The 72,089-nt window shown below is 32.4% G+C and overlaps 3 protein-coding genes across 5 annotated transcripts; all 3 read right to left on the bottom strand.

Moving 5' to 3' along the window:
• Positions 1 to 12,890: 12,890 nt before the first annotated feature.
• On the bottom strand, positions 12,891 to 36,066 carry LOC109813737 (pleiotropic drug resistance protein 2). Of its 2 annotated transcripts, XM_020377986.3 has the most exons (20): positions 35,232 to 36,052; positions 35,014 to 35,134; positions 34,027 to 34,115; positions 32,859 to 32,943; positions 27,822 to 28,112; positions 27,625 to 27,715; positions 25,961 to 26,861; positions 25,658 to 25,818; positions 25,442 to 25,545; positions 25,197 to 25,362; positions 24,752 to 24,886; positions 24,457 to 24,602; positions 23,700 to 24,032; positions 22,490 to 22,780; positions 22,079 to 22,162; positions 21,861 to 21,994; positions 21,521 to 21,748; positions 19,899 to 20,070; positions 19,572 to 19,826; positions 12,891 to 13,306 (listed from the first exon to the last, which is right to left on the bottom strand). In XM_020377986.3, the coding sequence occupies exons 1-20, from the start codon at positions 35,579 to 35,581 to the stop codon at positions 13,037 to 13,039; spliced, it is 4,407 nt and encodes a 1,468-aa protein (XP_020233575.2). In that variant the 5' UTR covers positions 35,582 to 36,052; the 3' UTR covers positions 12,891 to 13,036. The 2 variants fall into 2 exon arrangements, with proteins under 2 accessions (XP_020233575.2, XP_082916612.1); XM_083060486.1 differs by lacking the exons at positions 19,572 to 19,826; positions 19,899 to 20,070 and having other exon boundaries at positions 13,089 to 13,306; positions 35,232 to 36,066.
• Positions 36,067 to 59,155: 23,089 nt separating this feature from the next.
• Positions 59,156 to 63,757, bottom strand: LOC109813726 (Enhancer of polycomb-like transcription factor protein). The gene is made up of 4 exons (XM_020377972.3): positions 62,715 to 63,757; positions 60,552 to 61,886; positions 59,915 to 60,029; positions 59,156 to 59,634 (listed from the first exon to the last, which is right to left on the bottom strand). Exons 1-4 carry the CDS (start codon positions 63,219 to 63,221, stop codon positions 59,402 to 59,404), a joined length of 2,190 nt encoding a protein of 729 aa, XP_020233561.1. The 5' UTR covers positions 63,222 to 63,757; the 3' UTR covers positions 59,156 to 59,401.
• A 3,650-nt stretch (positions 63,758 to 67,407) lies between these two features.
• On the bottom strand, positions 67,408 to 70,723 carry LOC109813743 (exocyst complex component SEC15A). Of its 2 annotated transcripts, none has more exons than XM_020377995.3 (2): positions 70,386 to 70,723; positions 67,408 to 69,907 (listed from the first exon to the last, which is right to left on the bottom strand). In XM_020377995.3, the coding sequence occupies exon 2, from the start codon at positions 69,891 to 69,893 to the stop codon at positions 67,524 to 67,526; it is 2,370 nt and encodes a 789-aa protein (XP_020233584.1). In that variant the 5' UTR covers positions 69,894 to 69,907; positions 70,386 to 70,723; the 3' UTR covers positions 67,408 to 67,523. The 2 variants fall into 2 exon arrangements, with proteins under 2 accessions (XP_020233584.1, XP_020233583.1); XM_020377994.3 differs by having other exon boundaries at positions 70,556 to 70,723.
• Between the last annotated feature and the right edge of the window lie 1,366 nt (positions 70,724 to 72,089).

Genomic DNA, 72,089 nt, shown 5'->3' with positions numbered 1-72,089 from the left:
TTCTTTGACTGTTCTTTTCAAGCCGCTACCCAAGTATGTAAGATAATTATGTCTCATGTGGAAAATATGTAATATATAAAGGGACTAATAAATAATTAAATAATTAAAGACTAAATCATAAATGGGTTTAATGGAGCATTTATGAGAATAATTGTTATTTGATGGAAATAACAATCTTTAGGGATTATAAATATCCACTAATGTGAGACAAGATCCACACCCCTGACAGAAAGTATTCTCTCAAACCCTAGCCATCACGAAAGATAGAGAGAGTAGAAAAGAAAAGTCAAAGGGAGTGAAATCTTGGTTATCTTCTCGAAGAAGATCAAAGCACTCTAAGGATCAAAGAAGTTTTCTACTATGGAGAAAGGTACACACTTTCTTATTATTATGTGAGCATCATGAATTTCAAAGATCCTTTAATTTTCTATAAAATAATGATGTACTAGAAAATTTATAAAACTTACATGTGGTATCAGAGCAAGGTTTTGAAATTGAATGATTCTCCGTGAATGATATGTGTTGTAAAATTGTATAATTCTCCATGAATGTTATATATATATATACATATATAACGATTTTGCAATGATCAAGAAGACATTGTCAAATCAAGAAATTTCAAGCAATTTTTTCTCCCGGAAGTGAGATAATTATACAATAATGAAAAGAATATTTTCTCACCAGAAGTGAGATAATTGTACAATAATGAAAAGAATATTTTCTCACCAGAAGTGAGATAATTGTGCAACAATGAAAATAAAAGGATATTTTCTTACCCGAAGTGAGATAATTGTACGACAATGAAAATAAAAGAATATTTTCTTCACCTGAAGTGGGAAAATATTATGAAAAGTGAAAAGGAAAAGGATAGATAAATAAATGAATATTATATAAGTGTTATGTTTGATCCTTTGGTACCACCGGAAGTGGAATAATTCTATCAAGGTCATTGTTGCAATATTATGTTTAATTTTCCGCTGTATGTTGTTTGTTTTGAATCATGAATATAATTCTTAATTTTGAATTATGATCAATATATTAAATCCCACATTATCGAAATCCTAGTGGTAATCGCGCAAGAATTATTTTCTTGAAAGTTTCCTTTTTATGAAATACCTAAATTTGTATATCAAATTGGAAAGAATTGATTTTTTTATAAATCAAATTTTGGAATTAAGTGTACGATGAATTTGTTAGTCACCAAAGTGGCCAAATTTTATATTTATTTAATTCCACATTAATGGAAAGAATTGATTTTTTCTTTTTAGTCAAAATTTGGAATTTGTGACTGCGTATTCTACCTTATGTGTTTCAACGTAAAAAATTAATATTTTTAATTGGAAATAATTGATTTTTCCTTTTAATCAAATTTTGGAATTTGTGACTGCGCATGTTACCTTCATGTATTTCAACGTAGAATTTCAATGTTCTCAATTTCTAAAGTATGAAGTTTTACTTTACTTTCTTTTATGAAATTCATGAATGACTTTAAATTGAGACTAGTAAAGTTTTCATTTACTTGAAATTAATTGTATGATGAATTTGTTAGTCACCAAAGTGGCCAGATTTTATATTTATTTAATTCCAAATTAATGGTGATTTAATTCAGTTACCCATAGAATAATGGATGCTAAATAAAATATTTGTTTGTTTATGGGTATATTGAAATTCATTATTATAAGACATTTATGTATCGCCCAAAGGTTGATTAGTTGTTCTCATAATTAATGAATATAATTGTGTGTGACTTATATGTGCTATTAAATTATTTATATACCCAAAGGTATTAGATAATTTTAATTGGTGCATGTTTAATTGCAAAATAATGATTAAATTTATTAGCATCATTATGTTTGTATGTTGTGTGTTGATGTATCACCCAAAGGAGAGCATCAATATACTATTGATTGATGTTTGTATATATTATATGTAGCATGTACTTTATGTCTCAAAACACTTATGTAAAATTTTACTATAAAATATATGTTCCCAATTCACTGAATTCTCTTGTAGCGTCTGTTCCAATTTTTAATGGGCTTAATTTCTCTGACTGGAATGAGCAAGTCCAATTTCACCTCGGTGTTTTGGATCAAGATCTTGCTATATTGGAAGAGAAGCCTGCTACTATTACTGATTCTAGTAGTAATGAAGAAAAAGCCTATTATAAAGCTTGGGAAAAGTCTAACAAACTCTGCCTTATGTTCATGAGAATGACTGTTGCTGACAGTATTAAGACAGCTCTACCCAAAACTGAAAGTGCTAAAGAATTTATGGGTTTTGTGGGAGAGCGCTCTCAAACAGCTGATAAGTCTCTTGCTGGGACACTAATGAGTACACTGACCACCATGAAGTTTGATGGTTCACGTACTATGCATGAGCATGTCATTGAGATGACAAATATTGCAGCAAGACTTAAGTCCTTGGGAATGGATGTGAATGATAATTTCCTTGTACAATTTATTCTTAACTCATTACCGACTGAGTATGGGCCATTTCAAATGAGCTATAATACCATGAAAGACAAATGGAATGTGCGTGAATTGCATAGTATGTTGGTTCAGGAGGAAACGAGACTTAAGAATCAAGGAAGTCACTCAATTCATTATGTAAGCCACCAAGGGAATCAAGGAGCTGGAAAGAAGTTTGTTAAGAAACATGATAAGGGCAAAAAGCCATTAAAGATTAATGAGGCATCTGTACCAATCCAGAAGAAAGCATCAAAGGGTAATAATTGCCATTTTTGTGGGAAATCTGGACACTTCCAGAAGGATTGCCCAAAACGTAAGGCTTGGTTCGAAAAGAAAGGTAAGTTTAATGCTTATGTATGTTTTGAGTCAAATTTAACTGAAGTTCCCCATAATACATGGTGGATCGATTCTGGATGTACGACTCATGTTTCTAATACGATGTAGGGATTCACTACAATCCAAACCATAAGCCCAAATGAGAAGTTCGTCTTCATGGGGAATAGAGTGAAAGTTCCAGTGGAAGCAGTTGGGACTTATCGTTTAATCCTTAATACTGGACATCATTTAGATTTATTGGAAACTCTTTATGTACCTAATTTATCTAGAAATTTAGTTTCATTATCTAAACTTGATGCTATTGGATACTCTTTTACTTTTGGTAATGGATGTTTCAGTTTATTTAAGCGTAATCATCTCATTGGTACTGGTATTCTTTGTGATGGTTTATATAAATTGAATTTAGATGGTTTGTATGATGAAACCCTCTTGACTCTACATCATAACATTGGTACTAAACGTAGTTTAGTAAATGAATGTTCTGCTTTCTTGTGGCATAGATGTTTAGGTCACATTTCTAGAGAAAGAATGGAAAGATTAATAAAAAATGAAATTCTTCCAAATCTAGATTTTACGGATCTAAATATTTGTGTGGATTGTATTAAAGGAAAACAAACAAAACATACAAAGAAAGGAGCTACAAGAAGCAGTCAGCTTCTTGAAATTGTGCATACCGACATATGTGGTCCTTTTGATGTCAATTCTTTCGGAAAGGAAAAATACTTCATTACCTTTATAGATGACTATTCACGTTATGGTTATGTCTATCTATTGCATGAGAAATCTCAAGCAGTCGATGCCTTAGAAATTTACTTGAATGAAGTAGAAAGGCAATTAGACAAAAAAGTGAAAGTTGTAAGATCTGATAGAGGTGGTGAGTATTATGGAAGATATAATGAAACTGGGCAACACCTAGGTCCATTTGCTAAACTTCTTCAGAAACGTGGCATTTGTGCTCAATATACAATGCTAGGTACACCACAACAAAATGGTGTATCAGAAAGGCGTAATAGAACATTAATGGATATGGTTAGGAGTATGTTAAGTAATTCAACTTTACCCATATATTTGTGGATGTATGCCTTGAAAACTGCCATGTATTTGTTAAACAGGGTTCCTAGTAAGGCAGTTTCAAAGACACCTTTTGAACTGTGGACTGGTAGGACACCTAGTTTAAGACACCTACATGTTTGGGGTTGTCAGGAAGAAATAAGGATTTATAATCCACAAGAAAAGAAATTGGATGCAAGAACAATTAGTGGATATTTCATTGGTTATCCAGAAAAATCAAAAGGGTATATGTTTTATTGTCCTAATCATAATATGAGAATTGTTGAAACTGGAAATGCAAGGTTCATTGAAAATGGTGAAGTTAGTGGGAGTACAATTTCACAGAAAGTGGAAGTCAAAGAAGTTAGAATGCAAGTTCCTTTGACTTATGCCTCTGGCAATAAAGTAAGTGTTCTTCTAACTGTTGAGTCAAACAACAATGAAGAAGAGCAACACAATAATGAACCCATGATTCATAATGAACTTGTTGTAGAACAACCACAAGAAATAGCATTAAGAAGGTCACAAAGAGAAAAAAGACTAGCTATTTCGAATGACTATATGGTATATCTACATGAGTTAGAAAATGACTCAAGTATTAATGAGAATGATCCAGTTTCGTTTTCACAAGCTGTAAGTTGTGATAATTCTGAAAAAGTGGTTAAATGCCATGAAAGAAGAATTAAAATCCATGGAACAAAATGATGTTTGGGACCTTGTAGAATTGCCAGAAGGTTGCAAGAGAGTTGGTTGTAAGTGGGTCTTTAAGACTAAACGTGACTCTGATGGCAACCTTGAAAGGTACAAGGTTAGACTTGTTGCTAAGGGTTTTACTCAAAAAGATGGCATTGATTACAAAGAGACTTTTTCACCCGTCTCACGAAAAGATTCTTTTAGAATTATCATGGAATTAGTAGCCCATTATGACTTGGAGCTACATCAAATGGATGTGAAAACTGCCTTTCTAAATGGAAATTTTGGAGGAGAATGTTTACATGGACCAACCAATGGGGTTCTCGGTTGAAGGAAAGGAACACATGGTGTGCAAATTAAAGAAATCAATATATGGACTTAAGCAAGCTTCCCGCCAATGGTATTTAAAGCTTAATGATACCATTATTTCCTTTGGATTTATAGAAAACATTGTTGATCGATAAATATATTTGAAGGTCAGTGGGAGTAAAGTTATATTTTAATTCTATATGTTGATAACATCTTGCTTGCAACTAATGATCTTGGTCTTCTTCATGAGACTAAGAAGTTTCCCTCTAGTAACTTTGAAATGAAAGATATGGGGAGGCAAGCTATGTGATAGGAATAGAAATATTCCGAGATAGATCGCAAGGACTATTAGGCTTGTCTCAGAAAGCATATATCAATAAAGTACTAGAGAGATTCAGGATGGAAAAGTGCTCAGCATCGCCCGTTCCAATTCAGAAAGGAGACAAGTTTAGTCTCACTCAATGTCCTAAAAATGACTTGGAACGAAAACAAATGGGAGCAATTCCGTATGCATCAGTTGTTGGGAGTATCATGTATGCTCAGATCTGTACTCGACCAGATATAAGTTTTGCAGCTGAAATGTTAGGAAGATACCAAAGTAATTCGGGAATGAAACATTAGAAAGTTGCAAAGAAAGTTTTGATATACTTATAGGGAACAAAGTGTTACATGCTTACATATAGGAGGTCTAATCACCTTAAGGTGATTGGATATTCAAATTTTGATTTTGCTGGATGTGTGGATTCAAAAAAAAAAATCCACTATTGGCTATGTATTTCTTTTAGCTGGAGGAGCAATATCATGGAAAAGTGTAAAACAAACAATTTTTTGCTTCATCGATTATGGAAGCTGAATTTGTAGCATGTTTTGAGGCTACAATTCAGACTAATTGGTTGCAGAACTTTATTTCAGGGCTTGAAATTGTCGACAGTATTGCCAAGCCGCTGAAAATGTAATTTGATAATTCTGCATCAATATTTTTTAAGAATGACAAGTACTCTAAGGGTGCTAAGCATATGAAATTAAAGTACTTTGTCGTGAAGGAAAAATTTCAGAAACAAAGAATGTTAATAGAACATATTAGCACAAACCTTATGATAGTTGACCTTTTAACAAAGGGATTACTGCCCAAAACATTTATTGAGCATGTTAAAAATATGGGCATTATTGTTACTAATGATTATTGAGTATTATGTTTATTTGATATTAAGTGATTGACATTTTGAGCTCATTAATGATATGTTTCTGAGTACCTGTTTTCTATGGTTTTATGCATATTTGTGTTAGAGTAATGTAAATAGGTGTTATCTTGAATAAAGATATAAAGTTGGACCAAGTATGTGCTCCTTATTAATGATCATATTAAGAAGAAGACTTGTTTGTAGTACATGGAAGGGACTATGTCGATTAAACTGATGTACAACCGCCATGACTCAAATTAGTTCATATTTTTAAATATGAAATTATGATGAACCCAATGTATAAAATGATTTAGCCATTTTAATGCGCATTATGTTGATTTAATTATTTATTTATTAGTCCATTGTTAGAAATGTCACATGAGTCAAGTGGGAGAATGTAAGATAATTATGTCTCATGTGGAAAATATGTAATATATAAAGGGACTAATAAATAATTAAATAATTAAAGACTAAATCATAAATGGGTTTAATGGAGCATTTATGAGAATAATTGTTATTTGATGGAAATAACAATCTTTAGGGATTATAAATATCCACTAATGTGAGACAAGGTCCACACCCCTGACAGAAAGTATTCTCTCAAACCCTAGCCATCACGAAAGATAGAGAGAGTAGAAAAGAAAAGTCAAAGGGAGTGAAATCTTGGTTCTTTTCTCGAAGAAGATCAAAGCACTCTAAGGATCAAAGGAATTTTCTACTATGGAGAAAGGTACGCACTTTCTTATTATTATGTGAGCATCATGAATTTCAAAGATCCTTTAATTTTCTATAAAATAATGATGTACTAGAAAATTTATAAAACTTACAAAGTATTCTTTTAACAACAAACCTCTCTAAACTTAATATCTAAGTATTCTTTTACGGACAAGTATCTCCAAGCTCAACAACCAAATATTATTTTACAAACAAGTCTCTCTAGGATCAACCTTATAACATTGGTTATAAAGATTACTCAAATGTTGTGTTCATCTCACTTGGACATTATACAACCAATTATAGAGTAATGAATGTATACAAGAATGAATAGATTTTCAGAAAGTGTTTTTGTACAAATATTTATATATAAATTACAAATAGTGTCTCTTATGTAAAAATATTCCATCTCTCTTTCTTTCTTGAGCTTTTAAATCTTCTTATATAGTAGCCTAGAGAAGATGACTATTGCATCACTTTGAGTATAGTTCATAAGTTTGCTTCGTCTGTCTTAATTGTCTTCCTTGTGGTGACAGGTAACCGTTTGACACATTTAATGTGAATATTAAATATATTCACCAACAGTACCTCTTATTTGATCAAGGAGGCTACTTATCAACTTTTCATACCAAATGGAGCTGGCTGAAGCAATGTCAGCGTAAAACAACTATTGTAGTGATTTTATCTTTTTTTTTTCTTCATGATTTTCAAGATTTGTTTCTAGTGGAAAGCATGGTTCTTCTCTTTAATAGATTTGTCAGTTTCGAGATGGTCTTTTGATTAAATCTGTTAAGGAATGAAATATTCAAAGCGAACTTTGTCATTAGTCTCAATAAATGATAAATATTTAATGTATATGAGACAAACTATATGCTCCATTTGATCAGTAATCATTTTATAGATAATCTATGTCTTACACTTCATCTAATAAACCTTTTAAAGATACGTTTCAAAGAATTTTTCATAGACATTTCTTCTACATAAAAATGCTTTGTTTGTTAGCATTAAAACTCTAATTTTAGGGGATCATCTTTTAACTTAACAATTTCCCCCTTTTTAATGGTGGAAAACATGTTTTTTGTATTTTTGAAATGTTCATTAATTTTTCTTTGTTCTTTGAAAAAAATGTTGCTTTGATAAGATGAAGGGATTTTTGAAATCTTCCCTTTGTTCAGATGATTTGTCATCTTTCAAAGGTATTTCTCTTTAGAAATTTTGTCCTTTTTAACCTTGAAAGAGAGTAAAAAACTTTTTCAATACTTCTTAAAACATTTTTCTCGAAAAGGCGTAGAAGTAATTTGAAAATGTTCTTATCAGATTGATGTGAGGCATATATGAAAGACCTTGAAAGATCATTCAACCAACTTGATTTTTTCGAGTATATTCTCTTAAAAACATATTTTGTCTCGTATTAGACTTAGATCTATTATCATTCAGAAAAGTGTATGAGATAGACCAAGCCATTATATTAGACGAAATAACACATGTATTCTATGAGGTGTAGTCTTCATATTTGACAACTGAATTAAAGCATCCAAATTTTGTGTGAAATGGTCTTCATAGTACAAGGTGAAAACAAAGCATATAAGATAGATATAACAAGATATGCTTGTTTTTATCTCTTTCTTATTAAGCATATCAAAGCATAATATATTTATGTGTGTTAGATAGGCATGGCAATCTAACCCGCCCCCGTGGGTACCCGCCTGAACCCGCCCCGATTTGGATGGGGAAAACCCGTGTTTATCGGGTTCGGGTTTTCCCCGATTGATAAAATCGGGGGCGGGGGCGGGGGCGGGGATGTTAATACCCACCCCGCCCCCGTCCCCATACCCGCCCCCGCCCCCGCCCCGCTTAATAATATAATATAATTAAAAAATTATTTATATATATATAAACCAAAATTATAAATATTTATATGTAAAAATTTATATTATTTTTTTTTATTTTTTTAAATTGTTCATATTTATTTAAAAGAAAAAAAGAAGAAAAAAAAATAAAAGCGGGGGCGGGGGCGGGGCGGGGAAACCTGAACCCCGCCGGGGGTGGGGATTGGGACCTAGATTTTATCCCCGGCGGGTATCGGGGGCGGGGGCGGGGGCAGTTTAAATTTGCGGGGGCGGGGGCGGGGAACGTAAAACCCGCCCCGCCCCGCCCCGTTGCCATGCCTAGTGTTAGAGCATATTAAACTATACAGGTTAGATATGACAAAGCATATGGGATCGTTATAACATAACATGCTTACATCAAAGCAAAGAGAATGTTGAGATGTATTAGAGCATATGTTCTCAATCAGAGCACATATGATCAAATTTATGAGTCTACTCTAGATGCTTTATGCAATGTATAAGGGACACCCCATGAAAACATGATCTGATGAATAAAACTTGCATAATATAGAGAAAATACAAACTATTCAGAGCATAATAGAATCAATCAAAGCAAAAACAACTATTTGAGCTATAGAAAATAAAACTTCATAAAGTAGAGTAACAAGAGCAAAAGTTTAATCATAAATAAAAAACAAAAACTTTAATCATTCTCCCCCTTTTAACACTTGCAAAAATCATTCCAAGGCATCTTCCTCGTCAAAGCTCATATCAATGTTGAGGCAAGATGGTAGCTTGTCAAACTTCCTTTTAGTGTGTGCTTGCCTCTCGAGTGTGTAGTGTAGTGCTCTATAGAGGCTAACCATCACCTTGTCACGATCCTCTTTTATGGCGAGTGGAGGGAGATGTGGAGTGAATGGTGCTGAAGAAACAAATGAAGTAGAGGATCTTGAGGGGCTCGATAACCTAAACATTTTTCTGTACAGAAAGATTATATTCCTATGTAAAAATACATGAAAAGTAACATTATAAGGGAATAATATATGTATATGTGTTGTTTAACAAAAAGTGCATTGAGTGACATAGGCTTGGCCTTGGAAGGGAAATGATAGACAACAAAGCATCAACCTAAGGTTGGAGGTAGGCATTCAAGCTTGTCACCAGCTAAACAAAGGGGATGGGATGTGTGATGACGTGCATAACGATCATGTCGTTTGTCAAGATCACATTGAGGCAACTTCTCCTTGCCTTTGTAGATGGGGTGGAGAGTAGGCCCAAAAACAAAGTCTTGCATGTCGAACTTTGTTGATGACCAAATCATCCATGATTTTTATGGCTCTCCAAGTGTTAAAGGAAGGTTGTGAGAAGTGCCTTTTAAAGTTAATTCAATAGCAACTTTCAAATTTAAAATGTTCTGCATCTCGATTTATTGTTGCTTGGCAATGTGCATGGTTTGACCATCTAACCAAGGAGGGCAATCCAGGTTGATGTCCCTTCTCATAGGTTTTACCTTAGTAGTGGTGCAAATGATGATGCCAGGTTCATTACTAAGACGTTGTCCCTCGTATTCTTGAAAGTTGTTGAAGAAAGAGCGTTGATTGGCGTCATATACAAGTGGTGTCTAATAACAATGTCAAATGTTATCAAATAAAACTAGGTTTTCCCTTAGAAAATTATTTGGAGCATAGGAAACAACCTAGGTCATCTCCTCAAAGGACACAATTCATAGGAACTTGAATTTTATCAAGACTTAAAGATTTTTATCAAACATTTTATATGCAGTAGCTATAAATTGAAATTTAAACTCTACAGAATCACGAATTTGAAAATCTAATCAAATAAAATATCGATTCAAGTTTTGATTATTGCAGTATTAAAAAAATATAATATGAATTCCAACATTTAATATTTAATTCAAATTAAAAATTGAAGAACACAATCATACTTTATGAAAACCCTACGAAGACAAATCTGTTTCGTATTGTCCCAAATCCAAATTGAATCCAATTAAGTGTTCTAAAATTAATTCAAATTAATTATGTTCTTAAATTAATCAAAAAATAAATCCATAATCATAAATTTAATTCAAAAACTTGAATAGATTAGGAAAACTTGGTTGTGCATCTCCATCATTGTCCATGCACAAATTTGTTAGGAGAGAAGATGAAGAGTCTCGACCAAAATAGAGAGGAATTCGTGAGAGAAAAAAATAGAGTTGAGAGAAAATGAGAGAAGTTTCTAGAGCAAGAAATCTAAAATCTAAAAATATGAGGTTCCTCAAAATAAAAATAAAAAAATGAGTTCAATGTAATTACACTTGCAAATAGACGACCAAATGGGCATAAATTTGACTAAACAAGGCCTGATCCACTAATTAAGTCCTAATACACTAATTACAAGTAATTAAGGTTTAAACTACAATCAACAAAATAAAATTGCATTGAGTCGCAACTTTGCCCTGCCCTTACAAACCTCTTCCGATTTGAATTGGCTTTGGACTTCAACATAGAAGTTGTAACACTCTCTTTAAGCTTTCCAATGGTACCAAGAATGTCCCAATCCGAGTTTGAGATATGGTTTGCACAAGATAGAGTGTTTAAGCGGGTAAAAAATAAAAATCCAAAAATTGAGTAAATTTATCACAATCATTAAATAATACCACTATCATAAATCTATAAGTCAAACCATGAATATAAAACACATACAAAAGTCAAAAAGGCCAAATAAATACATAAAAAGTTGCTTTCTAAAACGTATTATCAGTGTCCAATCATCGTCTAATGACTTCTTCTCCATGAATTGCTTTATTTTTCTTGCTTCTTGGGTTTGGTTCCACTATAAAGAAATCAATGCTAAGGGATGCCACACTGAGGATGACCTCAGTGGAAACGTTAACATAAAAAATAGCATGCACAGATTCTACCAAATTTGGGAACTATGGTGCCACAAGGGTGCTAGACGCTTGAAGCAAGGCTAAACTCGGGGCTTCAACTTTCGCTTCATCAGCCTGAGTAAGTCCTTTAGTCTTAAGCTCCCCCTAAGAAATAGTGTGGGGGCTATCTGGGCCTGACCAACATGAATTCTTTGCTAAAAAAAGAGAGACCGACAACTTCCAATTGTTTGGCTTCAAAAGCTGGCAGAGTAGTGTTTGTGAGGGTCTGATGCTTGGCTTCCTCGACAAATTGAAGCTTCTTATGCTTCATAACTTGCTCTTCCTCCACGGTTTGGGTTGATTAAGGGTCACGCATTAGGCATATATTTCATGTTGGTGGAGGCTCTAGGGTGGCTAACTAAGGTGGTTGAGGTTGAGATTTGGATTTTGGTTTAGATGATCCTACATAGGAAGGAGCTGGTGGTTGTGTAGGTGGTGGAGGAGGCTGAGAGATTTCAAGACTAGAAGTAGAATATTCTTTTGATAAGATAATGGATGAGGGACTTATGGTCTTGTTAAAACATTTTTTATTCTTATAAAATTTGAAAATCTTTACCTTATAAAATAAAGGTTAAAATCCTATTTTGGTCTCTTATATTAATTGTTTGTTTCAATTTAGTCTCACTTTTATTTTTTATTTCAATTTGGTCCCAAATTAATTAATTGGTTTCAATTTAGTCCCAAATTAATTAATTGGTTTCAATGTGGGACTTCCGTCCAAATTATTTAAACGGGATTAACTTTTGGCCACGTAGATGCATACGTGGATGCCACGTGGATGACAAAACTAACACACCAAAAGTGCACCAGAACGGCCCGTTCTGGTTTCAGAACGGGCCGTTCTGGTGCACTTTTGACCACGTAGATGCATACGTGGCATCCACGTATGCATCTACGTGGTCAAAAGTTAACTCCGTTTAAATAATTTGGACAGAAGTCCCACATTGAAACCAATTAATTAATTTGGGACTAAATTGAAACCAATTAATTAGTTTGAGACCAAATTGAAACAAAAAATAAAAGTAGGACTAAATTGAAATAAACAATTAATATAAGGGACCAAAATAGGGTTTTAGCCTAAAATAAATAATGTTATGAAAAAAATTTATAATAGAGACTAAAAAAATTTAAAAATTTGTAAATATATAAATTATAATTTTTTTTAATTATAGAGACTTAAAAATATTAAAAAAAATATAAATATAAGAACTTAAAAATATTTATTTAAGTTATAAATACTAAATGGTAAAGTAAAAAATATTTTACCTTTTTTTCTTTGTAAAAAAATTAACAACCTTATTTTAATCACCTATTTTTCACGTATTGGTCACCATCAAAACATCACCAAAAACATAAATTAAACCCTTAACAACGAAACGCCTATAAGTCAAAGGACATTGATAAGTGAGGACAATCAAATTAAAGATTACACAATGATTAATTTATGTTGCTTTGTCCTATAGGTGACTTTACCAATAATATCCTTCTGCTCAACAGTTTTCATGCTTATTCCTGTGTGATCGATTATCTTTTCTGGAAGTTTAGGAACTTGATGCCATATGCAAATACAAGAAGGAAAAGGAGGGCAAAGGCAACATGGACTAATGCAACAACTCCAAGGAAATCATGTTGGAAGCCCAACTGTCTCTCAAGGTAATCTTTCACTGTCATGGGTCTAAACCCAGGAACCTCTATTGGACTATTTTTGTCACCCACTTGGGATGTCACAAGTCCATATATAGTCCAAGCAACTGGGGAACCCCAATAATACCACCTCCACCATATTGGAATTTGCTGCATAATAAATGCAATGTAACTATTAGTTTCACAAAAAAAATGCAATAAATTAATTAATACACTTGGCCTACATGTAAATGATTAACTGAGAATTTGGATATTTTCAAAAGGAGTGATTCTTACCACTAAAGATCGTTTATGAGCCTTGAATCTAATATGTAGTATGTTCCTGTTGGTTGGGTTAGGTCTATACATATTTAATTTGTCATATGAAAGTTACAATGTGTTGCTTTAGTCCTAATGTAGTCCTTGAAACTGTTAACTTGCTAACTAGTGTTAACTTGCTAACTAGTTTATTATACTAATGTTTGTTAGGTTTCATCTTAAAGCCAATTGGTATTAAGTGAAGTTACCTAACAGATAAGCCACACCCCAAGATTTGGGGTAGGAAATGTGAGACTTCCCAACATCCCCCTTCCACTTGGTGTGGCTTATTTATCTGTTGGCCAATTTGACTCAATGCCAATTGGTTTTAAAATGAAATCTAACATGATATCAGAGTCGATAGTCTATTTTGGTAGCATTGCCTTGTTGGGTATTGGGCTCCCTTCCTATGTGGAGAAAAGGTCCAAAACTAAGAAGCCCACTTGATGTCTCACTTAATTAAGTGAAGAGAGGGTCTGAAGCATACGAGTGAGAAAGAAGGAAAGTCAGAAGTCTCTGAGAGCACCAGCACTTTGAGAAGAGAGAGGAAGAGAGAAAGTCATTTTTGTTTTTATACAGAGCTGCGACAGTAAAATCAGTTCTGCAGATTCATTCACCGTTGGATCGGGCTAAAAATTGGATAGAAGGTTCGTGACATCTGGTTCTTCATTCTGACCGGTTGGATCGTTGAAACGAGGTCTGAGTAGGGAGATATTCAGTTCGCACCGTAGCTGTGTATTTGGAGTTTTTCATCTTCTTTGTTCTCTATTTGTAAGCTTTATTGCTTTGTTGTTTGGCTGGGTGTTAGCACTATTTTGTGCAGTAGACTGAAACTATTTTGTACTCTTTGTTGATCATAGTGGAGCTATTTCTTTGATCTGGACGACTTGTGATTTTTACCCTTACTTTGAGGGGTTTTCCACGTTAAAAATCTTGGTGTCTCTGTGTGTGATTTTTGGTGATTTATTATTGTTGTTTATTGGTTGTTGCTCCTCACAGATTCTTTCAAGTTTGGGGAATTTATTTTCGCTGCTATAACTATTGATTTTGCTCTGTATTGTTATTGTGTTGCTATTTCCCCATTAGAGTGGTATCAGAGCTCTTGTTGGCTTTTGTTTGGAGCTATTTGACTTGCTTGAATGATGGAGGCAAATACTAAAATGATTGCTTTGAATGACACTAATTATCACTTATGGAAGGGCAAGATGAAAAACTTGCTATTTGTGAAGAAAATGCATCTTCCTGTCTTTACTACTCAAAAGCCGGATTTTATGTCTGAAGAAGATTGAGACTTTGAACACCAACATGTGTGTGGTTTTATTCGGCAATTTTTAGAAGACAATGTTTATAATCACATTGCAAATGAGACACATGCTAGAACTTTATGGGAGAAGATTGAGTCCTTGTATGCTTCTAAATCAGGAAATAATAAATTGTATTTGTTGAATTGTCTGATGAATTTGAGGTAAGTTCTTCCATTTCAGATCACTTGAATGAATTTCAAGGGCTCCTAGATCAGTTATCTGGAATGAGTATCAAATTTGATGATGAAGTTTTGGGACTATGGCTACTAAATACTTTACCTGAGTCTTGGGAGACATTTCGGGTTTCTGTTACCAACTCGGCCCCTAATGGTGTTGTTTCTTTGCAAGCGGCAAAGAGTGGTGCTCTTAATGAAGAGATGAGAAGGAAGGCACAGGGTTCTTCATCTCAGTCTGAGGTGCTTGTCACTGAAAACAGGGGGAGAAGTCAGATGAAGGAACCGAAGGGTGGTAGAGAAAAGAGCAGGAGTAAGTCCAAATCCAGATACAAGAATGTGGAGTGTCATTATTGTCACAAAACAAGACATATACAGAGGAATTGTTTTCTGTGGAAAAAGGAGAATAAAGGCAAGAAGGGTAAGCAGAAAGAAAAGGATCATGATGATGATGATGATCGTGATACTACTGCTACTTGTGGTGATCTTGTTATTCTTAGTGACCATGGGTCAGTTATTCTTGTATCAGACGAGAGCATGTGGATTGTTGATAGTGGTGCTACACTGCATGTTACATCAAGGAAGGAGTTCTTCACATCTTACACTTCTGGTGATTTTGGAATGTTGAAGATGGGTAATGATGGTGTGTCTAAAGTGATTGGTGTTGGTGATGTTTGCCTGCAAACTAACATGGGAATGCAGTTGTTGCTTAGAGGAGTCAAACATGCTCCTGATGTCCGTTTTAATTTGATCTCTGTGCAGATACTTGATGGTGGTGGTTATGATAACCACTTTGGTTCTGGAAAGTGGAAACTCACCAAAGGTAACTTGGTTGTGGCTAGAGGGGAGAAAAAATTCTAAACTATATTAGACAAAAGCTTTGGTTTCTAAAGACAGTGTGAATGTCATGGATATGGAGGCATCTTTGTGGCACCGAAGGCTTAGTCATATCAGTGAAAAGGGATTGAATTACTTAGCTAAAAAGATGTTCTTCAAGGGTTGAAGAGTGCAGAATTGGAGAAATGTTCTCATTGCATGGCTGGCAAGCAAACCAGAGTATCCTTCAAGAAGCATCCTCCCTCAAGGAAGTCAGAGTTGTTGCAATTGGTACATTCTGATGTTTGTGGTCCATTGAAGGTGAAATCCTTCAGTGGTGCACTTTACTTTGTTACCTTTATTGATGATTGTTCTAGGAAACTATGGGTCTATGCTTTGCAGAGAAAAGATCAGGTGTTGGAGAGGTTCAAACAATTTCATGCCTTGGTTGAAAGACAGTTAGGGAAGAAGCTGAAACGCATTCGTACTGACAATGGCGGTGAGTATTGTGGACCCTTTGATGTTTATTGCAAGCAACATGGTATTGCACATGAGAAGACTCCTCCTAAAACTCCTCAGTTGAATGGTTTAGCGGAGAGGATGAACAAGACATTGCTTGAGAGGGTGAGATGTATGCTCTCAGATGCTAAATTACCCAAGCATTTTTGGGGTGAGGCACTATACATGGCGGTGCATGTTATTAATCTCACTCCTACTGTTATTCTTAACAGTGAGGTGCCAGACAAAATTTGGTTTGGCAAGAATGCAAGCTATGATCATTTGCGTGTCTTTGGTTGCAAGGCATTTGTCCATATTCCAAGGGATGAAAGATCCAAGTTGGATACAAAGACAAGGCAATGCATCTTCATTGGTTATGGTGAGGATGAATTTGGCTACAGGTTTTATGATCCTGTTGAGAAGAAGCTTGTTAGAAGCCTTGATGTACAGTTCATGGAAAACCAAACCATTGAAGACATTGATAAGGTGGAAAAGACTACACCCGAGAAAGATAGGAATCTGACTGATCTTGATCCTATGCAGTTTCCTATTCACAATCTGGATAATGTTGATGGTAGTGTTCAACCTGGTGAACAACATGATGATGTTGACGATCAACAACTTGGAGGTGGATTAGATGTTCCTATTGATGATGACCAGGAGGAGCATGAAATGTCTCATGATGAAAATATTGATGATGCACCTGAACCACATCAAGTTCAAATCAGGAGGTCTAATAGACAGAGACAACCTTCAACAAGGTATTCTTCTAATGAGTATGTGACCTTGACTGATGGTGGAGAACCTGAATGTTTTGAAGAGGCTTTGGAAAGTGAAGAAAAGCAACAGTGGTTGGATGCAATGCAAGATGAGATGAAATCCTTGCATGATAATCACACTTATGACTTGGTGAAATTGCCTAAGGGCAAGACGGCCTTAGAAAACAGGTGGATTTTCAGGGTGAAGCAAGAAAGTAATTCTACATCTCCAAGGTACAAAGCCAGATTAGTGGTGAAAGGCTTCAGACAGAGAAAGGGTGTTGATTTTAATGAGATTTTCTCACCTATGGTGAAGATGTCATCCATTAGAGCAGTTTTGAGTTTGGCAGCTACTCTTAATTTAGAGGTAGAGCAAATGGATGTGAAAATTGCTTTCCTTCATGGTGATTTGGAGGAAGAGATTTATATGAAACAACCTGGTGGCTTTCAGGTTAAAGGCAAGGAAGACTGTGTATGTAGGCTGAGAAAAAGTCTATACGGTCTGAAGCAGGCTCCAAGACAGTGGTATAAGAATTTTGAGTCTTTTATGTGTGAGCAAAGCTACAAGAAGACTACTTCTGATCATTGTGTCTTTGTTAAAAAGTTTTCTGATGATGACTTTATTATCCTATTATTGTATGTTGATGACATGCTTATTGTTAGGAAAGATGTTTCCAGGATTGGCAGGTTAAAGAAGCAATTGGGCAAGTCATTTGCCATGAAAGACATGGGAGCTGCTAAACAGATTCTTGGTATAAGAATCATTCGTAATAGAGAGAAAGGGAAGCTTTGGCTATCACAAGAACAATATATTAAAAGGGTGTTGCAGAGATTCCAGATGGAAAATGCTAAGGTTGTGAGCAATCCTCTTGCTACTCATTTTAAATTGAGTGTTAAACAGAGTCCTTGTAATGAAGCTGAGAAATTAGACATGGAGAGAGTTCCTTATGCATCTGCAGTGGGTAGTTTGATGTATGCAATGGTGTGTACTAGACCAGATATAGCACATGCTGTTGGTACAGTCAGTAGATTTTTGTCAAACCCAGGTAGAGAGCATTGAAATGCTGTGAAATGGATTCTGAGGTATCTTCATGGTACTGTTGATATGAAGCTTTGTTTTGGAGGGGATAAGCCTACTATGGTGGGTTACTCAGACTCAGATATGGTTGGAGATGTTGATTCCAGAAAGTCCACTTCGGGCTATTTGATTAAGTTTGCAGGGGAGCTGTGGCTTGGCAATCAAGGCTGCAAAGGTGTGTAGCATTGTCTACTACAGAGGCGGAGTTCATTGCCATTACTGAAGCATGAAAGGAGTTGTTATGGTTGAAGAAATTCTTGCAGGAGCTTGGTTTTGTGCAAGAAAAATATCTTTTATTTGTTGATAGTCAGAGTGCTATTCATCTTGGCAAGAATCCAACTTTTCATTCTAGGTCCAAACATATTGATGTAAGGTATCATTGGATACGTGATGCTTTGGATGCTAAGCTGTTGGAGTTGACTAAAATTCATACTGATGATAATGGAGCTGATATGATGACTAAAGCATTGCCAAGAGGAAAATTTGAAGTCTATTGTGAGATCTCCGGTTTGGCGGTTATCTCTACATAGTTGTGAGGGGGAGATTTGTTGGGTATTGGGCTCCCTTCCTATGTGGAGAGAAGGTCCAAAACTAAGAAGCCCACTTGATGTCTCACTTAATTAAGTGAAGAGAGGGTTTGAAGCATACGAGTGAGAAAGAAGGAAAGTCAGAAGTCTCTGAGAGCACCAGCACTTTGAGAAGAGAGAGGAAGAGAGAAAATTATTTTCGTTTTTACACAGAGCTGCGACAGTAAAATCAGTTCTGCAGATTCGTTTACCGTTGGATCGGGCTAAAAATTGGACAGCAGGTTCGTGACATCTGGTTCTTCATTATGACCGGTTGGATCGTTGAAACGAGGTCTTAGTAGAGAGATATTCAGTTCGCACTGTAGCTGTGAATTTGGAGTTTTTCATCTTCTTTGTTCTCTATTTGTAAGCTTTATTGCTTTGTTGTTTGGCTAGGTGCTAGCACTATTTTGTGCAGTAGACTGAAACTATTTTGTATTCTTTGTTGATCATAGTGGAGCTATTTTTTTGGTCTGGACGACTCGTGGTTTTTACCCTTACTTTGAGGGGTTTTCCACGTTAAAAATCTTGGTGTCTGTGTGTGATTTTTGGTGATTTATTATTGTTGTTCATTGGTTGTTGCTCCTCACAGATTCTTTCAAGTTTGGGGAATTTATTTCTGCTGCTATAACTATTTGATTTTGCTCTGTATTATTATTGTGTTGAATCATGCCTGGCCTGACAGCCATATGTGTTCGGAAATCCTAAATTGTTGGCATCAATTCTGGCTTGTGACTTATATACTTGTTGGGAAACTTCACTCAATGACAATCGGTTTTAAGATGAAATCTAACAATGTTAACTAGTAAACAAGTTCATTTCTTAAAGGACTAATTTATAATGATAAAATGAAAACTGCACTACTCCTAGGTGTGTGTTTATATATATATATATATATGATAATTCCTGTGGTAAACACACGTACCGTTCTGGGAATAAGAAAACCAGAGAACAGGTTCCAGAAACTGATGAAGAAGGACATAACGATTGCAGCAATTTGATGGTTTGGTGTCAGAGCTACAGCCATCATTCCATACAGTGTGAAGTACATAAAGGACATGAATAGGAAGTAGTAGAACCACAAGAAATTTCCAGCACTTGGTTCGAACCCAATCATCCAGTAGAGGATAATGGTATAGGCTAGACTTTGTATTGCAACATAAATTACTTCAATTGTTACCTGCAACACAGTACTTTTTTAATGAATTGTGCAACCTTTCTCAGTTATTTTGATAGATGTTTTCTTATCTACCTGACCAATTGCGTAAGGCAGTTCTGAATACATGCCAGCAGCTCTTTCACGGTAGAGAACAGTTCTTTCTATTGCAACAACAGGTTGAACACTGTTAGTGTTAGAGGCTCCAAGGAAAAAAACAGATGCATACATGGCCCCGAGGAGATTCAACAGGTCTTGTTCCTTTTGCCTGCAGAAATGATATTTATCAATTTTTTTATCATGGACACATCAGAGTTCTTGTTGATGGTCTGCAGGTACAAAAGAGTATAGAGAATCAGAGATGATTCTTTGTAAAAATAACTTATGCTCAAGGCACTGGTGATTTAAGACAAACGTTTCTGTTCTGCTATTTCTTTTTCTTTTCTTTCTTATATGGATTAGACTTTAGAGAAGTAAAATGGAGATGTCATCCAACATCGAGGAGGATGATTATTGTTCCCAGGTTTTCTAACTAAGGATTTTTGATTGCTTGTTGCTTGTTGATAATTTGCTATATTAGTGAAGGTATGTAGTTTATGTCACTGATCACCATGAGTCTAGTTGCATGAAATTTGTGTAGACTGTATAATGGTAGTAGAGAGCCCCAAACAAGGTCACCAACAGAGAGGGAGTGTGCCTAAAGAATAAAAAAGAAGGATCTTCAACCTTACCACCTTAGGAAATTGCAAGCTTAAGAAGCATAACCTTTATTGGAAGGTTAGAACCATAGAAGGAAACATGAGAACTTGAAAAACAATTTCCACACGTGCTAGAGGAATGCAAATCATTTAGAGAATTGAGCCAGGGGAATCTGTCAAACTCTTTTGTGCAATTTGTGATAGGTTGTGTTTTTGTATTTGTTTGAGGAGATATAATTTTCAAGAGGAGGGTTATATCTTGTATTATTTATTGGGGTATTCAGACAACTCTCCATATTATTCACTTTGGACTTACACTTTCAACAGTAAATATTATGTATTTTTTTGTTTATCAGGGTATTTGCACACACATTCACACAATGGTAAGATATTGTTCACTTTGAGTTTACACTTCCATAGTTTTGTTTTTAGTCATTAGCTAAAAGGCTTTTTACTAATGAAGTATGTGTGTGCTTTATAAACTTTTATTTCTCCTCTTATTCTAATGATATAGAACTTGGTTTGCATCCCAACAATTTTCTAGTAGGGCCCATAATACATCTTCAATTCTTAAGACAAAGACTCTATTCAAGTCCTAGCACACCACATCTTGTGGCTGTTTCCTATTGAAAATAAGGGGAGTGAGATTGATGCTCCCAACAAGATCATGAGCACTGTCCTGCTGGGGTTTTATAAATTGGGCTAGAGTACCCTATGCCTATGTTTATATGCTAAAGCAGCAAGAGGATCCATTGTAAACAAAATTCTCAAGGCAAATGTATCTTGGTGCCAGCCTCACTGGGTGGGAGGAGTATGATGCCACCATTTAGGTTCCCAAACAAGAGTTTCCTTACCTACGCAGGTTTTTCCAGTTTGGTCTTATGTCTAATGGCATCATGGGGCAATCCTGTGATGCATGAAAATGCTAAGGTCTCTTGGTTTGAGTTAGAACTTGGAAATAATTTAGTTGTTAACAAGTACTGGTGTGGTGCAATACTGTCAAATAAGTTTTGGACTTACGTCTTTTTTCCTTTGTCCCAATAAATAAGTCCGAAAATGACACCAATAACTATTGTGATGAAGAACCTGACGGCATTATACTGTGGATTCCTCCAATAGGAAGAGTACTGTTTCCAGAAGCAAGCTTTACATTGAGTAGCAAATGATTGTGAGTATTTAGACGGAAAATAAAGGTCCTTTGTTCCAGGTACTGGTGTGCATAGTTCCTTAATAAGTTCCTGGTTCTTTCTGAAAAAGGGTTATCAAAGTATTGAAAAGTAAATCATCATGAGAAATTTCAGACAAATTTAGGCAAAAATAAGCTGGAATCTCTAGGAATACAACCGTGAGTGCCACTTACTGATGAAGGTCTGACTTAGTATATATTTCTGCAAAGTCTACATTAAGATGAGACTCAACAGCAGGAGAAGTGATCTCCAACATCCATGTTGCTGGATTATATCCATCTCTAATCTTCGGAACTCCTGTAATAGCCTGAAAAAGGTTTATACACAATCAGTAAGATTACTGGCATCATACTAATTCAAGAATTTATACAATGTAATATTAGTGGTTTACCTCAAAGTACTCAACAAGATTCTGAGAATTTCGACCAAGGGGACCACCATATATCACTTGGCCACCTCTCTTCATCAAAAGCAGCTGAAGTCAAGATGTAGCTCGTGGGTTAGCATTGTGCCTTTGAAACCATTACACAAAGTAAACTCCCACATCGGTCCAAAAGATTGTAAGCATCAATTGTTTTATAGTCCTTGACTATATAAAACTCTCATATAGTCCCTAATTTTACAAAATGTCATTTTACTTTAGTTCTTTTCAATTACATTTTTAGCATGTTATCAACATTGATTAGCAACTACAATTTCAGAGGGCCAATGTGTGTCAGTGAGTGTGGGTAGGGGGGGGGGGGGGGGTGTTTACCCCTAAAATAACAGTTTTCATTAGCAAAATCTAAATATTAATATTCACCTCATCAAAAGTTTCAAATATATCAATGCTTGGTTGATGAATCGTGCAGACAACAGTTCGCCCTGTATCTACTGTGTTTCTCACGGTACGCATAACAACTGCTGCAGCTCTAGCATCAAGACCAGTTGTTGGCTCATCCATAAAAATAATGGAAGGATTTGCAACCAATTCCACAGCAATGGTAAGCCTCTTCCTCTGCTCTGTTGATAAGCCATTTATTCCAGGAAGGCCTACTATAAAATTTCTCACTTTGTGGAGCTCAACCAGATCCAAAATTTCTTCAATGAACATCTGTAAAATAATTATTAGATTGGTAAAATAGTAAGAACAATTCTTTGGAGTTTCCTCTTGTTTGGTGTTTTGCTTTGTTAATTTTTCTTTTATTTTCTCTTTTATAAAACGAGGCTTTCTTATCATTGTTCCTTGTATTTTCTTTTTTATTGAATTCTTTTTTTTATTCAAAATGAACTACATTGCTGCAATTATAAACTAATTTTAATTATCATTGATTAAAACAAAACAAAACAATAATATAATAGTTGGTTACATACACCTACAGACCGCAATTTATCACTGTTGTGCTGATCAAAAGTATCTCAATTCTCCAGTACTATTTGATGTTTAGCTTAGCTACAACCTTAAGCTAGAAAACTGTATAGAATTTGGGAACTGTTGAGATCCCACATATACTATAGATATGGTTACTGTAGAGCTTATAAATGCTTGGACAGTCTTTACCCCATGAGCTAGCTGTTGGAGTTGGGTTAGAGTTAGGCCCAGTTCAAATTCAAATGGTATTTGAGCCTATCATACATCTAATATTGAGCCACCCTCAACTGTCCAACAATCTACCTATATAAAGGCATAGACAATCCTCACCTCATGAGCTACCTTTTGCGATTGAGTTAGGTCCAATCGAAATTCAAGACAAAAAAGTAATTAATTGCTTGTTAACCATATTATGAGATATCCTAGATCATGTAAAGCTTTCACAGTTGTCTTATAACTTCAAAATAGCTTCTAGCCATATAAAACATAAACAACTGTTTTTCTTTGTCTTGTAATAGATGATTAATATATGTATTGATCACAGCCAATTGTTGAACCAGTAAACTAAACAAGTATGCAGAAAGTCATATTTCAGAAAAGACAGACATAAAGAGCCTGCGCGAGGAAGTTTAGCAGGAGAATTAATTAGAAAAAAGCATACCTTTTGTGTTTCCTTATTAACTTCCTCACTGAGACGCAGCCAAGCAGAAAACACAAGAGATTCGTAGACTGTAACATTTGGGGAATGGATATCATTTTGTTCACAATAACCACTAATCCGAGCAAAAGTTGCCTGGTTTTTTGGATAACCAGATATGCTGATGCTTCCCTCAATATAACCACCAGTTTTCCTTCCTGCAAGCACATCCATCAAGGTGGTTTTTCCAGCACCACTTACACCAACCAATGCTGTTAAAATCCCAGGCCTAAAAGCACCACTTATATCTCTTAGTAGTTGAAGTCTATTCTCTTCAATTCCTTGTTTCTTCATTTCCTGATGATAAACCACCAAAGTGACATTTGAACATGTGGAAGTTAAAATTTTCAAAAATTTACAGTTGAAGTTAGACGATTCTATTACACAAAACTGTTGTCATGTAAACATAATCTTTTTAACGTTCTTTAAATAATTCCTTTATGTGTATGGTTAGATTAGTTAAATTTATATTCTTCAGAAAATTATTAGGTGATGTATGTGCAAAAATTTGACACATTGTCAATTGACCCTGTCCTGAACAGACAAACATGTAACTGCAGAGAATGGAATCATGGTGAATTTTAGTTTGAGTGTAAGGGGAAAAATTCAATTTGTCATAGCCAGGAAAATACAAAAGTCAAAGAAATGATATAATATAAAATTTTATCTGTAATTGCAGGATATGATTGATGTGGTACAAGAGGAGGGAATTGGAATTTACATGTGGCATATCAATGTAATAATTCACATTTTGAAATGCAAGTGACAGAGGCCGAAAGGGCAGCACCATTCCCTTCTTGGATTTTGTATTCTCTGCAGCTTTAATAGTTGAGCTGTGTTCCATGTTTCTTACTTCCATATCAATACCTGCAAATAATTGCAATTATCTGTGTGTTTATTGCCAAGAGAGCTTAGAGTGAATTGCACATTACTAATACAACATATGTTATGTTTTTTATGATCTCATTGTAGAAAGTTGCTTATACTCTTCATTTGAAGAAAAAATCAAATTATACCTTCAAACAATTTAGCAAGTGAAGCTGAACTCTTCTCCGTAGTTGCTGTTGCCTTTTTTTCCACTGAGGATGAAGTAGATGTCTTTTTCTTTTGGTCTTCCTCTTCCACTATAATAGATCTAGAGTTTCCAAATGCTGCAATTTATTTTCAAAGCAATATCAGAGGATGTTTTTAGATAGTGGATTTTTCGTATGGTCATGGATGTGGAGGGAGAGTGATCAAGAAAAGTTATAGGCTAAACCATTAAGAAGGATTTAGATTTAAATAATTTATCTATAGACATAATTTACAATAGGACATTATGGTATGTCATTTGATCCATGTAGCCTCGCCTACCTTGTAGGAAAAAGCTTTTGCAGTAGTTTATTAGAAAGAACTTAGAGCAATTTAAGAAACGAAGTCTTATACCATGCAACACAAAGAAAGATTAGTACGGAAACTTACGATTCAAATAAGTTAGAGCCAGAATGAAACAAATATTGAAAACCAGGGAAAATCCTAAAAGGGCTCCAACGGATATCCAGTACCAATAGTCTTCTGTGAATATGCCTCTGGCCCTAAGAAAAGCCTTCCCAACTGTGGGCTCAGGAATACTTGGGTCAATATTGGGCTGTGAAAAGTGAAGAATCAGCAACAAACTAATAATTATGTAGTGATTATAAGATTAAATAAACACGATAAAATCTTACAGCACTCCATCTTTTGTCTAGGAACTCGTTGATGGCTATGGCATTCATGCCATACATCATGGGTGAAGTGTAGTAGCACCATATCATCCATGAGTCAATATCATCTATAAATGGAGAGAGAGGTTGGAGTGGTCAATTTAAATGAAACATTTCACATGAAAAATGAAGAATCTCAGTTAACATTGAAATATTTCTTCATAGTAAACTGTTACTCACTTCTTGAAACAGTAAATCCACTTAGGAGGAAAACAACTAAAATTGCAAAGGAACCAATTGTATTTGCCACAACTTTTGTTCTTCCAACTGCAGAAATGAAGCGGAATAGGGACAGAGCCATTTGATTCACACAGAAGAATACCAAAAATTGACGAAAAAACCTGTAACAAGATTTTATATGCATCATTGAACAAAACTTGCAAGTTAATAACTCTGAAGAGTAAAGAATGACACAAGAGTATGTCAATTATTTCATTTCTATGTTATTGAGAAACTCACTATCTACACATTACATTCTCATACCTACTAGCTGCAGGAGCAAAGCCAATTGTATAATAAGTGAAGATGATCCATATTCCTGACTCTAACAGAGAGAGAGGAACTCTGAGGACCCAGATGGGCAATGCAAAAGCCCATGCTGGATAAAACAGGAAATCTCTCTGCTTGTAAAAAACGGGAAGTCTATTAATGGTCATTGCCAGCTCTGCCACTCCATTGAACATTACATTAAGGAGGCTGAAAAATAGTGCACCATAGTATTTTCCTGCACCTACAAGTTGACCCTGCTTCATTTCTGTTCTTAAAAATACTGTCATTGTAATTATAGCTATTATAATAATCTGAAATGTCTTGAATATGTATACAAAATGGTTGCGCTTCATCAAAAGCCACTCTCTTGAAAGGCATGCCTTGAAGAGTTCCCATTTGGAGATGCCATACTTTTCCTTCACCAATGCAGCGCGATGTCTTTCGTTTGGATCAAATGGAACTTGAATCTTTTCACGAAGTTGCTGACCGATGCTGTAAATGTTGAAATGGGCTACAAACTCAGGCACAGTGACATATTGGTAAGGTATGTCCCTTCTGAACCAGTACTGTTCTTGGTCCTTTCTGGAAGTTACCTCTTGTAGAAAGTCTGCAACTCCTTTCCTTTCTGGGCATTTGAAGCCTACACTTTCAAAAAAATGCAGCACGCTCTCACGGGGACCTTGATAGACAATCTTACCTTCTGACAGTAATATTATGTCATCAAAAAGGTCATATGTTTCTGGTGCAGGTTGCAGAAGAGCGATTATCATAGTAACATCCATGATATGGACCATCTGCCTCATGAACCTGACAATTTGGAAGGTTGTGGAACTATCTAAACCAGTTGAAATTTCATCCATGAAGAAGGCTTTTGCAGGGCCTACCAGCATCTCACCTGAATTCATGTTATGTAAGTTTCTGTTTATGAGAACAATGACAATAGATGATTCTCTAGAGGAATGTAATATTAGACAAACACTTTTCCTCTCAAACTCCATGTATCATCTAGACCATTCAAAAAGTTGTAATCTAGTAAGCACAGAAATGACATAGGACACTAATACAATGTAACACTGACACGAAGATATCACACATTTTAGAAATCATAGGACATGAGATATAAAATTGTATAAGACACAAATCTTAAATCAAAATAAAAAATTGATGGTTTAAAAATGAACATAGGTCATTGTAAACATAATAAAATGCTACTATTCATCAAATTATTGCTATATTCCTTCATGAATTGGTGTCGTAGTTTAAAGAAATAAATGTGAAATTTTATAAACTATCTTTAGGAGTATTCAAAGTATCCGTGCAATATACTAACAAGTTGTTCATTTTAATGACATTGAACTCGGTTCTTTTAAGCAAAATTTTGGAACCAAGTCTTATGAATGAATAAAAGACATAGTTAAGAGGGGATATCCTAAAGGTGACTAATCAGGTTTTTCGACGAAGATTAGTAATTGAAAAAATTGGTGGATATTTCACACCAATAATATAGTTATAAAAAAAAATAAAAAGTATCCATGCAATATCCAACATATATACATGTTTGACAACAGCACACAGGATAAAATTACGATTTTTGAAGTGTCTAAGCTTCTTTAAGTTATAGACATGAAGCTTCTGAGTGAAATTTCATATCCACATACCATTAGTTAAACGCTTCTTTTGTCCACCAGATATGCCCCTTCTCATCTCATCTCCCACCAAAATATCAGCACATATTTCCAACCCAAGAATCTGTTGCATTAACTCAAAAATGTTAGATGAAAGAAATTAAGGTTTGGTTGCCTATACCTATTGACTAACATGGAAAATGATTGAAAAATAAATAGCATCACCAAACCTTTAGAATGTAGTCTGTAACAAGACTTGTTTCTTGACCTTCCATTGCTGTTGCTTTCATGAAAGCATCTATCTCAGGATCTGGTTTAATGCCCGCTGCTAGTTCCCGTCTGGACAACTCAGCCAGCATATCATACCTTGTTCCAACTCCCAGGCAGCGTCCTGAGAAGTCCAGTGTCTCTCTCACTGTCATCTCTCCATGGTGAAGATCATGCTGACTAATATAAGCACATGTTCTTTGAGGAACAAACTCTGATAATTCATGACCGCAGTAAGTGACTCTTCCTGATGCCTGTTGAGAAATTCTCTAAGTATGCTATCAATATCGATTTTATTAGTATCCTACTAGGCATAAACCATTGTTAAGTGGCTTGAATGGAAATAATAATCTCCATAAATAAGAACACACTCAAGATTGACAGAAAATGTCTAAAATAATAAAAGTAAAAAATATTACACAATTCGTAATCATTCTTAGTATACTTTTCCCTGAAACAAAATCTTCCTAATCCTGTTGAACCTTCCTTACTCCTACCTAGCAATCCTAGATAATAAACCTTCTTTCTAGTACTTGATTATAGATAGATTATTTAATAAATTAATTTAATACTACGTAAGTTAACATGCAAAACTAAAATAGAATCCTTCTTTACCAAGTGACGCTAAATTGTAATTTTCTCCATCATAAGAATATGTTGTAGGTATACTTTTTAGTTGAATAAATCAAACATCCGTAAGTAGTTCTGTGGGTACTGGCACTAAATCGGTTACGTTTAGAAAATTTTGAAAACTGGTCCCACTCACTGAGTTTTATGACCTAAAACAAATATGTAATAATACAGATCCAGATTGCCTGCCATTAGAGATTTTATGCATTCATGAAGTTGGCAAAATTGGAACGTTAGATGAAGATTGGGCGGCTCAAATATAAAATGTGGATTTTAAGTCCAATTTACTGAGATAAAATGAGTTATCAGATCTTCATCTAACAGTTTTCAGTCTCTAATTGTGGGAAATTTCTTCTTGCACACGGTTTTTTAGTCATGCTCATTTTTATAAACTTTCCAAATTTCCCTTACTTTGAGAGTCATTTCCGAAACCTTGTAATTTCAGACATTTGTTTCGGATTTTTGTCTTTCTAGAACGCACAACCTGAACACCCTATTTTTAAAAAAAAATGATTATCCGGAACATCTAAAATAATGTTTTTCTAGAACATCCATTCTAGATCAAAATTGTCCGGATTGGTTTTGGAAAAACAATGTTCTAAATTGGATGCATATCTAATAGTCCAGAGTACCTATTCCAGATAGATAAAAACACATCTAGAATGTGTTTTGGAGACTATAAGTGAAGAGTAAAAAGTTGTTAGCAGTTAGGATTTTTTCATTATCATAATTAAATATTTTAAAGTCTTTATAATTTTTTTATGTTGTTTGTAAGTTTGGTTAAATGTTGTTTATGTTCAGAAAAAATAAGTTGTGCAGATAAATTATGTTTACTTATTAGCTTAGTCATATTTTGTTATTTATTTTACCCAATCAGGAGGTTAGTCGGTTTTAGTATTTAAGCACTTGCTGTAAATATTTTCAAAGTATGTAAAATTGAGTTTATAACTCAAATTTATCAGATCAATTTTTGTCCCTTTTTTATGTGTAATGTTGCAGATATTTTCTAATCTGAACCTCTACATTTTGTTTAGTCATAAACCTTTGTTTTCATGTTTTGTTTTCAACATGGTATCAAGAGCTTCTTTGATCTTTAAGGGCATGTGAGAGAGAAAAAAAGAGAAAGAAAACCAACAAAAAAAAGCCCACACAAAGAAACCTTCAAACACAAAAATGGCTTCTGGTAGTAGTTCTTTACCTTCACATCCTATATTTGCAGGTGGAAATTATTACTTGTGAGCTGCAAGAATGATGACTTATCTTAAAGCTCAAAGTTTGTGGATTATAGTAGAAAATGAAAGTAATCCACCTTCGTTATCAGAAAACCCAATAGTAACTTAAATGAGGAGTCACAATGATGAAGTGGCAAAAGAAGGATGAGCTTTTGTCATTATCCAGACAACACTACATGATGATGTATTTATCAAACTTCTGACTCTTAAAACTACAAAAGAGGCATGGGATAAACTGCACGAGGAGTTCCAAGGGAGTGAAAGAACGAAAAGAATGTAAGTGTTGAACTTAAGGAGAGAGTTTAAAGTTTTAAAAGTGTTAGAAAGTAAATTTGTCAAAGATTTAATTGACAAACTTTTGAAGATTATTACCAAATTAGATTACTCGGTGAAAAACTTAGTGATCAATGCATTGTGGAGAAAATCTTGGTGTGTCTTCCGAAGAGATTTGAATCCAAAATCTCTTCTCTTGAAGAAAATAAAGATTTTTCTCAAATTTCAATTGTGGAGCTTGCCAATGCTCTACAAGCTACTAAACAAACAAAACCTTTAAGGATGGAAGAAAATATTGAAGGTGCTTTTGTTGCATATACAAAAGGCAAAGAATAGGAAAAAAACAACAACAGAAAAGGTTGGGAAAATAAGTTTCCACCATGCCGTCACTGTAAGAAGAACAACCATACTGAAAATTTTTGTTAGTTTAAGCCAAGCATTAAATGTAAGGTCTACAATTAGTTTGGTCACATGGAGAAGGTTTGTAAAAATAAAACAAGCCCACAAGGAACATCAGTCCAAATTGTGGAGCATGAAGAGCAACCTGAGGAACATCTATTTACTGTTACATCTTATGCAACGAGTTAAAACAAAGAGACATGGCTCGTAGACAGTGGATGCACAAATCATATGACTCATGATGCTACAATTTTCAAGGAATTAAATCAGTTCCAAATCTTCAAAGTCACCATAGACAATGGAAAAAAGTGTTGATGTCAAAGGTAAAAGAGTTATTGTGGTTGAAACTCCTTTAAGTATAAAATATATTTCAAATGTTTTATTTGTGCCTAAAATAAATCAAAACCTTTTGAGTGTGGGGCAAATGCTTGAAAAGAATTATTCTTTGTGTTATAAAAATATGGGATGTACCATTTTTTATCCTTCCGAGTATGAGCTTATGTCCATTAAAATAAGAGATAAAAGTTTTTCAATAGTGGAAGAAAAAAGGCATGCTTGCTATTTTAAATAAAGATGAAAATTTGAAAAATGGGCCACTTGAAGAGACATTTCATACTCTTAAATGTGTTTAAAATGGACTCACAAGTAGAAGTTATTTATGGAGAATCCTTTTTTATGAGGTATGGAAGTTGTAACAATCATGGTTATAGCTTTGGCAATAAAGGAAATAAATTTTTTAAGTGGAAAATTTTAGTTGAACTTATTGTACTTCTTATTAATTCACCAGTAAATTTTATGAAGAAAAAATTTTACAATGTTGTGATAACTCTCTTGGAAAAGGTTTTTCAAGATGGAAAGTAGATTAAGAAAACTGCAAGGATTCTTATTTTAAGTGAGAAAATTAATGTTCAGCTCAGAGATGTTAAATTTGTTGATACTTATCTACTTAAAGGAGATCCAACAAAGAATTGTAAAGGATGATAAAGATCAAATCTTGTAGTGATGAAGAAAAATCTCAAGGAGTGTTGGTAGTTGAGATTTTTTCACTATCATAATTAAATATTTTAAAGTCTCTATAATTTTTTATTTTACTTGTAAGTCTGGTTAAAGGTTGCTTATATTCAGAAAAAGTAAATTGTGCAAGCAAATGATGCTTTCTTATAAGCTTAGTCATGTTTTACTGTTTGCATTACCCAATCAGGATTTAGTCAATTTTAGTCTTTAAACATTTGTTGTAAAAACTTTCAAAATATGCAAAACTGAGTTTATAACTCATATATTAGATCAGTTTGTGTCCTATTTTATGTGTAATGTTGCAAATTTTCTAATTTGAATCCCTATATTTTATTTAATCATATAACTATGTTTTCATGTTCTGTTTTCAACAGGAGTGAGTGAAGGGTGTGGGAATAATAAGTGAACTGTGAAGAAAGAGGGAAGAGGGAAGGGTATTAAAGGAATTTTCAATATATGATGAGTGTATGGAACAACTGGAAGGGTGCAGGGTGCAATTGTCCTAATTGTGTAAAATGTAAATGTGTATCCTTGATTGCATGAATCCAAATCCAAGTCCAATTCCGAATGGTTTTGGTACCCATATCCAGCTTGCATGGACATTGGCAAAACCCTTATTAATTACGTATGGTTATAGCTTATAGGTATCCATCCAAAGCATGATGACTCCAGTTGAATGTAAAAGGAAAAAAATGCATGAGTATGACATAGTAACTTGATGGATTTAGTTTTCATAGTTCTTATATGTGCTAATTGTCATTTAATTACAAAATCTGGTGTACAGTAAGTTTATGATTTTTATAAATATAAGTATTACTTAAGATTATATATAAAAAAATTCTTTTTATTCACGGACATAATATATGCAGTATCACAAAGTTAACAATTAAGGACTAATTTATGTTTATAAGATGTAATTTTTATTGTTCTAAGATTATTTTAACACTGAAAAATCAATCCTTAAAACACTTAGTTGATTTTTGTGTTTTAGAATAGAAATTTTATTCATTTACTCAGACTTATGTTAAAGTTTTTGATTATTTGATAGTGTAAATTATTTTACACTAGTGCTACATGCTATTAATTTTATTTTATTTTGAATTATCTATCTTAAATTGATATCAAAGTGGAGAAAATAATTTATTCATTAATGGTATGAATCAACTTTACATTATTATTGAATCATAAGCGTACATATCACTCTTTTTATAATTACGATATATCAAATATCCCTTAAAAGTTATATCTATGATGATTTTTGATTAGGTAAATTGTTCTTTTTTACATTTACGGTGCATAGTTATTTTAAAAAATTAACAAGGTCATAACTTTATAAGAAGTCTAGTAACTTGTAATATGTGAAAACATAAAAGATTGTGTAACATGATATATGTATTTATGGTAGAGTTTCAAATAAATTATTCATAAAAAGGTAGGAAGAGGATAAGTAACCCTTAAATCTTTGTCCATTTTTCCAGAAAGTGCCTGCAGGAGTGTAGTTTTTCCTGATCCCGGAGGTCCCAAAAGCAGAGTCATTCTGGATAGAGATAGAAAGAAGGTTAAATCTAGTTACCAAAATATCAATTAGGTGCTACCATTTGTGCACTTTTACAAAGTTATTTCTATTATAGGAATTTCTCAAGTAATAAGCGTTTTATCAAAATTTGTAAACTTTTCCTAAATGTGTCATTTTCAATTTAATTTGAGTTTATTTATTTGTAAAAATTATTAAATTTTGACAAATGTGTCATTCCTTACTTGGTTGTCTATTTGTAAAGTAATAGTTGTCAAATTATCTTGATTATTTCTAAATCCTATTGCAATAAGCTCAAATTATCAAATTTTAACACGAATCATTACCGAGTCAGTATGTCTAACAATTTTTCTTTTTGAAGTTATAGAAATTATAAAAGTAGCAACATAATTTAATTTAAAAATAAAATTAAAATAATAAATTAAACACTTTAGAGGTTAAAAGAAAATTCTCAAAAAAGTTTTTATCAAAAAAAAAAGCTAACATGGTAATAATTTCTAAAATATTTTTGTTTCAAATAATTATTTTAATTTATACTAGTTAATAAAGATGATAGGTTTTTTTGGTATATACATTTTATTAACGATTTTATCCTTAACTTCTAAAATATTTTTCTCTTTCATACTTTTTTATTTAGATTCTTTTTTTCACTTTTGGGTAATTTTATTTTTCGAACATCTCACATCTTTATAAAATGGTTATGATTAAATTATTTAGCATGACCACTCCCTACACGTAAGTATTGTGATTGCTAAATTTAAATAATTTATCTCTGGATTGACAACACTAGTGTGTGCGTTTGAATTTTTTTAAGCCCTCTGAATTTTCGCAAAATGATTTTTTGACTCGCAAAATCCCATTTGACACAGGAAAGACATAAAAGAGAGAAAAAAAAATATAGATATAATAAATGATATGATATGATAAAAAGAAATAATGGGTGTTAATAAGGTGTTTAGATCCTAATAATAATCGACCATCTTTATGAAAACAATAAACTGTACAAAATGCACATTCAAGTAATTATTATGATAAATTTAAAATAGAAATCATGGTGAGTTTAAATAAAGTGCAGAATATATATACCTTGATGGTTTCACAATTCCACTGATATCTTGGAGAATCTTCACAACACTTTTATTTAATGGCAAAAGCTTGATATAGCCCAGAGCTCCCTATTTGCAACAAAGAGGAAGGATGCAAAAGCACATTCATCATGCTTGGAAAATTTTTTAAAAAAATGATATAAATTAACACATCAAATATATATTTTTAAAAAATTATATATTAAAAATTATACTTTTCAAAAAAAATTATAACTTTTAAGTCCAAACAAATAAAGCAAAACAAAATACATTTGAACTTTGTTTTTTTTTACCCCACGGCATTTCAGCTAGTTTCTTTTTTCACATGTATCACAAATTATATTTTAATAAAATATTAATTTTAAATATGATGTAAACAAAGCAAGACTAAAAAGGAAACCTTTGACAAAAGGATCGAGCTGTAAAGTTACTGTTATCTGCTCCATCAATTTACAATTAATTGGAGTCCGTGACCACTTAAAAAAAGAAGAAGAAAAGAAATACACCCAAAATATAAAGAAACTAAATTGTTTAATACACCAGTGATAATTAATTATTCAAACAACAGAAGTCTAATTTAGTTTAGATGCAATGGTATATCTTAATTCTTAAATTTTTTTCAAATATAGAGATTAATATTTTCAAGGATTATTTCAAACTCTCAGAGAATTAAAATAGACATTCCTAAATATAATATCAATCATAACATCTAAACAAATACAATATCATAAGTGTTTTTTTTTTCCATATTTCAAAAACTATTAACGAGATCAAAAGGAGTTAAATGTAGTGGAAAGGGTTAATCTTTCAAAATATTGCTGAAATACAATTGAATTGTCAATTAAAATACATCGATAATTATTGACAAATGAAATCACCATTAAAAACCCGTATGAGAATTGCTTCAAATGAAGATTCATGTAAAGCAAAAAAAAAAAAAAAACTATGGACTACATGTAAAAAATAATCTCATGTATGTTGAACATACCTCTATTACATTGAGGGTAGAATTGAGCAGTGTTGGCAGTGCCCTTGTTCCAACATATGCATCCCCTTCAACTGATAAATGCTCAAACCTGACTTCAATCATAGGAATCTTAATCCCTACCCTATTTCAACAAACAAACAAATTAAAACCAAAGCAATCCAAATTAAGCCAACAAATGAAACTGGCTTGAACACAACACACACAACCAAAACATGCACCTATCAATCCTCTCCCTCATCCTTTGGAGGAAACTCTCATTGTCCTCTTCAGCAGTCTTTATTATGCTCTCAAGTAGATGCTTCTTTTCCTGCATTCCAAGCTTGGTGATGTCAACCTCTTCATAGTTAACCCTTCCATTATCCAAAATTTGCTTCAAAAGGCTTTTCCTCAACCTATCATATGTTGGAAGCCTCCCCAAAGCTTCCCACTTCAGCTCCTCCTCTTCATCTATTTCCCTCCCACATCTCTCAAACACATCACTCTCTCCACTTTCTGGGGCCCACTTGGGTGATGAGAAACTCATCCTTCCATCACTCACAATGTCTTCTCCACCAACTTCTCTTGCCATATCAATCAAATATGGAATTTCCTTTTGTCCTTCTTGTAGTACTACTTGGAAGAGTGTGTTTGTTTTACCATTTGATTTTTTTTTTCACCTTCAGAAACGTAGAAGAAAAAGAGGATGGATTGGTGTTCAGTTGAGGAAAAACAAACACACTAAGTGAGTGTCTTTATGTCAGCCTTCAAAGTTAAAAATGGACAAATGATTGACTCACTCACATGTTCGTACATGGTGGTACATGCACATATATATTATGTATGCACATGAAAATTTCAAGCTTTTGTGAGCATTTTGGTATCCAGATCAAGAAAACCAATTTGGTTAGATTGTGATTTGGGGTAATGAGTCTAAGACAGATTAGTATTTGGCATCACAGGAAGATGTGGCTCTAGGGAAGATCAATGTTTATACAGGTGAAAGTATTGAAGGAGGGAACACAATGATTTGGACACAGAAATAGGTTAAAATAACTTTTGTTTTGTAGGGGTTTATAGTTTAGATTACTTGCAATTATTACCAAACAATGTCAAAACTTGGTGTCAGCCGACTCAGAATATTTTCAGTAATGTAAACTCCATTAACTCAAGGGTTATTGAATGCGACAAATGGAAACTCCACTAGTCAATTGGCGGCACAATTATTCATGATATTTTATTATGGTTTAATAATGATATATATATCGTCATTGGAAAAAAATAATTTACAAAGTTAATTAACTCTTATGAGTGTCATATAAGATTTTATACATATATTAAAAACAATAATAAATACATTATTTTTTATATTACTTTAATATTTTATTATAGGATTTTTTAACTAAATTATTAAAAAAAATTAGTTAATTTAATTAAGATCATTATATTATTAATAATTTAAATTATTTTTCAAAAATTATCTTTAGCATATCTTAAATTAACATCTATCCTTTCACTTAATTATTTTCCACCTAATTGATTAATGTTTGAAATATATATATATATATATATATATATATATATATATATATATATATGTGTGTGTGTGTGTCTATTCTTATAATAAAAGAGGAAATTTTTTTTATCTAATTAATTTTAAATATTTATTATATTTATCTAAATTTTTTTAATTAAATAAGAATTTTTTTAAAAATATATAATTAATATAAGTGATCATTAGATGGTCTTATAAAATAGGATAAGAATACAAAGGGTGTTATATATAGGGACTTTGAATAGGGTTTTACAATTTTACTAAATAGTTGATCTTCTCAAAGAGCATGGTTATATATGATACGTATTTTTTATTTTTAGTGCAAAGGGTATGATTATATACGTATTTTAATTTTTAGCCTGAACAAAATTAGGTGGTGAGAGTTAACATCTTTTGTAAATAGAAATAATGATTATAAAATCATCTTGAAAAGAAAATTTATACATGCTTTTAAAGCGATATATACTTTATAGTCTATCACGTATCACTTTAAAAATATTATTGAATTAGAAGGCGTGACATTCAATGTTATACATTAGAAGGAAATGTTTAGTTCAAAACACTTAAAATCTTTGAGTGTAAAATATGCAGTTTGGCTCCCCAAAGATTTTACTTATTTTAGTTGGGTTGCCTGTCCCGCTCGCTAATAAGTTTATCTCACTAAAATAAATATATTGATAGATATATTTTATCGCTATTTATATTTAACATTTTATATAATCACACTTCATATAATTTTTTAATGGTTAGAATCTTTTATCAGTTAGAATTTTTCGTTGATAATTCCTTTTGAAATGTCTGTTTGCTTTCAAGATCAATAATTAATTTTACAAATCAATACAAAACTTTTTAGCATATTTTATCTTCACTCACACACGGTTTTTAGAAAACATTTTAGAAAGTCATTGATCCTTAAATTGTTCTAGTTAAGTATGATTAACTGTGAAATTCTTATGTGATGAACTATCAAAATATAGATGCATGTTATTCATATAAATAGTATAAATTAATTTCTTTAAATTATTCTCAATTGTAAAATCTCACACTTATACAATCTTTGAATTTCTCTCATTCGGATGTGCTTGGATTGTTACATACATTTTTTTAAAAACTAAAATATATAGAGGGAGGTTATAATAACACCGGTACTAAGTGTTACACCGCTCAAAAACTTTATATTAAATGCGAATTTTGTAAATCCAACCGTTAAATTGAAAATTCATATCTCTTAGATCATATATACAAAATTTTATATTAATCTAAGATGATTTGATACTTCATTTTTATAAAACAAAATTGACGTAATATATTCATTTCAAAATATACTAAAATATGAACACTTTGATCGCCTTCAAATTGTTGTTCAGTTTTAACAAAATTTGATATACACATATAAAGTGATATGAACTTTTAACGGTTGAATTTATAAAATTCACATTTAATATAAAGTTATTGAGCAGTGTAATACTTGGTAAAAGTTACACCTGTGTAATTATAACCCCTCATATATGCTCCTTATATGGGAGCATATCAAGTGAGAGAGAATTTATTATGAGATGAGAGGGTTAAAATATAACCTTTAGATTAATTTCCTTTCACTTGATTAAACCCCAAATTTTCTCTCACTTGATTAATCTAAGGATTATATATTTTAACCCTCTCATCTCTCATAATAAATTTCCTCTCACTTGATATACTCCCTATATATATATATATATATATATATTAAAACTTTTAAAAATAAAGCAACACAAGTTGTATCATTCATATGTAAAAATATATTAGTAACACATGATCTAGCACAATCTATTTTATTGATTAAAATTCATTAAATATTACAATTTTTGTAAGTTTCATATATATATATATATATATATATATATATATATATATATATATATATATATATATATAAAAATTAATTAATTATTGAGTCTCTATCTTGTTTTGTTGTTTTTAATAAGCTATCATTTTAGTTTGTATAATGTATAGAATAAATTTTAATTTTATATAATTAAAATTTATAATAGTTAAATATTTTTAAGTATACAAACTATATTTTAATTATTTAATTAAAATTTATATAAACTATTTAACATATAAATTATATTTTAAATTTATGATAACAATTTATATTATAATATAATATATTTTTTAATTATTAATGTTTTTAAAATAATATTAAAATTTAATTTAAAAATTTAAAAATATTTTTTTATCAATAAATGAAAATGATATATTCTCACTATAAAAAAAGACTAAAATCATATTCTCATTGAAAAATGATCTCAATAAAAATTCGATACAATTATTAAAATTTAAAGTATAAAGTAAATTGGCATAAAGATGTATTATATAAAATACAAGTTTGTAAGTTAAAAATACTTTTAAATTTTACATAATAAATTTTTTTTGGTAAATTGATACAAAGATGTGTTAAAGTATGAGTTTTTACATACAAACTAAAAATACTTTTAAAATTATATATATATAAAAGATTTTAAGTAAAAAAATTCTCAAAAGTTGAAATTTATGTGTTTACGTGAGTTTATTTTATAAAGAGATTCCATTGCGTGAAAGATGTGTTTGAGTGTGTAAGGATACTTCGGAGTTTTGACTTGGTTATCACAAACCACAAACACAAAGAAATGACGTGCAGAAACGAAACAATTAAAAAAGACAAACTCTGGTTTTAAAAATGTAAAGTCGTTACTGGTTTAAACTTTATGAAAATCGATAAAAGGAGATATTATTTTTCTTAAACCTCATATTTATACTAACTTTACTAGACTTAGACTCATAAGATAAGTTTGGGTCTCAATTAACGCTTTTAGACTTTATCATTTGCTGGAATGTATCGAAGGAGTCCTCAATTGTTTCCTCTAATGCCTTTTGAATATACTGGCTCCAGGCGTTTGAGAAAATTTCAAAAATTATTTGAAATTTTAAAGAAAACCCAAATTCATATGTTTTTAAACCCTAAAACCTTTCATCTTCCTCATGCGTTCTAACACCACCTTTTTTAACATTTGTAATTGTTCCATTAATGAATACTATGTTCTTATGTTTTAATCAACATCTCTTTTGCACTATACATTGTATGTCTTATTTTAATTACTATAAATGATTCCTCTTGTCATTGTGGTTAGTTCTCGGATAAAAACTTAAACTTTGTTTAAACTACTTATTGTCAAAATTTAGTGATCCATCTTGTCATTGTTGACTTAATTCTTGAATATAAAACTTAGATGTTTTCGTATTCGAAGGAACATTTTCAAGAAGAAAAACTTGCCTTTTTCATTTTTGTCAAGGTGTACCTTTAATCGAAGGGGTTTTCGGGAAGGGAACCTTTTTCATTTTTGTCAAGGTGCACCTTTAACCGAGGGGATCCTAAGCCTAGTTTCATGTTTGTCAAGGTGCATCCTTAATTGAGGGGGTCCTTAGGAAGGAAACCTTTTTTCATTTTCGTCAAGGTGCACCCTTAACTAAGAGGGTCCTCAGAAGGAAAACCTTTCATTTTTGTTAAGGGACACCCTTAATCGAGGGGGTCTTAAGGCGGGGAACCTTTTTTGTTTTTGTCAAGGTGCACCTTTAATCGAGAAGGTTCTCGAGAGGGAAACTTTTTTTGGTTTTTGTCAAGGTGCACCCTTAACCGAGGGGTCCTCGATCCTCTTTTGGTTTTTATCAAGGTAAACCCTTAACCAAGGAGGTCCTCGGGAGGGGAACCTTTTTTCATTTTTATCAAGGTGCATCCTTAGCCAAGGGAGTCCTTGAGAGGGAAACTTCGTTTCATTTTTATCAAGGTGCATCCTCAGCCGAGGGGATTGATAGTTTTGCCGAATCACTATAAAAAAATTATTAGATTTTCTCCAAAGATTTGTAATAAAGGGAACAATTGAGGTTATTCTTCTCGAAGACACAAGCCAATTGGATCCAAAATTATCATGCAATTAGAAAATGGAATTTCATGAACAACAAAGATAATTTAGAATATTACAAACACAAACAAAAAAATTCAATCAAAAATTACATTGATTCAAGATTTCAACTATTATAGTAAAATTTTCACGGTTCAAATTATAATCCAAATTCAATCAATCTAAATCAACATGAACATAATCTAAATGTAGATTTAAATTTATATCAATTGAGTTTCATAAAAATATGAAATGCAATCGCGATCTCAAAATTTCCTTGAAATTCAAGATTGGTGAACGGTTAAATTTAGCAATTTAGGTTATTTTACCTCTAAATCTAAATCTAGATATAGATCCAAAATTAATCTTCAAATTTGATCCAAATCCATTAAAAAAATTTATAATCATGAAGAATGAAAAATAGATTTAGGACGGAAAAGAAGATGAAGATAATTTGTTCGGTAAAAAGATCGGGAACTCGAATTTTACCGTAGTTCTTGAAACCTAGAATCAGATGAACATACTAGCCACACATCTTTATCAAGACGTTGTAATTCCTTCATGTAGAACAATGTAAAGAGAAAATCCCAAGAGAGGGAAGAGAGAATTTAGAGAAACTTGTAGAGGAAGCAACTCTAAAATATGAAAGAATGAGTGTAAAGTGTACATAACAAATCTTACAATACGTATTAATAAAGAAATATAGTGGGCCTAATAAGAATATTTACAAGGCCCGACTCACTAAATCAACTAATTACATCACTCAACAAATCTTATCCATTACTACAAGACACATTATCTACATCGGTTCTATGAAGTCATCTACATCAATTCTAAAACTTGTGTAGAATATAGTGACTTAGAAAGTGTATACACTTCTACATCAATTTTTAAACCGATGTAGATTATGCATAATTTACATTGATTCTATAGAAAAAATCGATATAAATATATACTTACATCTACATTAGTTTTATTTATAACCGATGTAGATTTATATATAAATCTACATCAGTTCTTACCTAAATCGATGTAGATTTATGTATAAATCTACATCAATTATGAAGAAAAATAATGTAGAATGTAGATCTTTATCTACATTTGTTCTTACCTCAACCGATGTAGATTAATATTTAAAAAAAAATCTTGTTTGTTTTTAGATTCTTTCTAATTTAACCTATAATGAACACATATATAATTTTCAAACATATTTTTCATCTATATATAATGGACAAATATCTTTTATGAAGATTAACATGGCCACCAAATCACAATAACAAAAATCACACTAATTAACATTCAAGTCCTCCCTAATGCCTTACCAATATGAACTAGCGCCCATTGTTGAATCAACAATAATATAGAAGCCAAGAAATATATGTGGTCTACCTATTCTTGCAATTTGGGTGCCTAACATGTATATGATCACTACCATTCTTTTATACTACCATAACTTTAAAGAAAGTAGAAGAGATAACAATTCAGCCAATACAACAATTCTAGCCCTTCATTTAAACTTGTAGTTTATGCAACTAGTATAAAAAAATCTGAACAGGCAACTAAACCATGCTAAGGAAAATGCCATAAAAAAAATCAGGAAAATCAGTAATATATATAACGACCCGCCGTGGTCCCTGCACTTAGTGAAATTTCACTAATACACTAGTAAACTAAAATAAAATATTAGACTGAATAACAAAAAAAAAAAAATATATATATATATATATATATATATATAAGAAAACAAATACTTAAATGCAAAATGTCATATTATGCATATACAGTCATCCAAACTAACACTATCCTAGTGTCGGTCAAGCACCAACAGACAGTCACCAAAGATGGCAATTATGACACCAGGAACAAAATCCTACTTCTAGCAGCGGTCGCAGCAACCAGCTCCAACCTAGCCCTGATCTGCTCTCATATATAGTATGATCATCACAATCCATCCACATGGAAACAGAAGGGTAAGCTAGAGTTCAATAAACAACCATACAAGTATAGGGTAATGACTATACTACTCATTCATCCAATCATCATCACAACACAATCACAACTTATTATAAAATCTCAACTATCAACTCATTCATACAACTTATAGGAAACTTGGATACAACAACACATACAACTTTCAACTAATGCGTCGTCATGCATATTCAACTAGGAGATCTCCAACAACTGAGGTTGAACAGTCTAGGTGACATAAACCATATCGAATCCAACATTTAACCTATCTCAACCAGGTCAGGTATAGGGCATCGTTAGGAACTCCAAAGAGAACCAGATATAGACAACAATAGGCGATTGCTCAAGTGTGTCACTTAGACTCGGAGGTCCAGTACTACTATTAGGACAGAAGGGTTTGGGTATGGGCCTACTACGTCTTTGGCTTGCATCACCAATCCACATATGGAATTAGCCCACCCACTGCCCTCCAAGTATCACGTACCCTCCAGTACCTAGTCAAAGACTACATTTCTAACTAGATACCTTACTCAAATTGGTCATTCAACCATGACATGGATCGACTACTTCCATATCGCCCACATCGTACTAAGGGATTCAACTTTTAAAATAACTTTCAACTTATCACCTTAGTACGATGTATCTCAACATAGGACATATATCTTCACCATATGTCCCCAACTTTACAACTTTACAACAATAGACATCTTAACAACTTTACAACAATAGTCATCTTTACAATAATAAGCAACATAATAACATCTTGAGTAAACAATTTAAACAACTATAGTCACCAAAATCTCAACTTCAATAATTTTAGAGCAACTTACAACTTTACAACAATAGACTACTCCAACTTATACATACTTCATCAATAAAAAAATATAAAAAACTTAGATCAACACCTACTCAACTCATCTTTATCAAACAACTTAGCAACTTAACCAAATCATCAGCATACTCACACTCGGCGCAGCCATCTCGTGCCCAGCGTGATATCCAACCTGAGAGCTCTAAGGCTTCTCTTGTGCCCGGCGCCCTCAAGTTAGAGACTCAAAAGAGTCTCCACGCCCGACGCAACGTTAGATAGAGACCTCCAAGGGTCTCCACGCCCGATGCATCAACCCTGCACCCGGCACCACATAAGTAAAACACCCAACAAGGCCACTATCTGATATCGCGCCTGTCGTGGTTCTCACCCGCCTAATGCAATTCATCTAGAGAGCTCCCATTGCAAATCAAACCCAGCGCGACTAGCCTCGTGCCCAGCGTGATTTAACAATGGTGATCCCTGATGAAGACATGCCCAGCGCCAAGAACTGCGCCCAGTGCAAGTTCAAACAACAACTCCCCAAACTTCGAAAATTTCATCAAAACTTGAAAATCAGAATATTTCCACCACATGCAATACAAGAAATGTAACATATAAACTCCATACAACTCAAAAATGAGCTCAGATTCAACATGCAACCAATCAATGCATTAAAATCGTCAAAAACCCCATTTTTCCCAAAACCCCAAAAATGGGAAATCACCCAAATCAACCACTTCTTCTCGAAATTCCTGCATCAATGGAGTTCCTAAACTCACATAGAATCAAACAACCTACAATCTAACTTCCCTCACCTGAAGATTAGCTCAAGAAAGCCAAGAACTGGAAGAAGCAAAGAAATTCCTCTGAAGCTCGACTCCCGAACTTCAATCCACCAAAAGCAAGCTTCCTAGCCTGAATTCTAAGAGAAGACAGAAGAAGTTAGTGATTTAGAGAGGAAGAAGAATCAAACAGAGAAATTTGGGAGAGAAAGGAGCTCACGGACCCAGAGTCCTTCTCTCTAAAATCTCTCTCTAGCTTTCTTTGAAAATGAGCTTGTGAGGCTCTATTCTCAAAGAAAGCCTTATATACTCTTTTCTCTAGCACTCACTAAACCATGTACCAACATTCTACGTTACAATATATATAGTAGTCAATATTTCCATCTAGACAACTCCTCAAAACTAAACAACCAATTTATGCAATCAATAATTGCAACACTACATCAATTCAACTAAAAATCATGATCTATTTCTAAATTTTTCTAAAATTAAGCTTGCCTATTGACTCCAAATGTCTTCCAATTTGGTTTTCGGCAACGATGCAACATCGTTAAAAAGTTGTAACATACATCATGATATATTAGTTACATAAAAATCATGAAAAGAAATTAATCAATGCTGGTAAACGGTTTATGAATTATATTACCTCAATCCAATCATTTGTTACTTCCCCTTCAATTATGTCTAACATCCAATTCATCACGTAATATCCACATTCGTAACTCCTTATTGTTGATTACTCTAAAATGAATAAAAAATTGAAATGTATAAGTAATTTTTAATTTAAGCTAATAAAAAGAATTTTTTAGGCATATTGAATTTACAAACCACTTACCATGGGGTAAATCCAATCTAGTTCTTCAGTTGTGATGTAGATCTACCCCCCATGCATTATACACAACCATACCATTAAAGAAAATAAATGAATATAAGTTACATGGTTAAAATTTATAATAAAGAGCATATATTTATAACGCGCTCCTTGGAGTTCTCTTCTTGGGTTTCCTCTATAATGTGTCATTTGATAAGTTATTCAGATCCATTGGATTTTCATGTACCATCTTCATTTTTGTCTCCCCTATGACGTGTTCTCTATAAGCACTTTCAAGATTTCAGAAAACTGATGTGTTATTTGACCTAATCCCCCTTCTACTTATTTTTAATTATAAGATTTCAAGTTGGGATGAAGAGTCAAAACTCAAAGGCTTTTCTCTAATCCACATTTTAAACTCTATTTTATTTTATAAATTAAGAAATTCTTATTTATATTATAAGCTAAATTAAATAAATTAATAAGCCTAATTATAAATATCATTTAACAACTTTATTTTTATTTCAAAAAATAAAATTGAATGTTACATTCTATGTGTAAAATACTTCAAAATTAGAGGGAAGAGAACCTCACAAGGTAATTAATTACAAATCATTAAATAGTGTGTTAAATATGAATTAAGTATCCTCCACATAATAAACAATATTTAATTAATAGATTATCACAGGTTATAGTTTTCTCTAAGTTTGATATGAAATATATGGATATGATATCAAATAAAAATAAAAGAAGATAAGTATAAAATGACATTTATGATTCCTTTTGGATATTATGAATGGAGTGTAATGTTTTTGAAATTAAAATATAGGATTAAAAAATTGTCTCCACAGACCTTCAAAACATTATGAACAATCAAACCAAAATAAGGAAAAATCAAATCAGAAACAATCAAATCAAATTCTTAGGTCATGAAATATACCAAAGAAAAATTACTTGAGTCAAACGAAGTATTGAGTTTGCCTCAAAATTTCCCACTGAAAAAAGAGAAAAAAAAAATCAATTACAAAGGTTTCGAGGAACCCCTAATTATGTAGTTGAATTTATTCCAAAAGTTAGAATTCTTTATAACTACTATTCACTAGGCTTAAGAAAAATTCTAAACCTTGCACCCGAGTTATCAGAAATAGCTAGTGAAGTAAAAAATTTAGAAAAAAAACACTACTGTGTTTAGATATTTCTTATCCCGAAGCTTTTATGATAATAAAATAGATGCTTCTAATATAGTATTCGGAGGTATATTCTAAAACAAAAATTAAAATAATCCCAAAAACAAATAGTAAAGTACCATTCAGATGGAGCCTAAAGAGAAATCCAACTTAAATACAATACTATTAAAAAAAGAAATTTTTATCAATAGTACTCTGTATTACCAAATTCCATGTCGGGGTTTTGCTTCTGTATCTTCAGTTACTTGTGAAACTCCTGGATTAGGTAAAATGATTGAGACTGAAAATAAAATAGCACATCTTTAATAGTAATAATAATAATAATATATAATTAAGAAAGAGACAGGTTAAATTTTCATATTAGGCTTTTTCATGTTTATCTGCTTTAATACTTTTAATTAATATTTTAAGAAAGAAGCAGGTGCTTTACTCGTTAATAATGCAATGGTGCTTTAGTTTTTTTTTTTTCTCTCTTTTCATTTCTATCTATATTTCTAATTAAGAGATAACATGTGTCAGTAAATAGTAACTAAATAAAATAAAATAAAAAGAATCCTAATATTTTCAAAAACAAATTTATATCTCCTCAAAAGAAAAACAAATAATAGTAAGGCATTTTCTTGTTATTTAGAAGAACAGGAAAAGCAACATGTTGCAGCATTTTGCTCTTTTCATATTAATTTTCTTTCGGTGCGATTCATGTGGCAGATATTCATTAGATCCATGCATGCTTAAGGTTCTTCACAAGGATTCACATTACATATTCACACCATCAAAGAAGCAGTTAATTGATCAAAGTTCACATGAAAATAAGAAAGTGTTGGCACTGTTGACAAAGTCGTGATCCTTGCCAAATACTAGAATCCTCAATCATGGCTATGCTTCTTATTCGACTCGTGATCAAATTACCTTTGTATTAGGCAACTGCAAGTCAACTGTCTTAACCAATTTGATTTCCAATATTATATTCTTAATCATTTCTTTGTTAGATGAGTTGGCTAATTTTTAAATAATTTATTATGTTACACGAGATTACTCACACGTTGCCGACAAAGTGGATCTTAACATCTTATGAGTCTGTAAATAATTTAAAATATAAATATTTATAATTTAAAATAGATAAATGATTTAATTAAGATCTAATATATTATTGGTTTATGAATTATTGAGAATTTTTAATTAGATTTTAAATTTAAAAAAAAAAACTATAATTGTTTTCATCTTTTTATATTTTAGTCCCTATATTAAAGATTCCCTTATAATATGAGATATTTAATTTGATACAAATTTTTTTATTTCTTTGTGCTCAGACAATTATATTAGATTACTATTTAATGTCATCATTTATGGATTTTAAGTTTCATTGGTTAAAATTTCTCACTATTCTATAATTGTTATGATTAAAAAAGACTATGATATGAAAATTTTTATAAATAGGTTAAAATTTGCTAGACATGTACCATAATATATTAAATAATAATCTAGGGTGAATTTACATATATAAAGAATAAGAAAAATGTTATATTTCACAAAATGTAAACAAATCTCTAGGACTAAATTACAAAAAAAAAAAAAAAAAAAACAACAATGAATAATTCGATTGCAATTTTTGTCTTAGTTTAGAAATCTAATTAAAAATTTTCAAAAAGTTCATAAATCAAACAATATGTATTAAACCTTTAATCGAAAATAGCATGTTTTATTAAATTAAAGAAATAACAAGGTTAACAAATTTAAAATAAATATACTATATTTTTTTATTCAATTTACTTTATACAATCATTTATTATAAAGTATTATATAAATAAATTTAAGGACAAAAATAACACATCTCTAAATCGGAAAGACAAAAATAAGTTGAGAAATTAAAACCAAACTTAAAAAAATTTAAAGGAATGAAAAATATATTTTACCTTTTTATAAATGTAATGCATAAAAAATTAACTACAAAGATAACAAGACATTATATAATTGGATCATCGCTTTATATTTAAATATATAAAAATATATAAAAGACAATAATTTTAATTTATTTTTAAAATAATATAAAAATTATAACACAATTGTATAATTTAAAAAAATGGGTCTCTCTCTTAGTCATGGACCCTAAGCGGTTGCCCATGCAAATAAGGCCTAGGACCAACCCTAGATATTGAGTACGTATATGAGATAAATGATTTTAAAAAAAAATAAGATTCAGATACGGCAATATAATTATACACACATATATATATATATATATATATATATATATATATATATATATATATATATATATATATCAACTTGATTAAGTAGTATAAAAATTTCACAAAAATAAACATAATTTGTAACATAAAAGAGATTAAATTCATTGATATGATAAAAAAAAATGACTGATATCAACCATACAAATTATAAGACCTAAAAATGACTATGATGAATGATAGATTAAAAAAAATTGTTAAGTGGAATAATAAAATACTATAAAATATAATTTTTAAAAAACGTTTATTTTTGTGATAAAAAAACTTAAAATACTTATTTTATTTACTTTTTATATATATTTCATTTGTCTCGTAAATATAGTGACGATTTCTCGTTCTTTTCTTTTTGTCTAAGATTATGATTTTATTTAGATACAAGTTATAATGGAAATAAATAGTATTTTTGAATAGAGAAGCTATTAAAAGTGTTTTTAAACTTGTATCTAAACAAGTTTTATATTTGAGTGCGAATTTGTAATTTTTTTGTCTTATTTAATATTAGAAAAATAAAATGGTATAAATCAATATGATAGAACTAATGAAATTACTAAAAAAATTATATTTTAAAACTTTATAAGTTCATTTAAAACAAAAAAATATTTTATGAGAACAATGGTTAATTTCTTTTATTAAATATATGTTTACGTAAAAAAAAAGATCTATGTGATAATTATTGTCATTATTCTTAATGTGAATCTTTTTTCACCAACACTCAATGTAAATATACAAGATGAAAAAGGTTAAAAAGTAAAATAAAAATTAAAAAATAACTAACTTTAATAAACTAAATTATGATATCTTTAATGAGAAAATAAGTAATAAATTTTGTAGTAAAAAAATATTATATATTATAAATAATAATATATTAATTAAGACAATTTTAAAGCAATTACATAATAGAATAAAAATAAATGAAATATTAATATATATGAAAATATTAGACATAATAGGATAATTACAATAAAATTAATAATATATATATAATAGAAAATTAATAATATATATATAAATGAGAAGGAACAAATTTTAGTGAGGACAACTACTTCCACTCCTAAAGAAATAGATTCATCCCTGACTATAATATCACACTATAATATGATGTATAACACATTTTAACTATTTCAATTTCATCATTTTTTTATCTAGCATTAGTGAAATAATTGTTTCTAACTCTAGTTAATCAAGAGACAGAATAATTAATAACTTTAAGAATGCCATCCCGTTGAAATGGATCACATTCATCTCCACCAATACCTATTTTTTCTCATTCTCTTTATAACTCTTTACTCTTTCTTAAAAGGAGATAGAAATTTTATATGTTTAAAAACTAATTCTTTAATTGTTGATGACTTATGTCGTGTTACTTATGGATATGAATTAAGTTTTGAGAACAAATATGATTAATGGAAAACTTAATTATTTTGTGGAAAGATATAGTTTTTATTTATCGGATTTGGATGAGTCCGACACATACCAAAAAATACCCATGTCTACCCAAATTAAGTATCCACTCTTTTTTTTTGTTTTAAAATATTTTAGCACATATTTGGTATCCATGAATACCTAACCTGCATCATGTATGGATACGTATCCATACCTGTACAATATAAATTTTGGAGTACCATGCTTTAATAATTTATATAAATTGTATTTGAATAAGAGAAAAAAGAAGAAAAAATAGAGATTATAATAAGAAATACTAGCATATGGTTTTGGACTATTGATTAATAAAAAAGTTATGATAAATTAAAATAATTCTGAAAATATAATGTCTATTCATACGAAATGATGAAAAATAAATATATTTTATTTTTCTTAATCTATTAAAAAAATTAATTATTTTTTTACTTATATATATAGGTTGAGAGGAAAATACATACTAATATGTTAGTACATCTGTTTCCTACAAAAAAAAACTTCATCATATTAACTTTTAAAAAATATTAATATTAAATTACTATTTTTAATATTTCTATTTTAATATTTTATAAATTTAAAGGTGATTATGTCATTCTAAACTTCAAACTAGAATTGAATTTTTTTTTTTTGAAAGATTGATATGTCATATTAAAAAGCTTAAAGAATGTTAAGGAAGATAATTTTTTATGTCATTTTTTTCTTTTTGAAATTGGTGTTGTGTAAATCAGGAATCAAATTTGTGTACAAAGTAGGGAAACCAGATCGGTGTGTTATGTGTTATGTGTTATGATTGTGTTTTCGTGTGTACTTTGATCTATATTTGGATATGTGTTGTGTGCCACAACTATGATTCACTTTGTACTTGATATGAGTTATGTTGTGGTATGGTTGTTTCCCTTGGTTCTTTTATTTGCTTGTTTATTTGATACTTCTTGCTTACGTAAGAAGTAGTGGTTGGATGATATCGCTAGTGTTGTGAGCATCGGTGCGATAGTGGTGGACAACTCTTCATGCTAGTCTATTAGAATCTACTGGAAAAACTTTCCTTATGTGATGTCGAGCCTTTAGTTGTACTCAATGAGTTTGTGAAACTTATTCTTTCATGTTAATGTTATCCATTCATTTGTCAAAGGTCAATTGTTTCCTTTTTCCTAAGCTTTCATCTTCATATAACTTCAACTTGTAGTCTTATTTATATTCATGCATTTTATAATGTCCTCTGCAAGTTCTTGTTGAAATTCTGGTTATCCTTATCTATCTGCCTCTTAGTTAACTAGATATCATTCTTTGAATGGACTCATTATTATCCAATCATGTCCTTTTAAATATTTTGAAAAATTCATATCCTTTGGTGAGAGTAAGAGTATGGATTTTTTAAGTGCTAATAAGATAAAAACTTGTTTAAAAGAAAATGATAGGGTATACATGATTCTAGCTTGTTTGAAACTTGAGAAAGACAATGAGCTTAGTGAGATTCCTTTAGTAAGTGAGTTCCCTGAAGTTTTTCCTAAGGACACGTCTAGCTTATCACTTGACAAAGAGAGACTAAGTTTTTTAAAGACTTAGTACCTGGTACTGTAGTCATATTTATAACATCTTATAGGATGCCCCTAAGGAATTAGCTAAGCTTAAGAAACAAATAAAGGAGTTTCAGGAGAAATAATTCATTAGGCTGAGCGTATAACCCTGGGGAACGTCTATGTTGTTAGTAAATAAAAATGATGGGATCATGAGATTGCGTGTAGATTATTGTCAACTTAATAAGGTTACCATTAAGAATAAATATCCTTTTCCTAGGATAGATGACTTTATGGATCAACTAGTTGGGGCTAGTGTGTTTAGCATGCTAGATTTGAGATTAGATTACCACCAGATTCGGGTGAAGTTTGAGGATATTCCAAGGACTGATTTTAGGACCTATTATGGGCACTATGAGTATTTAGTTATGCCTTTTGGTGTGACTAATGCACCTAGAGTATTCATGGATTACATGAATAGGATCTTTCACCCATACCTTGATAGGTTTATAGTGGTCTTCATAGATGACATCCTTGTATATTCTAAGACTAGGGAAGAACATACCGAGCATCTTAGGATAATGTTGCACAACCTTAAGGATAAGAAACTTTAGGACATGTGATTTCTGAGGGAGGAATAGTTGTAGATCCTTTTAAGGTAGAAGTTGTACTCAAATGGAAGGCACCTAAGTTGATTTTTTATATTAGGAGTTTCCTAGGATTAACTAGGTGTTATAGGAGGTTCATAAAGGGTTTTTCTAAGTTAGCATTTCCTTTGACTAAGTTGACTAGGAAGAACCAACCTTTTGTGTAGACTCTAAGTGTGAGGAGAGTTTTTAAGAGCTTGAGAGGAGATTAACTAGTGCACATATTTTTGTTTTACTAACCCTAGTGAGACCTTTGTAGTATACTATGATCATCTAAGATGGGCTTAGGTGGTGTGCTTATGCAGAAGGGGAAGGTAGTAGCTTATGCATAGGCAATTGAAAATCCATGAACAAAATTATCCTACCCATAACCTAGAGTTAGATGTCATAGTTTTTGTATTAAAGTTGTGGAACATTACTTGTTTTGGATCTAGATTTGAGATTCTTAGTGACCATAAAGCCTTAAGCACCATTTTGAGCAAAAAAAAAAGCTTAATATAAAACAAGGAGATGGTTATAATTTCTTAAGGATTATGATTTTGAGCTTAACTATCACCTCGGTAAGGCCACTATAGTGGTTGACACCTTAAGTAGGAAATCCCTCCAAGTATCTACTTTAATGGTTAGAGAGCTCAATTAACTTGTTAGAAGAGTTTAGAGACTTTAGTTTTCCTTCTAAGTTGACCTCTAGAAGTATTAGATTAGAAACCTTGAGAGTGTCTAATAGCCTGATAGATGAGATTAAAAAGGCTACAAGGTAGATCTTTTCTTGTTAAGTCAGGTAGGGAAGTTGAACCAAGGGGAACAAAGTGAATTTAAAGTTGGTGTAGATGGAGTGTTAAGGCTTAAGGATAGGTTGTATGTTCTTTGCTTACCTGAGCTTAAAAGATGATCCTTGAGGAAGGTCATAGGAATAGCCTTAGTATCCACCTAGGAGCTACTAAGATGTACTAAGACCTTAAGAAGATGTTCTAATGGCCTGGGATGAAGAGAGAGCTAGAAGATTTTGTTTAAGTTTGCTTAGTTTTTCAAAAGTTTAAGGTGGAACACCAGAAACATTTAGGAAAGTTATAGCCTTTAGATATACCTCTATAGAAGTGGGATAGTATTTCCATGGACTATGTAGTTGGGTTACCTACAACTGCAAAGAATCTAGATTCCATCTAGTTTATGATGGATAGACTAATGAAGTATACCCATTTTATCCCTATCAATATTAGATATCCTTTGGAGAAGTTGACTAAGTTATACATAGGTGAGATTGTGAGGTTACATGGAGTTCTTACTAGTATATTTTTTTATAGAGACTCAAGGTTTAGCTCTACATTTTAGGAAAGCTTGCATAAGGCTTTAGGTATCAAGCTTAGGTTGAGTTCAACCTATCACCCTCAAACAGATGGCCAGATTGAAAAAACCATACAATCTTTAGAGAACTTATTGAAAGCATGTGTCTTAGAACATAAGGGTAGTTAGGATGTTTTCTACCTTCGATAGAGTTTATCTTTAATAATAGCCACCATTCCAGTATTGGGATGGCACCCTGTTAGTTAAATAACCTCGTATAACTTAAGAGAGGGGTGAATTAAGTTATCCAATTTTTCTTCCTTTATTTCTTTTTAGAAATGCTTTCTCATAAATTCAATTTCTTAGACAAATTATATGTAAAGATTAATGATGTAGAACTACTCAAATACAATTAAATAACAAGTAATTAAAAGAAGAATTGCAAACTCGTTTTATACTGGTTCGGCCAATCTTGCCTATGTCCAGTCCTCAATTCTCTAACTTGAGATTTCCACTATTCTTGTAACTCATACAAGACTTGAATCCTCTAACACCTTGGAATACCCTTTCCTTGTGTTGAGATTCAAAAACAACAAGGAGAACAACCATTTCTCCTTCACAGATCAAATGATCAAGTGGGATTTACAGAATAACTCTCTTTTAAGAGTACATATTACACCTTTAAGATCTTAATGAACTCTTTAGAATAATGCAAATGAATTTGGCCAAGAAGTTTTTGTATATGACTTTTTCACAATAGAGTATGTAACCTTCCTCTGAAAAATTATAGGTATTTATAGACAATTATTTCTTAAGATGTGTCTTTTCATGAAGAGTTGTAACTCTTTATAGTTTTTCAGAAAAGATACTCTGGTAATCAATTACAAGGTTTGGTAATCGATTACAACGATTTTTAAGTTCAAAATAATTCAAATTTTTGAAATTTTCTCTTTTGCTAATCGATTACAAGGTCTGATAATCGATTACCAGAACACATTTTGTATTTGAAATTTAAACATTGAAGTTTCCTTGCTCTGGTAATCGATTACTTAAGCTGGTAATCGATTACCAGACAAAGATTACTATGTTTGTTACACAAACTTTTGATTACAGGAGACTTCTAGTTTTCAGTCAAAAATATTTTTGTAAAATCTTTTTGAACACTTTTTTTACTTTCTTTTCAAAAACATAAAAACTTACTCTTATATTCAAAAAGATTACTTGAGGTTTTCTTGAATTTGTAGTTTTAATGGCCAAGTAAAATTTGCAATTTCTAAAAGTTTATTTTACATATCAAGCTAAGTAGTAAGACTTATCTAGTTATTTCTTGAGATCTTGTTTCTTGATCAACTTGCTTTAACTTGACCTTTATTTTCTTCAATGCTTTGGCATCATCAAAACTTTGTGCATATGTTCTTCCACACACCCTATGAAGCACTTTATGGTAGGAGATGTAGAAAACCCTTATGTTGGGTAAAACCTAAAGAAAGTTACATGTTATAGCCTGAGGTAGTTCAACAAACCACTGAAAAGGTGAGACTAGTCCAGGATAGAATGAGAGCATCCCAGGGTAGGCAAAAGAGTTACCATGATAGGAGAAGGAAAGACTTTGAGTTTAAAGAAGGAGATCATGTATTCCTAAAGGTAACTCCTTGGTTTGGAATTGGTAAAACACTTAAATCTCGCAAGTTTACTCAATGATTCATTGGTCCCTACTAAATCTTTAAGAAGATTGGTAATGTTTCTTACCAAATTGTTTTGCCTCCACCTTTTTTTAATTTGCATGGTGTATTTCATGTTTCCCAACAATGAAAATACATTCATGACGCCTGTCCCTTATTGTTGAGTATGACAAGATTCAATTGAAGGGAAGCCTCATTATGAAACTGTTCCTTTGAGGATCGAGGATAAAAAGGTGAAACAATTGAGAGGTAAGAAAATTCCTTTAGTCAAGGTTGTTTGGGAAGGAAGTGATGAAGAAAATGTTACGTGAGAGCTAGAGTGTAAGATTGTTTAGCAAAGTCAAGTTCATTCGTTCCTTGGTCGAAAGGTATGAAGTCAGGGTATTCATTGTATTTCCGAGGAATACATGTCCAATAAAAAGGGAACAAGGCTTTGTTATTCGTGTCGAAGAAATACTTATTTCTTGTGCTTAGACAAATCATTACTTTTAAAAAAACCTTATCTTGAAGTTCTTATACGACAACATATATGACTCTAAAAAATATCGTTCAATCTTATAAAAAATTGATTTCCACTTGGATTCTTTGGGGGAACACGAATAATAAAAGTAGTGGAACAAGGGGACTATTAGCTTCATGTTCAACACAAACAAAGATGTTGAAATTTTTGCATCACAACCAATATATTCGGATGCAATTGGGTCGGTACGACGTCGAGGACACGAAGCATGCCCATGAAAAATTCATCAAATGACAATGTCACCCCCCAAATCTCATAAAAGATAGTTAGACACATAGAAATACTCATATTTACAATTACCTTGACCTAGGAAAATGAAATCTAGGTTCTAGCCATCATCATTACGACAAAGGTGAAGAATAAATGGGAATGGATCTTTATCAACCCTAAAATTTATATACTTCTCAGTTGTAACTAGGTTTTCTAACGAGTCCCTTTTATTATAGCGAGAATAGATGTTGGCATCATCTCTATCAACCTACTCATACTCAAGAATGGATATCAGAGGATATCTACAACTCATGGTCATCCAAGAGGTCCTTCGAGGATGACTATCAGAAAGAATGATGAAAGATTTCGTCGAATGACTCCCCTCACGCTTAGTCTTATAGGCTACCTCAATGCTTATCAATGTGTTCAATGTCGAGGCAGACTCACTAGAAATAGATGGCATTGACATTAAATTCATATTGGTCTAAGATAGTGAACCTTTCAACCTTTTGGATGAGGAACGAACTTGAACTACTTCCATCTAAGAACCCTCTTTGGCAGTTTGGGAAATGTACTACAATTACATACTTGTTGAGAGTCTTGATTGATTCAAGTATCGGTTGTTCGGAGAAAAGCGAGAGTGTTGGTGGGATGTAAGAGACTCACTCACCCCCTATTTATAGTATCTCAATTCAAGAACCCTAAATGACACACCACCTCACAACTGTTAGATTGTTAAGATCTAATTGGCTTAGAAGGTACAACCCTTTGACTCCCTAAAGTAACGCTTTGAAATAATTAGTCACATTTTTTACACTTCCAAAGGAAAAAATTGCCACCTCAATCCTACTCCTTAAAGAACTTAACTTCTTCCATCTTTTTGTTGCTTTCTTCCTCAAAGTTAGGGGCTTATGTGCCAAAAAAGGGTTATTGGGAGCATACTTTAGTTGCCTCAGCCACTTTGGCCAGTGAGATGATCAAATAACATTACCTAAAAGAATCCCTCATTATTCTTAGCCAAGATAACTAAGACATTTTTTATTCGACATGTCATGTATATGCCTCGAACTTGGTATTCTTAGTTCCCGAGATAATCGAAGTAATTGGGCTATATACATGTTTGCTTTATTTGTGATATTCTCGATATTCTCGACAATCAAAGTAGCTAAGATGATCGAAGATAATGATCTATATTCATATTTTCCCTATTTGTGATGGTCTCGACACTCTTGACAACCAAAGTAGTCGAGAAGATCAAAGTAGTCATGTCTTGGAACCCTCATAATGTGGATTACATAACTAGCAAAGGAAATAAATGACGTTAAGAGATTAATCTATTGCCCACCTAGATTCTTGTGTCAAACCTTAACTTAAGTGTCAAAATGTCTTTTGCAGATATTTCACTCTTTGGATTCATTGACGATGGAGACCAAAAGTCCTAAACATCAAAGATCTATCATTGTATCTTTTGACAAGTACAAAGGTAAATTTTAAAAATTCCTAAAATGAGTTAGTGTATTTAATTTTCAAATAGACTGATATTCAATCCAATTCAACACTCTCATTACTTCTCCATTGTTTATGTGTAAAACTTTCATTCCACACCATTCAAATGAGTTTTCAAACACGCCTTAAATCAAGTTTCACAAACATAATATTTACTTTTTTATATATAAAACAAAAATGATGAGTGATTATGCAACTAATATTTTATTTAAAATAATAGCAAAATCGAGATGTTAGAATATGATTTATTTTTTGTTCTTTTCTTTACATTAAAATGAAATTTTAAAAAAAATTGATGATTAAATAAAGTGGAGTGTGAGAACACAACTTCTGTTTTTGCGGTATTTTTAAAAAATTAAAAATTATGTTTGTGAAACACTGTTTCCATTTTAAAAGTCATGTTCACACATAGGGATGGCAACGGGGCGGGGCGGGTACGGGTTTTATGATACCCGTCCCCGTCCCCGCAAGTCAAACTCAAACCCGTCCCCGTCCCAGTACCCGTCGGGTATGAGATTTTCATCCCCATCTCCGTTCCCGTCGGGTATCGGGTATACCCGTACCCGTACCCGTTAATTTTTTTATTTTTTATTTTTATTTTTAAAAAAATGATATTTTTAAATTATTTTTTTATTATATTATAATTATAATTAAATTATTTATCTATCTCATACTATAATAAATAATCACACATAAAAAAATATTAATATTTTTTAATATAATTAAATTGAAAGTGGGTATTAAATTAAAAATGGGAACGGAGACGCGTACAGGTACGGGTATGGGCTGGGCAGGTAAGTACATACCCGTACCCGTACCCGATTTAATATATCAGGTTTTACCCGTACCCGTACCTGTACCCGGTCAAACCGGGTATTCCCCGTCAAAATTGGGACGGGTTCGGGTATTACCGCGGGTACGGGTATAGTTGTCATCCCTATTCACACACACAATTTATTATAATTTAATTTTTTTTTAAAAAGGCCGAATTGAAACCATCATTCAATTGTATGAATGTTTTATAATGGAATGAAAATAAAAATCATTCTATTATTAGAAAGAAAAAAAACTCGTATAAAATAGGATGTAACATTTTAATTTCCATCCTTCCGTTGTTTTGGAAACATTTGAAAACTACATATATCATGGTTCCTTCTATAGTTAAATTTCCAATACTATCACTAAGATGGCTTGCTTAGACAGAAGTTATCATGAACCTCCGTTTCTCAATTAACGATTAGTATACTTTACCAACTATAGGGATTATTAGCCGGTCCATTTGATGAACACATGGCAGCACTGCATACTGCCATTTGTTGCATTAAGAAACCCCTTAAGATCCTTTGGCCAAAGTAACTAAAAATTATATTAGCCATTATTCTCATGAATGACTTTTGAGTTGGACCTTAGACAGGAGAAGCAGCCTTAAAAAAAACAAAAAAGAACAAGTACGCAAGGCACCAATAGTGATGCTATACATGAAGAAAGCGTGAAATAAGAAAAATATGCAAGTGGCACCAATAGTTATAGGACAAATTTAACAAGGTCAAATTAGACATTTCATTTTAGAAATTTGGCTCCATGGGATACACTCCAAATTTGGAGAGGGGTAGTAGTAGACAGGAAACAATAATGCAATGTCCTCTCTAAATCTGGGAAGAGTGAATGTAAACAGGATTCAATAATGGAATGAGATCGAACAGATCCCATCCCATCTTTTTTTCCCATCACCTCTCCCATTCCTCACCTTTATAGACCAAACAGAATCTTTATTTTCATCCACTCTATCCCTTTCGCTCCACTTTCTTTCTACCATCAATCCAAATAGATCATAAACATACATTACAGAAGCCATTCAAATGTTTCCCAAGGAAATGTAACATTTTTTCCAGCTTTGAATCAGAAGTACTAGTCGATTAATGCAAAGGGGGAGGGGAGTATTTGTCCAGTAGCACCTAGAAAGGCAATAATTCTAAAGCACACAGGCTTCTTCATTAACTTTGTGGGCCTTTTGGTTGGGCCTCCTTTCTTGTGCTATTTACCTTCTGACCCCCAAAATAATATAAAAAATAACAATAATATAATAAAAGAGGCATAGGCATCATGAGACTTACAAATCCTGTATTTCTTTTTTCATTTCCATTTTTCAGTTTTCTTTCTTCCAAGGAGATTGACCAATCTACTCGTACAAAAGATTGCTGTGAGGTCTTCATTTAAATCCAAGTTATTATACATACAACCAAAAAAATCTGTACAGTGTTTACAATAAAAGCACAGCAGCAAATCTACTATGACCCATCCTGTAATAAAATTTGTGGTGATCATTAGCATCGGAATTGATCTAACCATCTCAATCAAGAAAATATGCTGCCGCGTTATCTACTGATTCTGCAGCCAGAGCTGCTTCAGCTATTCTAATTAACATTGTGGCCTTGTAGGTGGCCAAATCTGCATTCTGAGCAAGAGATTGAGCCCTTTTGCGTTTTTCTATGGCTAATTCCATGGACATGTTTGCATTGGCCTTGGCTTCCTCAATCCTAAGCATTGCATTTTCTTCCATGGCATCTTGTTCAGCTGCAAAAGCTGAAAATGAATAGAATATCAGACAAACATTTACAATATTCATCAAGTAGACACCTGCAATTTAGAAGCTTATCAAATAAAGTCCAACGTCAATTTAACAAAAGCTAAATGCAAAACCCATGATTCCACCATCACCAACAATATCCCAACCAAAACTAACACCAGCCTTACAACAGATCCAAATTTCAACACTGTTGAAGATCAATGTATTCAAAATTCACAACATTTAATAGAAGAAATCCACATTCCATTTCAATGAAGACATGGGTCATAAAATTACCTTTCAACATACTTGGCTGATTGCCTCTACCAAACTGACTTGGTTGTCTCTTAAATGACCTCCTTTTTCGCAGCAAGGGCTTGGGAATAAGTGGAGCTCTCTTTGATGGATGACCCTGACACAATTAACTTAACAATGTCAACCAAATAGATATTAGATATGAAATAATGTACTACTGGGGTTTAAAACAATGACCCTTCCCCCCGAATGATAAATTATGCCCAACCAAAATACATAACTAACAGTGGGAGAAAAAAGAAGACTAGGTTAAAAGCCATATAATGTGATCAACGCAAATGGAATAAGCAAAGACATCAACATTCCGACACAACAATATCTATTACATTAGGGAAAACCCTGCTTTCGTCACAGTTGACCCAATGTATCGTGCATAAACAGCAACTATCTAGAGACAAACTAGCCATATGGAATTAACATATACTAAATAAATAAGTTCACAGACGTAAATCACATAACTTCTTATTTAACAAGGAAACATTCTACAGTGCATAGATGACGATATTAAATGAAACGCTACAGAACTGGCAGTCTAGAATTAACACACTCCCTTGCAATCTATACTTAACATACTTCTCCCAGACCCATAACAATATCTAAATCTTGATAGAAATTTTACCTGGAAAACCCTTAGCAGCACAGATCGTTTTTGCTTTCTTTTTCTCATCCAATAGTTATATACAGCTTCAACGGCTTCCTTGCTACCAAGATGCTGACAACCATTGGCCGCAGATTTTTCATCAAACAAATCATCTGGGTTACAATAATAAACCTTCTCCAAAGCATCAATAATTAACTCAAAATTATCCTCTGACACATGTTCTGGAAACTCATTATTGTACTTTTTCAGCCATTCCTCGTCTTCAGAATCCATGTCATAATTTGCAGTTGTCCTTGTCATTGCTCTAGTTAACTCATCACCAATGGCAGATATGTATGTTTCTGGTCTGTGAAAGGAAAAATTATTACTTTCTGCATAGGAAGGGACCACCCGCACACCTGGAACTGGGATAAATTTGGCAGCAGTAACAGGTATATTATGATCAGAACACTTCTTATAAAGGTCTTTAAAGACATTCCAGTCTTGGCGATTGGCAAACTCCAACTTCCACCCATTGTCTAATGAATACACTGTCGCATGGTTGAATCGATTGGACGTGCTGGGACGCATAACTTTTTCTGCTTTGAATGTGCATCTTGTTAATCCATCTTTCTTTACAATCAGAAACCATTCTCTTGGAGCAGACATCTCTAAAGTAACAATTGCTCCCTCTACCCTGTAGCATCGGTCTATCTCTGAAACCAATAAGTTTACATAACAAGAAGACGAATCTTTTTCTTTATAATTTACTAAGGAAGAACTTGTCTCTTTCCTGCTCCCAGTTGTGCTACCATTATCCATACTCCCAAGTTTCTTGCTAGAGGTCACACCAGACAACTGGCTATTGCTTTTCCTTCCACCTGTTAAATCAGAAGCTATTGCTCCATTTCTGCGTAAACTCACTGTTGAAGGATTTCGAGCTTTCCTTTTCCTGAGTGAACTTCTCCTCTTCTGAATGCCTCTAGAGTTCAACATGTTCCTATATTGTCCATTCCGAGAAGATACCCTGGTAGTCTTCACAGAGGAATGTAAGGATAAACCATCATTGATTTCAATAACATCAGATGTAACAGTTCCAGTCTCCGAAGGTTCTCTGTCCAAGGTAATGCTTAAAATCTGCTGTTTATTCTGGTATTTTGGGAAATCATCATCTGACTCGATATCCTCAACATCACTATCCACATTTATTGGATTATTTACAAGAAAAAATGACCTAAACATAGATTTTAAGAACATCGCAGAATGCAGGTACTCAAAACAAGGAGGAACAGCAGAAAAGTCCACAGAAAACGAAGGCACAAACTCTGTGATCCCAAAGAACTGACATGTTCCAATGTTTACAGTAGGAGGACCCTAAAAGATGATAAAAACAGAAAAATCATTAGACCACTAGGCAAAATAACAATAACCAGAAAACCAACCAGTAAACAGTCACTCTATTTCTTCCCCCCCCCCCTCAAAATGCTCGACCACTCAACAAACACCAGGGAGCAGAAGAATACTGATCCAGCCACTACGATTAAAAAGCCAGATTATTATTATTATAAGTATAAAATAACCAGTGACAAACTTTTCATATCTATAAAGCCTTTCCATCTAACAACCCGTTTCCTGATTCGGGTAAAGTAAACCCCAAGTAAGAAAACAAAGAAATACTGGAACACCAAAAAATGAACCAAATTTGCAGAATCAAACATGTTTAACCCTTTACCCAGGCTTAAGTTTGTATAAACCTCTACAGTTTGGAATCAACAAAGGTGGAGAAAAAAATCAGACACTGCGGACAACAAATGCAATTGATGCAGGAAAAAAAGGTTAAATACTCTCACACACAGTCACAAAGACACCCCCAAAAGCCTCAATTCAATGAACCACGACGAGGAAAAAGAAACGCGGATATCACACAAGCTAAGCCAGCAAGAATTTCATGAAGAGAAAGGATCAAGCAATAAACCCGAGGATTGAATCAACAAATTGAAGATATCTTTGATGTGATACATACCCAGCGAACATTGCGGGCACTCAATTATCCAAACCAATAGCTATAAAAACCCATTCCATAACTAAATTAGTGGCCAACTTACCCACCACCCCCAAAAATTCTTAAAATTTCCACCAACACCCCCCACAACTTTTTCAAAACGTTCTTATCAGACCCAACACGCAAAATTCAATTTTTACCTTCACGAAGAGCATCCCCCGCGAGGCAAAAGCACCGTGAACTGCCACCGACATAAAGAACCCCAACAGCCTCCTGGGCGAAACGCGAACCCTGGCAACGTATCTCATCACCGAAGCCAACAACCTCAAAAACCGACCACTCTCGCCGGCGCAACGACTCACGACAACCGAAAGCTCGCAACGCGGAACTTCCTCCTTCCTTCTAGAACCTTCCTTCGTCAACCCCTTCCGCCGCCTCTCATACACAATGCCAAACCTCCTCTGACCCCTCCTGGCGGCGGGCGCGTCAGCCACCTCGCGCCTCCCCTTCGCGGCGGCGCCGCGGGGCGAAGCCGCGGAATCCAACTTCGCGGTCTTCGAGGGCCACTCGTCCCCATCGTTGGTTCGCTTGGGCTTGACCTCACCCGATTCCGGCCACAAACGCCGCCCCGAGCGCAAAACGCGGGCCGAGTCGGCCCCCTTCATGCCAAACACTCTCGTCGTTCGTCGCATCCCCGCCGCCGGCATTGCCGTACGGTTTTCCTATAAATAAAATCGAACCCAACCCAACCCAACCAAACCGGAATTTTTTGTGTTTTTTTTTTCTTGGCGGAGAATAAACACAGTCACGTGATCCTGGCTGTGCTAAGGAGAGGGAAAGGCCATGGCGTGAAGAAAATCGAACACGATCGTGTCCGATTTTGTAAATTAAAAATAAAACAGAAAGATGGGTATAAAAGGAGTGAAGAAAAATCGAAGCTTGAAGGTAGAAGGTAGAAGGTAGAAGGAAAGAAAAGGGGAAAATTTGGGAAGTGAATCGGTCTGAGCGAGATCTGTGGGGGAAGAGAGAAGAGAAAAGAGCGCGCGCTAAGATGAGAGAGAGTGAGGGAGTGGGTTCACTGTTTCGGCTAGGGTTTATGATTAAAACCGCTAAGGGGAAAGGAAAAGAAGAAAAGAGGGAAAAAAGAGAAGCGATGAGAGGCGTTGGATTGGGGGGGTGGAGGGTGGAGATTGGTTGGGCGCGTAGACCGATGTGGCTCCCTCCAAAGAGCGTTTTCCTTGTTGCACAAGACTTGAAAGGAGAGAGGGTGGATATTTTGAGGACACGTAAGGAGTGGTCAGTGATAAAGAAAAGACAGTTTTACGAACAGCCGAGGCAAAGGCCTCGATACTTGAAGCTCATGCCCGTTTAACTTTCTCTCTCAATATATAACTAATTATTTATTATTTATTATTTGTATTAATTATTATTATTATTAATTAAATGCTAAATATTATACATAAACTATTATCTTTGTCATTTTATAAGAGACGTTAAGTACACCAAAGATTTTAATTAGGGATGGCAAAACGGGTCAGTTCGGTTCGTTTTGGCCTAACCTGCTATTGGCACGTAAAAAATGGGTCAGGTTAGGTTGTTAATGTAAAACGAGTTGGGAATGCTGGCTCGCCCCATCCAAGGACGGGCTGGTGGGTTGGCGGGTCAGTCCGCATACAAAAATAAAATTAAAAAAAATGGAAAAAATATATATTTTTATGTTCAAATAAAAAAAATTGCTACAAATAAATAAATATAATTATATAAAATTAAAAATGCATACATATTGTATATAATATATGTTTAACAAAAGCAAATTATAAACTTAGAACAAAATCAAATAAAAATTAGTCCACTTACACCAAAATCAAAACCAAATTATAAACTTACAAATTACTTGTAAACTAAATTTTTTGATAGTCCATAAAACAACTTCAAATACAATTAATTAACTTTAAATTTTTATTTTAAGAATATAATAAGCTCTCTTGGAAGAAGTTATCTTTTTTTTTATATCATCTTCATTCTCATCTTCTACATCAAAATAAAATAAACATAAAAATAATTAAATAATAAATATATATATATATATATATATATATATATATATATATATATATGTGGGCCGGCGGGTTGTGGCGAGCCAATCCGCTATTTGGCCTGGCGGGGTTGGCGGGGTTGGCGGGGCGGCAGGTTGAAATGGTGGGTCCGGCCCGCCAAAAATTAGCAGGCCACGACCCACTTTGCCATCCCTAGTTTTAATTAATTTTTGGCTTAATTGCATTTTTTATCCCTCAAGTATTGCAATTGTGCAATTTTGATCCTCAAAGTTTTAATTAGGTAATTTTAGTCCATTAAAGATTACAATTGTGCGATTTTGGTACTTCAATTTTTAATTGAACAATTTTAATCCATCGAATATCATAATTGTGTAATTTTAGTCTCTCCCATTAAAAATTTAATAATTTTAATATATATACATACAATATTTCGAAATTATACAATTATTTATCTATTTAAGTTAACGTATATTATAATTTTTATTATTGTATCAAATGATATATATTTATTATTATTAAATAAATAAAATTTATATATTATTATTTTTATAATATTACTGATAAATTAATATCAATAATATTATTAATATATTTATAGATAAACTAATAATTTAATAAATACAAATTATTATATATTAATATACTTTTACAAAAATATAAGTATATTAATTAGAAATATATATCTTATCTTATATATTTATATTTTTGTAAAAATATATTAATATATACTAAGCTATATTTATCAAATTATTAATTTATCTATAAATATACTAAAAATATTATTGATATTAATTTATCAGTAATATTAAAATATTAATAATATATAAAATTTATTTATTTAGTAATAATAAATATATATCATTTGATACATTAACAAAAATTATAATATATGTTAACTTAAATAAGGAAAAAATTGTATAATTTTAAACATTATATATATATATATATATTTTTTAAAATTATTAAATTTTTAATGGAAAAGACCGAAATTAATATAAAAATATATTTTTAAATATATTTGAATATATAATTATATTTAAAATTAATATAAAAAGATATTTTTAAATATATAAATTATATTTTGAATTTAATATAAATAAATATATTACTTTAATATTTTTTTGTATTTATTAAAAAATATTATTTTAATTGATGATGATTTGTAAAAATATTAAAAATTAAGAACATCTCTCGCGGTAGTTACCTATTCGTTTCTTAACGCCACCTCATCATTGCTTATTAAAATTTGAGAAATTATACGATACGCACTATAATTGTGGGGTACCGGAACAATCATTTTATTTTTATTTTTTTATTGTAATTACTTGTTTTATTTTTATTTTAATTTAATATTTTAATAATTTATCTGTATAATTTTTTTTATATCTTTATATTATTTTTATATTTTTTAATTTATATATTAATGTAGCATCTATTATAATTAAAAAGTTTAATATTAATATTTTGTTAATATGTTTTAGTTTTTCTTTGATGATAAATTTTTTGAATTTATAGTAAAATTAGTTTTTCAGTTGTATTATTTGTTTTTTTTATTATTTTAATGTTTTTATAATATTATTACAATTTTTTGTTTGTAATTTTTTAATTTTGTCAGATATAAACAAAATTTGTTATGAAAATTGATTTTTTGATTATTTTTTTTTTGAATTAGTCTTTTTGATTTTATACAAATTTTTAATCTAAAATTTATGTTATCTTGAATTTATTTTTTAAAATTTATTTGTTCACATAATTTGATGTACCAAAACCCTTCAATTTTCATGAGCACCATAACAGCTCCCTTAAAATTTTGCACTGGAGATGATCTAGGTGGCACAGTAGGTTACTTAAACCCTAGCAACGTTGCTTATAAAAGTTATAACTTATTAAAATGACAAATTATTAAAAGTATAAATTATTAGTATTATAACTTATTAAAATTAAAAATTATTAAAAATATATATTATTAAAATTATAACTTATTAAAATTATAACTCATTAAAATTATAATTTATTAAAATTATAAATTATTAAATTTATTACTTTATAAAAGTATAAATTATTAATATTATAAATTATTAATATATTAATTTTTATAATTATAAATTATTTTATATACAAATTTATATAATTAATAAAACAATTTTTATGTAAAAAATAAAAAGGCAAAATATGTTATTCAAAATTCGATTTTCGAAAAACCAAATTCCAAACGCTATAGAAAAGAGGTTCAAAATTTCATAAATATTAGAAGAGAGGTTCATTTTGATTTTTTTTTAAGTATTATTATAGTAAAAATTCACACTTTGCTAGTTACACATAGAAGAGAGAATAATCTAGGTTATTAAAGGTGTGACTTTATATATGTGCATTTTTTTATATGTAATTTTGGATAATACATAGATCTTCCAAAATTTAACTTTCAAAACATATTAAATACATTCCAAAAATTAAATTCTACGTGTGTTTTTAAAAAGAATTTTTATTTTTTATTTATTTGTTTTTATCTCAATGACATACTCTAGCATTTTACCAAAACAAATTTTAGCTCAAAATTCAAATAACATCCATAGCTCAATTTCTTGTTTAAAGTGTGTTCAAGTACTTCAAGTAACTAGTTTATGCATTTCAAAATCTAATTTTCAATACACTTGTTAAATGAGGAAAAAAAATTGTGAAACGGAAAAGTACAAACATTAAGGATTCTGGATTTCCCCATTGTTGGTTCCATGAAAGATCAGTCACAGAAGCAGTAATAAACATTTACAATGTTCCATGACAAATTCATTCAAATGACGCACATAACCAGAATATAGAGATTTAAGGCACAAACAAGTAAGAAAAATATAGAAACACGTTCATTATGAAGTTAAATGTCCACAAGAGAAGAAGCAAAATACTTCAACTATACCCTACATTCCATGAATCATGAAATAATGTTTCCAAATCTCATCAATTGAAATCCTTAAGTCGCTTTTTGAGCACGTCCATTGATTTCTTTCTAGCACTTTGCTTTGAACTTTTGTTAGAAAGGCTTCCAAAGATCCCATCTGGAGAATCCTTGTACTTATCAAGGATGACAGCCACTTTCTTAATTTCAAGTGCATAATAATTTTTCTCCCATATATCTGGATTCAGGAAGTTCTCAGGTTGACTACTTAGCAAAAGATTGACTAACTGCCGCGCTTCTACCAAGCTGTTCTTAAAACTACCTTCACTGTATATTTCTCCCAAACCAGCAGAATAGAATCTTTCCTCTGCAAAATTCTCTATGATCTGAACATCATATTCAATATTTATAACTGCGTTTGCATTAAACCTTTTGACACCATCACTAGAGAAAGCCGCCACTATGGAATTTGAAATGTGCTCAAAAGCACCACTCCCGACTCTGTACACATCATCCAAGGGTAAAATTTGTTGCGCTGGGGACATGATAGACTCAAGGTAAATGATCACTTCATGTATGTAATCATGTCCACCCTCATTTGTCTCCTCAGAAATCCAGTTAATGCTTTCAACAAGGGTCATAAACTCATTTATTTTTGTGTTTACCAAACTCTGTAAGGCAATGAAAGCAGCATCCCTGGATGTCTTGAAGACCACCTTTGCAGTTAAAGTAGCTTGAGGCCTGCCAACCGATCGGACTGGGATGCCACATAGTTGGGCCGCATGTCGAAGGAAAAAATCACAAGCTCTTTCAAGAACAGCTATGTTTGCAGCAATCTGCATGAGTTGAGGTACACTGATGTTGCCACTATTGATTTTCTCAAGTAAAGTTACATTTAGTACATCAATCAGGAACTTGTCCAAATACTTCCTCACAGAATCAAAGAAATTCAAATGTATGCCATAAGACAAGTAATCAACAGATCCTTTAATAAAGGATCTCACAATGCGACATGCATCAGGTACCATGGAGGAGAATGGTGCAATGTATGGGAATGCAGGCATTATATCTGATGTTTGAAGATTAAATGACAAAACTATATTCTCATAGTCAATTTCCTTTTTTATCTCCATTTGCTTATAAGAGTCATTGCCAAAGACATCAACAGTTTGTTGCCGACATTCTTCCAAAAGAAGCAAGTGGTATTTGTCACAGCAGCTATCCAGAACATCAATAAGTGTGGCTATTCCATATCCATATTGCCTAAGAGTAGACCCAAACAGAGTAACATAATCTTTCACCAGGAGAAGATGAGGGGCAGACTCCATACAAGAGAACTGCTCCTCCAACAGTGATGTCATTTTAGCCATAGCTGTCTCCCACATTGTTTCAACCTGATCAGCTAACAGGAGCCCCCCAGTAGTTCTAAGGACTCTATCCTCCACTATAAAGAATCCGGCAATTTGAGCAAAAAATGTCTGGTATGATTCAACAAAAGGTTGTGCTGAAGATAACTCCAGGTCTGAATTCAATTGTAACAATCTGTTAGTATAGTAATATTCACGAAACTTCTCTCGGATACCAAGACAATCATGAATATGACAAGCACGATAAAGTGGTGTGAGATCAAACTGTAAAACTGAATCTTCTTCGAATTCTTCAGCATCCAAAGTATAAGCTAGATCACCTAGTCCGGAAGCACTTTGCTCCTCTGCCTTCCTCTGCTGTTCTAGCATTTCCATGTCCCTCTGACGAACTGTCACAGCACGACCAATTGCTGTTTGCCCAATATTTCTAGCAGAACTCCTTATCTCGACCATCCATTCATTAACTTGACTGCATACCTTCTTCTCAATGTGCAATTTTATAACAGGAATCCTCCTCTCTATGACCATTTTGAGTGCCTTAGCAAGAATATTCTGTGAGCAACTTTTCTCAACCAAATCCAAAGTTTTCAGTGCAGAATAAAACTGACCTTCAGAAATGTGATTGTTACACTTGACACAAAGCTCTAACACCTGTATGCAGTTCTTCGACATTTCTATAGCTTCAGTCATATTCTTCCTAACAGAATAAGACTCAAGAAGCTCTTCAAGCTTGGCAAGAAGGGCGCTGCCAACCTGCTGCAACTTAAAATTGTCACTCTGGAGCTCACCCTTCAGCTCCTCAGCATCAACCAACACGCCACGAAGCTCATCAACCGCGAGGATGAAATCCTCGTAGTGAGTCTTGCACATCTCCTCAATTTCAGCTTCCTTCTCCTTAACCACATATGTCAGCTGGCGAAGCAGCCCCTCCGGCCGCCCCATTTCGAAGGCGATCCTGACAAGAGGACCAACATCATCCCCATTTGCAATCAAATTAGCCAAAACCATATCCTCCCCTCCATCACCGTTCTCCATAACACCTCTCCTCTTTGTCTTTACATCCATGATTACAAGAATCCCTGGAATTTCAACAATTCTCATCAGAAACCAAATGCTAAACTAATCCTATAAAAAATGAACTATTCCAGAAATCAACAATCACACAATTTCCTTGTTCTATTTTTTCCCCATCACAAAACTTATATTCCAATAACAACAGCATTCACACACCAGTAATTCATGTTCACTGTGCATAATGTAGAAAAAAAAAGTTAAAAAATAAATAAAAACGAAAACTAAATCAAGCTCGACAGAAACTAGAAACTAATTATCAGGAGATTAAAAGCAAAAAACACTAATTACATCAGTAATTCACTCGAACAGATTTTTTTTTCTCTTTTTAATGATAGGAAAGATTACAAATGCCAACAACCCGAGCAGGTTTCCTATGCCTCCGATGATACTTTATAACAGTGAATGCAGAAAAATAGAATACCATAAAAATATTAAAAAAAATGTACATATATAAATAAAATATGCTTGTAAAAAGAATCATACCCTATAAAAAGAAAAGGGGCATAGAGAGAGAGAGAGATGAAAGAAGCTTGAAGAAGAGACTTAAAACAAGAGCAGAAAGTCCAGTTTAAAGGGTACTTAAAGGTGAAAGAATGGCATGAATAGATTTGAAGACATAAAAGGGAAGAATGAAGGAAAGTAAAAGAAGGGACCTGGGTGAAGGGAGAGAGTAGAGGTGAGCTTAGGAATCTCAAAGGCAAGAGTGTTTTGTTTTGTTTTGTTTGTCTTCAAAAATCAGAACGGTGTTGTTGGGTTGGGGACGGGAATTCCCAAGTACCAGCCAAACCAAGCCACTGCCGCTTTGCCCGTGCCGCCTTCTTTTCTTTTCTTTTTATAGAAATAGAAACACTTATGCGGTAATGTGTTTTTTTTCCTCCCAAATTCTAACCCAATCATTAAACAAAATTTAGTATCAAATTTTAGAGTAAATTACATTCAGGTTTCGTGAATTTCTAAGAAACTGTAATAAAACGTATGTTTGGGTATTAATTTAGAAAAGTTTTTTTTTTCGGAAATTAAAGAGTTTTTTTCGGTAATTTACAGTTAAACTGACTTTTGACATTTACAACTTTTTAAGGTTTGCAGTAACTTTCTTTACTTCCATAAAATATCTTTTAAATAATTAAGGAGATTAAACTAATGTATAAAGATGTTAGTATATTATTTTTCAAACAATTAAAAGAGGTTACTATAAACCTTTAAAAAAGAAAAAGAAAAAAGGTGTTAATAAATCTCGTAGAATTTCAAGAGGTGTTAATGTAATTTATTCCAAATTTTAATGTTTTTACACTCAAGTAAAATAAGTAAATAAGTAAACTTTAATTATAAAAAACTTTTTTTCTCCTAATTCTCTTTCATTACCAGAGAATATTTAATTGATCTGGTGTAAGGATAACTTTAATATAGTTAAGAGTATTTTATTAAATACAAAAATTATTTTTTCTCGAATTTTATCTTTAATTTAAACTAGTATTTTAATTAATATATTATGTACGATAAATTTTTATTTTATATAATTAAAAATTATAAAACTAAGTATTTTAAAATATAAAAATTATATTTTAAATTTATGATAAAATTTAAACTGTGATATAAAATTATTTTAACTATTACTATCTTCTATCCCTTAAGAAAAGGGCCGAAAACTATTACACTATTCTATATTGAATTTTATATTTGTTCACCACTACCAAGGCACGTTGTTCACCACAAGTCGATATCCTTTTCGACTCCATATACGAGATTTTCTTTTTCTTTAAGTTTTGTGTACCACATTTGAAAGCTAAATTTCTTTATTTACAACATTCCTCTTGCTTACAATCAGGTAGTGTTTGTTTCTAAGGATTTATTCTTCACGAGTAAGGAAAGATGAAGAAAATTTCTGTTTGTTTCCGGTGATTTGCGATGACGGAAAGACGAAGAAAAGGGGAAAGAAGCGTGGTTCGCGTCCTCGCACAAAAGCGAAGAAAGGAGAAGAAAGCCACGTAGGATTTGTGAAAACCCGTAAATGCCCCTGTCCCATGCATGTATAATCAATTATACGAAGGAAGCATAATAGATTATGGTTGGCCACATAATCGATTATGGTCTTGCATAATCGATTATGGTTGAGCATAATCGATTATGCAAGGCCATAATTGATTATGTGGCCAAGCATAATCGATTATGCTGGGGTATTTTCGCTTC

The sequence above is a fragment of the Cajanus cajan genome, chromosome 7, assembly GCF_000230855.2.
Source record: "Cajanus cajan strain Asha chromosome 7, NIPB_CcT2T_4, whole genome shotgun sequence".
NCBI lineage: Eukaryota > Viridiplantae > Streptophyta > Magnoliopsida > Fabales > Fabaceae > Cajanus > Cajanus cajan.
This window is presented reverse-complemented; position numbering and strand designations above follow the sequence as displayed.

Excerpts from the sequence above, each read along its gene's own strand:
- LOC109813737 (XM_020377986.3), bottom strand. The coding sequence starts at position 35,581 with ATGGCAAGAGAAGTTGGTGGAGAAGACATTGTGAGTGATGGAAGGATG. Across the intron at positions 28,113-32,858 it reads AAATGGACAAAGATTTAAGG|GCATCAGGAAGAGTCACTTA; the intron begins GTTACTTATCCT and ends ATTTCTCAACAG. Across the intron at positions 22,163-22,489 it reads TATTTGAAACTTTTGATGAG|CTGCTTTTGATGAAGAGAGG; the intron begins GTGAATATTAAT and ends TCTTGACTTCAG.
- LOC109813726 (XM_020377972.3), bottom strand. The coding sequence starts at position 63,221 with ATGCCGGCGGCGGGGATGCGACGAACGACGAGAGTGTTTGGCATGAAG. Across the intron at positions 61,887-62,714 it reads GGGGGATGCTCTTCGTGAAG|GGTCCTCCTACTGTAAACAT; the intron begins GTAAAAATTGAA and ends ATCATCTTTTAG. Across the intron at positions 60,030-60,551 it reads TGCTGCTAAGGGTTTTCCAG|GGTCATCCATCAAAGAGAGC; the intron begins GTAAAATTTCTA and ends TAATTGTGTCAG.
- LOC109813743 (XM_020377995.3), bottom strand. The coding sequence starts at position 69,893 with ATGGATGTAAAGACAAAGAGGAGAGGTGTTATGGAGAACGGTGATGGA.